This window comes from Podarcis vaucheri (genome assembly GCF_965113315.1).
Source record: "Podarcis vaucheri genome assembly, chromosome: 1".
Classification (NCBI taxonomy): Eukaryota; Metazoa; Chordata; class Lepidosauria; order Squamata; family Lacertidae; genus Podarcis; species Podarcis vaucheri.
In genome coordinates, this window is record NC_138759.1 from 118,652,491 (window position 1) to 118,724,579 (window position 72,089).

The 72,089-nt window shown below is 42.3% G+C and overlaps 1 protein-coding gene across 4 annotated transcripts; it reads left to right on the top strand.

The window, feature by feature from the left end:
- Window positions 1–4,377: 4,377 nt before the first annotated feature.
- Window positions 4,378–46,656, top strand: LNPK (lunapark, ER junction formation factor). 4 transcript variants are annotated; one of them, XM_082201486.1, is made up of 14 exons: window positions 4,465–4,569; window positions 6,168–6,242; window positions 8,429–8,521; window positions 12,687–12,731; window positions 14,728–14,915; window positions 18,997–19,055; window positions 22,496–22,536; window positions 31,763–31,846; window positions 31,927–31,978; window positions 34,764–34,988; window positions 39,578–39,683; window positions 41,177–41,247; window positions 43,970–44,140; window positions 45,690–46,656. In XM_082201486.1, exons 3-14 carry the CDS (start codon window positions 8,495–8,497, stop codon window positions 45,884–45,886), a joined length of 1,266 nt encoding a protein of 421 aa, XP_082057612.1. In that variant the 5' UTR covers window positions 4,465–4,569; window positions 6,168–6,242; window positions 8,429–8,494; the 3' UTR covers window positions 45,887–46,656. The 4 variants fall into 4 exon arrangements, with proteins under 4 accessions (XP_082057615.1, XP_082057613.1, XP_082057612.1 ...); XM_082201488.1 differs by having other exon boundaries at window positions 12,690–12,731; XM_082201489.1 differs by lacking the exon at window positions 6,168–6,242 and having other exon boundaries at window positions 4,378–4,569; window positions 8,431–8,521.
- The last annotated feature ends 25,433 nt before the right edge of the window (window positions 46,657–72,089 follow it).

Genomic DNA, 72,089 nt, shown 5'->3' on the forward strand with positions numbered 1-72,089 from the left:
CAGGTAGACATTTGTTTGATAACACCAGGAATATTATCGATATTCTGGAACTTTTACAAACAAATATTAACACCAAAGCAGTGTTAATTTTTATTGATGCGGAGAAGGCCTTTGACAACATTTCTTGGAAATTTATGAAGAAAAACTTGGAAGGGATGGGAGTGGGAAGGGGGTTTGAGAATGGAATAGAGGCAATCTATTCTGAACAAAAAGCTAAGTTGATAGTGAACAATGTGGTGACAGAAGAACTTCATATTGAAAAAGGAACACGCCAGGGGTGCCCCCTATCCCCTTTACTGTTTATTTCAGTCCTGGAGGTTTTGCTGAATATGATAAGGGAGGATCGGCAGGTACAAGGAATACGGGTCGGAGCGAAACAATATAAACTGAAAGCATTTGCAGATGACTTGGTTTTAACATTACAGGAGCCAGAACCTAGTACAAAAAGAGTTTTGGAATTGATTCAGAAATTTGGTCGGGTGGCGGGTTTTAAGCTGAACAAACAAAAAACTAAGGTGTTAGGGAAAAACTTGACAGTTACTGAAACAGAGGGGTTTCAGAAGGAAACAGAACTAAACATTGTTAAAAAAGTGAAATATCTGGGGGTCAATCTGTCTTCTAAGAATTTGAATCTATTTAAAGATAACTATGAAAAATGTTGGTCAGAAGTCAAAAAAGATCTAGAAATTTGGTCAAGATTGAAACTATCCTTGTTAGGCCGAATTGCAGCTATAAAAATGAACGTTTTGCCAAAGATGTTGTTCTTGTTTCAAGCCTTGCAGATCGTGGACAGAGTGGAATGTTTTGGAAAGTGGCAGAGGGATATTTCTAGGTTTGTCTGGCAGGGCAAAAAGCCCCGAATAAAGTTTAAAATACTAACCGATGCAAAGGAGAGAGGGGGGTTTGCCCTGCCAGACTTAAGGTTATATTATGAAGCTGCGGCCTTCTGCTGGATGAAAGATTGGATTTTATTGGAAAACACTGATGTCCTAGATCTGGAAGGCTTCAATAATTCGTTAGGTTGGCATGCGTATTTGTGGTATGACAAGGGGAAAACACATGGAATGTTTAAAAACCATATTGTCAGAAAAGCAATATATATGGTCTGGAAAATATACAAAGACTTATTGGAAAGTAAAACTCCGAGGTGGATTTCACCAATAGAGGCCAAAGCTCGGAAAACATCCAATATGGAGGCATATTTGCCGAAATATTGGGAAATAATAGAAAACATTGGAGGTAATTGGAGGTTGCAGAGCTTTGAAAAATTAAAGGATAAGGTGCAAAATTGGCTACACTATGCCCAAATTAATGAGGTTTTTAAGCTAGATAAAAAAACAGGATTCCAGGTGGAAAAATCGAAACTTGAGACAGAGTTGTTAGAACCAAAGACCAAGGTATTATCGAGAATGTACAACTTGCTGCTTAAATGGAATACTCAGGATGAGACAGTTAAATCAGCCATGATAAAATGGGCTCAAGACATTGGTTACAATATTATGTCTGAGGACTGGGAAAGGTTATGGACCACCGGTATGAAGTTTACGGCATGTAATGCCTTGAAAGAAAACATTATGAAAATGGTATACAGGTGGTACATGACCCCAGTCAAGCTCGCTAAGATATACCATTTGTCTGATAATAAATGTTGGAAATGCAAGGAGGCTGAAGGGACATTCTTTCACCTCTGGTGGACTTGTCCAAGATTGAAGGCCTTTTGGGAAATGATCTATAACGAGTTAAAAAAGGTGTTTAAGTACACCTTTCCCAAGAAACCAGAGGCCTTCCTTCTGGGCATTGTCGGCCAGAAGGTGTTAAAAAAGGATAGAATTTTCTTTATGTATGCTACAACAGCAGCAAGAATTCTCATCGCTAAGCATTGGAAGACCCAAGATTTGCCCACACTGGAGGATTGGCAGACGCAATTGATGAACTACATGGAACTAGCCGAGATGACTGCAAGGATCCGAGACTTGGGAGAAGAGGCAATGGAGGAGGACTGGAAAAAATTTAAAGACTATCTGCAAAAGTATTATAAGTTGTATGAAACATAAGACGCCGTATGATTTGGAACGTTAGCCCCAGCAATGAAATTTATTATCTATGAAATTGATAACATTCATGAAAGAATCAAAGTTTAAATGGGTAAAAACGAAATTATGTTATATTTTTAGAGTAAATGGAGAATAAGAGATTTAAACTTAAATTGCAACTGAAAATATAAAGAAACACACGAAATAAGGGTATAATTTGCTGATAACTTTATTATCAAGAATGCATTATGTGGGAGATGTGGGGAAGTCCAATGGAAATTTGAAATAAGTTGTTGAAATGGTCGTGATTTTCTGTTCTTTTTTTTTCTTTTTTTCTTTCTATATGTCTATTCTTTTGTTCTTTCTGTAATTTGGAAAAAATGCAATAAAAATTATTATAAAAAAAAAGAACGGCAACGCTTCTTCTGTTTCCCAGGATCTTCTCCTATTCAGCCAATTTCCAGAAATCCTAATTTTTGCAAATATTTTTTTGATTTTTTTTTATTATGACCCATTGTCGATTACTTCTGGATAAATGTGGATGTGATCATAATTAATACTGTTCTATCTTCAGATGTGCCTACCTTTGAGAAATTAGTAAAGTAATTTATCATGAGCAGATATTGTGTCCTACATGCAAATTTCAACTTTGTCCCAAAAGGACTGCAAGTTGCTCATATCATGTTGCTTTTTTTTTTTTTGCACCTTGGAGTCTGGTATATTTCTGACACACTAAGACTGGAGATAAGTACACTGCTTTCTTTTCACACACACTTCCACCTCTTCGTTCTGATAATGAATATTGAAGCTATTCTATGGAATCAGGTGATCAGCTGTAAGAATATACAGTATTTGTCTGAAACAAAAGAACAGTTGTGGTCAGTTTACGAACACCAGCAGCTGCTGTTACAACATGGTTACAAAATGACTACTACATAGGGTAGAGCTTTTTTTAGCAATGTGTAGTAACAATTGCAGAGAGGGGTAAGAACACTTTTGGGATCTGCGTCCACACCAAACTTTAAAGCATGGGTAGATAAACTAAGGCCCGGGGGACAGATTCGGCCCAATCTCCTCAATCTGGCCCGCGGACGGTCCGGGAATCTGCGTGAGTAGAATGTGTCCTTTTATTTAAAATGCATCTCTGGGTTATTTGTGGGGCACAGGAATCCGTTCATTATTTTTCTTCAAAATATAGTCTGGCCCCGCTAGGTCTGAGGGACAGTGGACTGTCCCCCTGCTGAAAAAGTTTGCTGACCCCTGCTTTAAAGCACGCTCCCCCCAATAATTATGGGAACCATAGTTCACTCCCAATAGACCTAAAATTCCCAGCACACTACCATTTCCAATATATATTTTTTTGGGGGGTGTGTGGAATGTTTTCCCAGTGTGTTCTAAAGGTGTGGTGTGTGCTGCTGGTAAACCAATAGTCCAGTGATACTGCAGATGGGGCACTACTAGATCTTATTATTATTTCATAAAACTTATATACTGCTTGATTGTAACAGAAAAATCCCTCGAGCGGTTTGCAAAGAAGAATATCATCATGTCAGCGAGCCTTATATGGTGCACTTGCCAAAGAAGCAGTCCAGAGCACTTAGGGAATTTCCCCACCATGGTTTCCAAGACAACATACTTTGGGGCTGAAATAATGACTTGCCTTAGGAAACCGATTACTTAATATATTTTAGAAGCCCTGCCCGACAAGTGACCCCAGTAATAAGGAGTCACTTTCCATTCCCTGCTGGCTCGGAATAAGTGTTTTGCTTGGAAAGCAGGCATTTCTAGGTAGTCAGCAATAAAAAGCGCCTTCGGAAAACGTGATTTCACTCCTTCCTTCCACCTCCAGCTAGACGCGCGCTCTCAAAACTCCCGCGCAACATCCAGCAGCGCCCCGTCCTCCTCCCGCCCGAACTCAGCGACCGGCAAAGGGGCGGAGCCTGATCTGGACGGGTGACAATAGCAGCGGCGAGGAAGCGACAGGCAGTCGTCTTATCCCCGCCCCCCCCGCGCGCTCACCTTCGCCCCGCCTTCCTCCCAATTGTTACGTTGGTTCCTTCTGCCCTCCCGCTCAAGAATCAAGCTCGACTCGTCCCTTTTGCCCGCTTCCGAAGGCAGCTTCAGCTTGGCCTCCAGAGCAGGCGCGGGCGCCTTAAACACAACAACAAAACACGCACAGCGCGCGCTGCGTTCCAAAAGCAGGTGTTTTCATTCGCCCGACCGCAGCGGCGGAGGCGGGGCGAAAAGCAATGGACCCTTTTTTCCCTTTTCCAAGATGGCCGCTCTGCGCCCATTTCCCCTCTTCCCCGTAGGACGGTCACACCGCCCTTTCCCAAGATGGCCGCGCTGCCTGCGTTGCCAGCGCTTGCACGTCGTTCCTGGATTTGAGGGACGGGGAGGAAGTTGGGGGCGGGGAGTGGGGGGGGGCAGACGAGGCGGCGACGAGCCCCGTCCTCCTCCTCCTCCTCCTCGCGGCAGTGCGGCTTCCAGCGGGGCGGGGAAGGTGCGCGTTCAAAACCGAGGCGCAGAGAAAGAGGTGTGTTCGTGGCGTCTGTAGGAGGAACGAGTCTGGCTGAGGGGAAACTCGGAGGGGGAGAGAGGCAGGGGGAGGTCGTGTGGGAAACTGGTAAAAGTAGTAGCCGAAGGCGGCCTGTGGAGCTCAAGGGGGGGCGGGAGAGTGACGGGGGCAGCGGCTCAGGAAAGAAAAACAAGGGGAGTTGGGTCAGTCAGCTCGTCAGAATTCGGCCCAGTGAACCTGTTAAGGTCCACGTCCTGAGTGAGTGAGTGAGAGAGAGAGATTTGCCAGAGTATAAATACCTTCCCCCCGCCAGCGCCTGTCCTGATCATTAATCCTGAATACGTGGGAGCAACGTCAGCCCAGCAGCCCTAACCCAGTTTACCTGGGAGCAAGACCCATTGAATTCAATAGGAATAAAATATGGGGGGGGGGGAAGGGGGCGGTGCCAGGAACTCTTTGCATGTTTACAGGCGTGGATTTTTAACAATTTCGCAGGCCTGGTTTTGAAAATAGATTTTGGGCCAGGGTGAGGCATCCTTGGGGATCACGTTTTGATTTAAACCCCAAAACAGCATGCGGCCTTTGCTACAGTTGCTTGGGGGAGTTTTCCTAATGGGCCACCATAACTACCTGAATTTCTCCCTCCTACCTATGTTTTTAAAGGCGAATCAGGAATCATTTGTGTCTATACCCACACACAAACACATATACCCACACAAATTATATACATATATACACTATCTACACACACACTTATACATATACACATATATATACACACACACACACGTAACTCTGTGTGTGTGTGTGTGTACATACCTCTATATATGTGTGCATATGTGGCCTTACACACTTCTGGAAAATTTTAAATGATTTGGCGTGTTTCACAGTTAGTTTATTTTGTGTAAATGTGATGCAGCGAGGGGAGGAAAGTTTTGTAAGGAAGGATTCTGGTTGTGGCGAAGTATGCACTACATAAGCACCCCCACCCCCATATCTCATACATTTTATGTGCTCTAGACCCAAATCTGGTTACTTAAGCATGAGGGCAACATTTGAGTTTTCTGGTCTTGGGACTGATTCAAAAGGAAGAGCGTATTTTGGATTAGCTGCTGTCAAGTATGAAACATTAGTTAAGGGACCTTAAAAGTGTGTGTCGTTACTGGCTGAAACAAGTCACTGATTTTTATGGGGGTGTTTAGTGGTGGAGGAACCAGGAGAAGTCATCCTGTTTGGGCTTTCTGCCTTGGTTGGTGAGAAAAAAAAAACATTGCCATATTCTTCCCAGTGAACTGCCTAGGCCCAAAGCAACCCCACCATTTTGCTTCTTTGTCACCCTGTGTGATTTTAAGATAGTATCTTATTAATTTTCAGTCTATAATTATAGTATCTGTCATGTCTTTGAGAACAAGTACAGGCATTTGGTGTCCACTCTGGAATTAGACATGTTATAATAGCTTAAATATATCATTTTCTTCTGCTTCTGGCATTGTTCCTTTGGGTTAGTAATTTACCCACTTCAAAGCTTACCTGTTTTTTCAGTCATTGCCCAGATGTATTTTTGCTGAAATTGTGGCTTGGCAGTGATTTAAATACTCGAATAATGTTTTCTTCAGCATCCCAAACTATTTCTGACCTCACAAGGAATGTTCCCTGATGATGAAGTAAATGTTGAAAGTGTTGCAACTTGAAGATAAAAATGTAGGCTAGTGGATATGACGGGAAACTATGTGTTAAAACTATCCACTGCTCCTCAGCTGTATAGTTGCTTTAGTTTACAGCCTCCATGGCTACATTTTGTAAATACATTTTCGGGATAAGCTATGTATGGTTGGGAAGCCCTCGGTTTAGGGTAGCAGCCTTGATGATGATCCATTGATTCCTGAGTCCAGTAACAAGTGTGCAATCATAAATACCATATAAGGTTTAGTGTGTCATAATTCATGCAATGCAATTCTATACATGTTTGTTAAGAAAGAAGCAAGCTCTGTTGGGTTCAGTAGGGCTTAGTTAGAAGTGAGAATATATAGGACTGTAGCCTATCAGGAAGGAAAAATCTCTTCTTTTGTTTGTTTGTTATTTAATTAATTTTATTTCTTTCCGCCCTTTCCCCAAACTGGGACTCAAGGCAGCTTACAAAAATTCAAACAACATGGATAAAATAAAAAAATCTAAAAATATATAAATGACAATGGTTAAGAAGTAGTTAAAGTATTATAGAATTAAAACTATATACTGTAAAAGCAAATCTATGGACATACAGATAGTAAAAACAGCACAGCCCTTTTAAAATGTGTTTTTGGGGGTTATTGAGTTGTTGTTTTTATTTTTATTATGTATTTTGTGATTTTTTATTTTGATTTTATTCTGTGAACTGTCCTGAGACCTCTGGGTATAGGGCGGTATATAAATTCAACAAATGAATGAATTCTCTTTCCTTAAAAACAGCCAGTTCCCCCAATCCTGTCAGAATTAAGCAGCCTTCATCTGCCAGTGGAAGGACAGCAAAGAGGGAGCCTGTATAGCTTCTTTAAGAAGGAAGTTCTAAAGTTGGGAACAGCCACCTAGAAGGCCTTCTTCTCCCATCTTCCCACCAAATGTGCCTGTGAAGGTGGCGGGAGAAGGCCCTCTACTGAACATCTCAGAGCCTGGGTAGGTCCTTCAGATAGCCTGGGCCTAAGATGTATTTTTTTATATATATAGGAAAGAACTCTTTTTGTTAGATGGATTATGATGATTTAGTTTAAGTTTATATTTCTGAGTAGTACAAATAATTATTATAAAATAACTGTTTTCATTTTGGGGGGTAAAGGTTAATGTTTGTGTAACATTAACCCCTCTCCTCATGTCTAAGAAAATAATTACTAGCCTTGAAACATCCATGATTGATATTGTGTTCTTTTCTAGCATATGAATAAGTTTTGGTAGCTTTATCGGAATAAATCTGCATAGACTTGTTTTTAAAATTACCTTAACTTATAAAAGTTAAAAATGTTAATTTCTTGGACACCATCTAGGAAGATTTTCTTTCTTTTCATTCCTGCTGGCAATAAGACCACTGGTTTCTATTGTGGAAACGCAAATAATTGCTCTGATCCTATTAGTTAGTGACTGACTGACAGCTCTATTCTATACATGTCTACTCAGAGGTAAGCCCCATTTATTTGGCTTACTCTCAGGTAAGTGTGTTTATGATTACAGCCTTTTGAGTGGCATGTGTAGGCTATTATGACACGATGTGGTGCTTTCTGTCCAGCTTGCAGAGAAACCCCCATGTCAGAAACCCTGTTCCACAATTTGCATTGACAGGTATTCTAGATTCTCTTGGCCATTATGCCAAGAAATTGAAGTACCATTAAAAATACTTTGAGGCAAGTGAATTAATTTGAGTTGTCTTACACCATATTTGCATTAATGGAAGTCTTGAATTTCAATAACATTTCTCTGATACTTGCACAAAGTTCATAATAAAATTAATATTGAAATTCTTGCAAAATATTATTCATTTCTTAGACATCTCATTGTAGATCTGCAGTTACTAATCCTAGTCACCTAACTGATTGGTAACGTGCTTTTAATTTTAAGATTTGCTTATAATTTATGGAGTAGAATTGTATAGTACTTCTCTGGCTATGTGGTATTGTAGGGTGTGGGTTTTCTAATGACTTCAGATTTGCAAAACAGAATATACAATCTGAAGCATAACATGAAACACATGTATGTTAAGTTAGAATGTGATGGAAAATATGGAAACTATAGGCCGTTTATGTTTTGTCATGTAATTGTGTGGGTGACTAGAATGCTGTTTGAAATATCTTTATACTTCTTGGATTACACTGCTGGTGTATTTTTAATTAAACACAAATGCTTTAATTCTAGCTGTGAATTCCATTACAAGACTGGTTATAAGTTACCAAAACGACCTGTCTTCACAAATATAGAAATGGGTGGAATCATTTCCAGATGGCGGGTAAGTAAATCTTCTCACCTAGAGGTGCACATTTTTGTAATGCAAGAACACTGTCTCAAATGCTGCTTGTAAGTAATTTGCTGTGATGCAGAGCAGAGTACAGAACTTGTTCGGTGTGCCTAGGTCAAGAAATTTGTCTTGGTTTCATCGCACATATGGTACTTTATCAGTGTACTGGCTCCGTCTTAAGGTACTCCTATTTCTGTTTGAATGGTGTGCCTTCAAAACAAAACATGAGACCGAAATTTTGTCATTGCAGAATGACTTCTCACAGGTCTCAAAATGTGCCCAAAGTAGCCATCTTTTCCCCGAACGGTGGCAAGAATGCAAGATAAAGTTACCTGTACTTGGGCTGCAATTGCAAAACATAATCTGCTGTGCTGGGAAAGGATAGAGTAGAACAGGATAGACTTCTCCCTCCACCCAGCCCAAAATAGCTCCATCAGCCTCCAGCCATGGAGTGATGCTGTTGTCACTCCTCTGACGCAGAGCTCCCGGTTGTGCCTGCCAGTTGGGTTCCCACTGTCAGTAGCCCATGGAAAGTACCAAAACAAGGTGTTCCAGGGGAGAGGGTGGGGCTGAGCTGGTTTGGGATCTGCTGGACCCTGGGTGTCCCCATTGTCACCACCCAACAGCACCAGGCCTGATTGTTATGCCAGCTTCGAGCGGGCCTAGTGTGGAGCAGGGGTTTATTCCCCCCCCCTCCAACTTCCACCCTGGCCAGCTTAGTGGCACTACTGCTATACTCCTGTCATACCACTGCCAGACAAGAGATAGGATTGCACTCTTTGTAAGTTAAAGTCAGTGGGCTTAAGTATATTTTTTATTTTGTTGGGATTGTATTTAGTTCTATTTGGAGGAGATGCCTTGGGCAGAAAGATCTGGAAGAGTATGCCATCAACAGTCAAGCACTAATTATGTAGCTGTTCATTGTCTATAAAAAAAGTATTTGTTGGCATGAAATCTGCTGAGTGTTCGTATGCCAGTTTTGTGACCTCTGAAAAATAGCCTGTGGAGCAGCACGGCCTTTCTGTTAATGAGAAGCCCACCTTTTATTTGTTTTGGATCACATTTAACTGTTTTTGGACCATGAACAAAAAATAGTACTTGCTTAGTATTCAGAATATATATTATCAGTCAGCTTTATAAAAACACTGTAAAGCAGGCCATTATCATCACCCTTGTGTTACAGATCAGAGAGAGGGAAGGGGAGCTCTGGCTGCGAGGATAGTAGCTCGGATTAGAGTTGTTAAATCCCAATCCTGCTAAAATTAGTCAAGGTGATGGCCTGTTGAGGGCACCTGAATGAATTCCCTTGGTGTTCACTTGAATTGTCAATAAGATTGCACTGAACCGGCATAGGTAAACCAAAGTAGCCTATTTCTCAGTTCAAGAAAGGAAAGGCTTGCCTCCATCATGAGCTGAGCATGTTCCAGCTTATTGGCCCCACTACCTCTGCTTGGGTCATCAGTGCATACTTCAATAGAAGGTGGAGATCCACGCTGGTTGGCGGTGGCTCTCTAGGATTTTAGACAGGGGACATTGCCAGTCCTACCTGGAAATGCCAGGGATTGAACCTGGGACCTGTTGCATGCAAAGCAGATGCTCTGTCACTGAGCTACGGCCCATAGCATGCGGCTATGTTATGGCTGTTCCTTGTGCCACACACTTTGAGAGCCTCTCTGGGCTATAAGCATTCTTTATAAACAAATAAGTAAGTTTTCTTTGGCACTGAGATTGAAAATGTAATTAAGTGAAAGCTATGTCTACCTTGTTTAAGATACTTGTGGCTTACAGATGCTGCCTTGAGCACTGAAATATATAAATAATATATGACAATTCTTCCTATGCTTGGACATAAGGCAACAGCCTTCTTCTTAGTCATATAGAGAACATAGTGCTGTTGGTTTGCAGGTGTATTTTGTATATGTGGCGTATGTTTACCTAAGTGAGCAAATTCCATACTTCACTTACTCATTGACTTAAATAAGGAATGAGGCTCCTTCATGCATGAAGGAAAAAGTATTTTTACTAAGGTACCGAGAAGATGTTAACACTGTTTTATGTGAGAATTTGTACATGGATTGATATGTGTGCATATTTGCCATATTTGCTTCCCTCCTCTTCCCTGAAGGAGCTCAACTCTATAGACTCATAACTATACACATAGTTGGTTCTTGTTCTGAACACTGCAGATAATACTGACATACTGTAGGGCATCTGGGAAACTTCAGTTGCTGAGCTGAGATTTGAACCCAAGTCTCCCTAGCCCAGGAGGGACGCGGGTGTTGCTGTGGTTTAAACCACAGAGCCTAGGGCTTACCGATCAGAAGGTCGGCAGTTCGAATCACCACGGCGGGGTGAGCTCCCATTGCTCACTCCCTGCTCCTGCCAACCTAGCAGTTTGAAAGCGCGTCAAAGTGCAAGTAGATAAATAGGTACCGCTCTGGCAGGAAGGTAAACGGCATTTCCGTGTGCTGCTCTGGTTCGCCAGAAGCAGCTTAGTCATGCTGGCCACATGACCCGGAAGCTGTATGCCGGTTCCCTTGGCCAATAAAGCAAGATGAGCGCCGTGACCCCAGAGTCATTCATGACTGGACCTAACGGTCAGGGGTCCCTTTACCTTTACTCCCTAGCCCAGAGCGCTGCCACTCTATAGCGCTGGCTATCACGTTGGAGAAAGAATCTTCAATTACTGCATTCATTGTGTTTTTGCCCTGTTGATTACACAAGAAATTTATCTTACCAAAAATTACCCTCAGCACTGTTTATTGTAGGAATGTCAAGAAACTTACCACTGAACAGTCATGCTGCCAATGTCCCTTCCTCATTTGTTCGCGTGTTAAGGCATAGGACCCAATCACTTTTGTATGCTTGTGTGCAAGATCATGATGCAGTTTAGCAGAACTTTAAACATTTTCCAAACACTACAAGTTACCTGTTCCTCAATCTAGTTTATTTCCTTTTAACTATCACTGAGAGAGAAGGGGAGACTAGAGTGCATGTGTGTACACAGGTATGCATACCTATAGTTGCCTAGGGTCCATGTTTGTGCATAGATGTCCCTGCCCATGAGATATTTTGCTGTAGAAGCAGGTGAAACCGTTTCCCCTGATTTTCCCCTGTAGATCCCTGTTCCCCTGAAAAGCTGCTTCAGAGGGTCAGAGGAACGGCCAAGGTGAAGGAGGAACGGGTGCAAGTCACGCCTCCAGCCCATTCCTCCTGGAGTGTCCATAGTATCTTAGCTCTTTCTGCCAATGCAAATCTGTCTCCAACCATAGTCTCATGTTCTCTATTTTTTGCTTTTTTGTAGATTAAGATCAGGCAGGTACATTTTATCTTCAAATAGACCATTGTGTTCTTCTCAAGTTTATTTTCACCTTCCTGTCCTGGAGTATTGAGCCAAAAACCACATTATTATTTTTTTTGAAAGACCTAAGGACATTCAAACAATTTCAAGGAAGGTTCACCAGGTTCCTTCTTTCAGTTGCTTATTTGCAGCATGGTGGTGTGTTTGCTGAATTTGAATAAGCAGGGATGAGAGAACAAACTTGGAAAAATACATGCGCCATGGTTTTATTATATAAAGGCTACTTTCAAATATGAGAATCAATTAAAAATTTCCCTGTGCTTATTTATTTTCTTTCCCCCTTTCTTCATCTGTTCATACATTTTCAGTTTCACAACTTTCTTCACTTCCTGGTGAACTTTCACATATTCTTAAATGATCTACTGCGTTTGTGCACCACATCTTTGATCCATAAGACCAATGCTGTTCTATGTGTGTATGGTATAGAATGTGCTACTCTTGAAATTCCTCCACTACTCTGTAAATATTGATGATGGTCTTCATATTGTGTTTCTTTCCTCATATAATCTGAGGGAGGGATATTTGATTATTGGAAAAATCATGGAGCTTTTGTTTTAAATGTTTCTCTTAAGTATGTTGTTGTTTGTCACTTGTGGCATATATCATGTTGGCATGATGTGACTGAGGAACTTGGGATGGTAATATTCAAAGTGAGGTTTGAAGATATGTAGTGCAGTACTCTGTGTAGTGCTAATCATTTTCCTACATATCTGATATTCAGTTGTTGGCTATATGTTTATTATTACTTAGATATTAAGGGCAAATTTTCACAGCTTTTTTTCTTTCCCTTGTAAGCAGACAAAGTCTTCCACAATAGAAGTATTGGAAAAAATAGATAAGGTATGTTTGATCTCTTATTGCTTGCCTTAAGAACTAAATCTAAGATTCTTAACATTCTTTCAAGTGTCAGCAGTTGCCTTTTATATGGTTGGAATTGGACACTGTCAATACATTAAGGCTGGTTCTATGAAGGAATGGCAAATAGATCATAAATTTTAATATACTTGATATCAGCTGTACCTTCTCAGATAATCGGTTGTTAGGGGGTCTAAAAATCTGTTCAGAAAGATCTGTTTTGGTTGTTGCATTAAACATGCAGTTCATTTTAAACTATGGTTTAATGTGAATGAGCAACAAACTGAGACATGCTGCGGCTTAAGCCATTGTTTAAAAATTAGCTATTGTCTAAAGTGACGTGCAAACTGGGCCGATGTTTACAGCATACATTATGTGGGTGCATATCATTGTAGACACTGACCATGATTCAAATAAGGGAAAAAGAGTGTGCAGGGAAACAGCAAACCAACTGCTGTTTTGGATGCTGTCCCTGCCACCCTTGTTCCAAATGCCAACAATTTAAGACAGGCATAGGCAAACTAGCTAACAGGACCAGTGGTCAGGGATGATGGGAGTTGTAGTCCCAAAACATCTTGAGGGCCAAGTTTGCCTATGCCTGATTTAAGACCATGCCTGCCCACCCACATAGTAATTGTTAGCACAGTCAGTGCTTAGAAGAACAGTCAACTCTCCTTTTAATTTACAAATGCTTACATGATCGTTGGTTACTCCAAGTAACTGGCTATTCACAAGCCTTATATGACCACAAACTTGACATGAGCCAACAGTGTGACGTGGCAGCTAAAAAAGCTAATGCAATTCTGGGCCTCATCAATAGGAGTATAGCATCTAGATCAAGGGAAGTAATAGTGCCACTGTATTCTGCTCTGGTCAGACCTCACCTGGAGTACTGTGTCCAGTTCTGGGCACCACAATTCAAGAAGGACACTGACAAACTGGAACGTGTCCAGAGGAGGGCAACCAAAATGGTCAAAGGCCTGGAAACGATGCCTTATGAGGAACGGCTAAGGGAGCTGGGCATGTTTAGCCTGGAGAAGAGGAGGTTAAGGGGTGATATGATAGCCATGTTCAAATATATAAAAGGATGTCACATAGAGGAGGGAGAAAGGTTGTTTTCTGCTGCTCCAGAGAAGCGGACACGGAGCAAGGGAGCCAAACTACAAGAAAGAAGATTCCACCTAAACGTTAGGAAGAACTTCCTGACAGTAAGAGCTGTTTGACAGTGGAATTTGCTGCCAAGGAGTGTGGCGGAGTCTCCTACTTTGGAGGTCTTTAAGCAGAGGCTTGACAACCATATGCCAGGAGTGCTCTGATGGTGTTTCCTGCTTGGCAGGGGGTTGGGCTCGATGGCCCTTGTGGTCTCTTCCAACTCTATGATTCTATGATTCTATGACAGCCAATGATACTTCCTAGGACTGCAGTTCCATCAAAATCGATGGAAACGGCTTCAAAGTAAAAATGGTTAGGATCAGGATGTTACATAGGGCAGGGAATATTGGCCATCTGATGTACTGAGTCCACAGCGATTCTGGAAAATAACCTCACATGAAAGCTAAAACTTCACACTTTCCTTGTTTCTATCATTGTCCCGGGCATATTGTGTTATCCAGGACAGGAGATTTTTAAATTCAGCTTAATAGTACTTATTTTAGAAATAGGAAAAAATATAGTGAAAACCTTGGGTTGATAAGGCCAGCATAATTTCATTCATCTTCCTCCCAATCACAGGATTCCCTATGCTTCTCCCTGCTTCCCCATGCACAGTGTGCAGAACATTGCCCTTGTGCGAGGGCTGTGCATGTGTGTTGCTGCACACCACTCACAGATCACATCATGCCTTAGGTTAAATAAACCAAGGATGTTAAGTATATTCATTACAGTACCTGGCTTCATTCTTCTGTCTCAAGATAAAATGGCTGGAATGTACAATCTTGGCACATGAGGTTAAATACTCAGAAGATTTGTTTTTAATTTACAGGATATCCAGGCACTAGAAGAGTTTAGAGAGAAAAACCAGAGGCAGCAGAAGCTATGGGTTGGAAGGTTTATCCTCTATTCATCTGTTCTCTACCTTATTAGCTGTCTAATTATCTACTTGTGGTATCTGCCTGATGAGTGGACAGCAAGGTTCGTCATGACTCTTCCACTGTTTGCATTTCCGCTGATGTAAGTAAAACATGACTTCTTTGCAAGCTCCTTTTTTCTAGTGGTGATGCTTAGTGAGTTGTAGTACAGGGTGTATATATTTCACAGTTCTAGGGTTGTCATAATTTACAGGCGGTTTTTGAAAAGGTTAATGTAGCAGAATATCTCTACGTAAGAAGAGACCTGTGGATCAGACCAAAGCCTTGCTAGCACAGCATCTTGTCTTCCATGTTGTCTCACCAGATGCCTTTGGGAAGCCCACAAGCAGGATATGAGGGCAATAGCACTCTTCTGTTTGGGTACCCCAGAAATTGGTATGCAGAATTATGTTGCCATTTTCTAAGGTCCTCTATGAATTCGTCTAATCTTCTTTTAAAGCCATCAGAGTTGATGGCTGTCATTGAAATCTAAACTGGTGGGCATATTTCTGAAAGAGCAGATTTCTGAAGTGTAAGGTGATTATTTTGATTTCTGAATAGCTTTTAAGTTAACCCATTTCAAGCGGCAACATCATTGTGCATAAAAGTTAACTGATACACATAATGAAGGCAGTTTGGAATATTGGACTGATGGACTTCGAGAAGATACAACTGGTGTGGTCATAAAATATAGGCACTGAGGCAACCCTTTACAGAGTTTTGTCGATTTTGGCTTCCTCACCCTTCCCCCTTCAGACTTCCCCACTTAAATGAAATTAGGTTAAGAGTTGCAGCCTGTTCTAGAGAGAAGGGGAAAGGTTACTCTGAGAAACTGGCCACTACAATTTGCTTCCTCAATGCAGTCTATTGTTTAAAAATTAATAATTCAGTATTCTAAGTTGTTTGACAACTTTATTTTATATGAGCTATTTTCTTGTTTGTTAGATGCCAGACCCAGGTCATCTTTGTTTGAGGATGTGGCAAATGCAAATCTGTATTGCTATTTGAAAAGTCCAGCATCCATGAACAGCAAGTGATTAGTTAGCAAAATCTACTCAGACTGACCCAGTTGGATAATCTGATCATAGGGACACTCCTTTGGCTTTCTAATGCTTATATAACACAATTGGTTGCTTTTTGAGTCTCTTGTTACTACTGAAACTATTTAGTGGGAAATTTATATTTTGAGTGTATCCATATTTTTACTTACCCTGCCTGGTCCAAGCCAAATTTATTTACATTTAATATTAGAGGACCTTTGTAATGGTTGCCTCTGGGTGTGAAATATTCTCCCCAAGGAAGCTAACCCTCATAGTTGTCTTTTCCGCACCAGGTTAAGTTTTTTTCTGTTCTCTTAGTAGGCCTTTTTAGAACTTGTTTTTAAGTCCCTATGCTATGCTTGGTAATTTAGTGTGCATTTGAAGCTTGTTTTAGTTTTCTGCTGTATTTGGTGTATTGCTGTGCTGGTTTTGTATTTGTCTGTTATGCTGGTTGTCTCTTGTAGTACGGTTTTATTATTTTCAATTTTTGTATGTTTCCTTGGTAATTTTTTGCAAAGCACCTCATGATGCAATAATTTTGCACACTTTTGTTAGCAATCTGTTTTGATACAGACCTTTCAGAACTTATTGTTAATGGCGGCATATAGGGAGCAAGTGTCCCCTGAACACTTCCATGTTGATAATTAATGCGAAGGGTGTGTTGTCACTGTTCAAGACACTGGTGTCTGCTGTTTGCCAAGTCTTTTGCTGCATCTTTCAGTGCATTTCAGTGTTCAGGTATGTTTGTAGGTATGTGGCCCAGAACTTAAATTTCGACTTGTATGACTTGCAACAAATGCTGTCCCACTCTTCGTCTGCCCCCAGAATAGTTTAGTTTTCCTCCTCGCAGGAAATGAATGATTGGTAAGCAGTTGCCAACTTGTCTTTGTTTGTGGTCAAGTTGTGGAGCTGCACCGTACATCTGGTGTGATCCCCAGCACTAGTTCTTGACGTTTTTCATCCTTAAGCAAGTAAATTAAGCCTGCCTTTTCCAATTGGCAGTTGTTCCCTGTTCAGCAACAGTTGTTGCTGTTTTGGCTTACTCTCGAGGGTCTGATTGTATTACTAGTGCTGGCAAAATGAGCTGGCTTCCAGGAATATGTAGTTTGCCTAGCTAGATGCTTGCATTTCAATTCCTGTTTGAAAAGTTGAGAAAATAACAACATGGTTTTACTTCTTTAATTCTAAAACATTGTACAAATTCATTATGCAAGGATTTTCTTGAATAAATTTTTGAAAATAAACCTTCATTTTTGACTCTGCATACTAAAATAGTAATCGAAACATTAATACTTCTCTGATCTGCTGATCTCTTGGAAAAAAGAAGTGATTGCTAAAAACATTTATGCTTCTCAACTTACACCTAGATAGACTTTTACTTGATCATGCATCTTGTTCAAAAGGTGTTTTGCCATTCATAGAATGAAATTGCTTGCAAAACTCTTGATCTAGTGTGACTTTCAAAAACACCTCATTGTATTGGTCAGCCTGTATTGTGTCAGGGCCAAGTCGAAGGACTGTTTAGGCATGACAAAGTACCGTATTTTTTGCCCCATAGGGCGCACCGGCCCATAGGACGCACCTAGTTTTGTTTTTTTTTGGGGGGGGGAATAAAGAAAGAAAAAATTATTTCCCCCTCAGGTGCGGGGCTGGGGTGGGGGAAGTCGGAGCTTCCCCCGACCCCAGCCCCTAGAACAGGCTGCTATCCGCTAGCCATGGGAGAGCTGCGTGAAGTTGCGCAGCTCTCCCACGGCTAGCGGAGAGCTGCGCGAAGCCTGAAGCTTGGGGCATGCTGAGCTCAGCGTGCCCCAAGCTTCTGGGTGCAGGCAAGCTCTCCGCTAGCTGCGGGAGAGCTGCGCGAAGTCATGCAGCTCTCCCACGGCTAGCGGAGAGCTTCCTGAAGCCTGGAGAGTGAGAGGGGTAGGTGCGCACCGATCCCTCTCGCTCTCCAGGCTTCAGCGAAAGCCTGCATTCGCCCCATAGGACGCACACACATTTCCCCTTCATTTTGGGAGGGGGAAAAGTGCGTCCTATAGGGCGAAAATACGGTATATTGAGGCTGCTGGCTTTTCCATGATAAAATGGCTGTCGTGGTCAAACTGATAATAGTGTAGGTATGGGCTGAGTTCTACTCATAGTGAAGTTGTTTGCTGCACAATGAACAGAGCTTGCAATTCAGAACAATTCGAGCATAAGGCCTGCTAAGACCCTTTGCCTGTCTTTCACACAGTAGTTTTGTAGTACTTCGGTAAGGGGAGGGGGAAAAAGCCAGGAGTTCAAGTGCTTAGGTCTTTGTGCTGTCTAACAACTAGGGAGTTGCTTAAGCAGGTTCACCGCCCCCCCCCCCCCGGACTTAGAAGGTTACAACTGCTGCTCTATTCAGCATTGATCAGGTCTCCTATGGACTACCGTGTTCAGTGTTCAGAGTGGTTTTGACAATTGGGAAAGGAGACCTATGAATGCAGTAAAGAATTGATATAATGTAAGAGAATAGGTTGTTTGATCCTGATGGTGGGTAAGCAGGACAGGTTAGGGTTTCTGCCGGTTTACCACCCACCTCACTGCCCAGGAGTTCTCCTCTCTTAAGGATTCTCAGACTCCTGGTTTTGGGAGGACTTCAACATTCATGCCAATGCGGTTGGCGTTGGGATGGCTCAGGACTTTATGACGGCCATGACAACCATGGGGATGTCTCAACATGTCATTGGCCTAACGCATGTGACAGGCCACACTCTGGACCTTGTTTTCACAACTGGGAAGGAACTAGGGTTTTCTGAAAGTGATCTGAAAGTCTAGACAGTATAAATGTCCAAGTTGGGGCATGTGCATGTTTGGATCACTGTTATCATTCACATACTCACTTTGCACTCAAGGGATTCTATTTTGCAATCTAAACGCTCTTTCTTTTAAACACTTTTAAAACAATCCATGTAAGGAACTCATTCTGCTAATATTAAATGAGGTTTCTGTGAAGCAAGCTGATTTGTCCCTAGTTGCTTTTTGAGACTAGCATTAATTGTGAAGTTTTAGATTAAGTTATGTTAAAGTCTGCTGACGAAGTTAAATCCATCTATAGTGAAGAATGGCACATTCAGTTTCCTTTTGCCTAGATTTTAATAGTGGAAATTCTTTCTTTCCCCACAGAATTTGGTCCATAAGAACACTCCTCATTTTCTTCTTTTCTAAAAGAACAGAAAGAAACAGTAAGTGTATTTTCCTTATCCAGCCCCCACCCCCAAATTGTGTTAGCCTAAGCATGGGACTGTATAGATACAATTACATAACCTATAGTTGTCTCGTGTTAAAATACCTTGTGGATGGTTTTGTAGGTGAGATTTATGAATGAGTTTCTTTTAAGACTTCAGGAAATCTACTCAACCTTATAGCCAGCTATTAAATGGAAAATGAATATAAAATGTTTTGAAGATGAATGGATTAATTGTTAGGTACTTAAATGTGTCTGAAAGCTGAATAGCAAAGGATATTTAAATACACTTATCTTGCTATATTAATAGAAAGTAATTATGACTAATTTATCTTTTGGTAAATTCACAGTATTTTAGATACTCGTGTACCCAATATACATCAAAGTATCACTGGAATTAAGGAAGTATGTGTTTGTTCTAAGTTATGAAGCAGCCATTGTGGTCTAATGGTTATTAGAACGTTGGACTGGAGAACTGGAGAAATATATGCTCAGACACTATTTCTGAGTGTAACCTATCTCAGGATTGTTGTGAAGCTAATATGGTGAGAGGAATGGGAACCAACTTCATTTTGGAAGGAAGTTGAGATGTATAATAATAACAATAGCAACAACAATATGGATTCAATCTGAAGTTGGATGCAGCCTTAGCAGGACTGTCCTAGGTTAACCTACTGAAGACCCTTTTCTTCCCTTGGTTATTAAAGAGTGCCCGGTTTTGTTGTCCTCACTTGCATGACAATTGTGCCCGCAGAAAGGGTCTGGTTTAGAATCCCATGAGCTACTGTTAAACGTGATTCAGTTCTCCAAGAACCTGATAAAAGATATTTAATCTTATACTTAGTCTTTGTTGGTCTATGACTGATAAAATTCTTTTAAAAGGTGAGTTAGAACTCAGGTGGTGGAATTGACTCTCAAAGGCTGTATTGATGTCATGACAGCAATGCAGGTTAAAAAATTAATTGCATCTTCCTCTCTTTATTTTGCTACTTTTAAGTTCTGCTCATTCATGAATTTTGCCCAAAACGTAGGGTTACTATGGCACCAAAGAACTTGCTGTTGCTTCTGCATGGACAGTTGTGATTGGAGCAGTGACTTTTCATTACAGATGTTGCTTCTTCCTTTCTCATTTAAATGATTTTTTTAAAAAAGGAAAATGGCAGAAGAAATCTTTCCTTAGCTAAGGCAAATCTACCTGGAGGTAATGTGGACTGAGCCCATGGGCTTCCTAGGGAAATGAGAGGAAACCCAGGTTTGAGAGTTATTTCTTATGCAGCCTCTCTCAAGCTAGTGGCTTGTGGCTGAAATCTGTTGTGCTTTTGCCATATTCACAGTCCATTAGGCGTGAGCATTGTTTGCAACATAAGTGACTGTAAAAGTCACTTGTTCACTTCTGTTATGCCTTTCTTCCTTGGATCTTAAAAATGCAACAACCCAGTGAGAGTGATTTTACCCAAGGCCAGTTAGCAAGCTTCACCGTGAAGATGCCAACCTGGTTTTTCCAGTTTCATGCAACATCCAGTCCCTTTGTTGCTTTAGCTCTCTCTATTTCCAAACAGCCCAGAACCTTGTTTGAATTATTTATAATAGCCTTTGCCTGTCTGGTACTCTCCAGATGTTTTGGACAGTAAGTCCCATCAGCCACCACCACATGTAGTCCAGAACATTTGGAGGATGCCAAGTTGGCAAAGGCTGGTTTATAACAAACCTGTTACATTTCACAGTTTGATGCCCTTCGCAAGACGTTTCTCTGTTCATTACTGCATCTTGACACATTCCTTTCTGCTTAAACCCTTAAAAGCCAACTGCTCCACAAACTCTGTAGGTGTGCTAGGCCCCTTACAGAATTAATACAGGCCCTCACTAGAGGGCTTGCAACAGATCTGTTTTACTACTACAGTGGTGCCTCGCAAGACGAAATTAATTCGTTCCGCAAGTCTCTTCGTCTTGCGAGTTTTTCGTCTTGCGATGCACGGTTTCCCATAGGAATGCATTGAAAATCGATTAATGCGTTCCTAGGGAAACCACCTTCAGACCAGGTCCGGGGACAGTCTGTCCCCGGACCTCTTCTGAAGGCTGGGGGGGACGGGACAAGGGCTTTTCTTCCCACCCCCAGCATTTTAAAAAACCCCGGGACAGCGGAGGACCACTGTACTTTGATAGTGGCTTCCCACATTGAGTCTATTGAGTTTGAAAATGGAATAGTGTTAACTTAATGAAAAATCCCACATGCATTTCCATCCCCGCCCCCAAAGAGGTTTAGCAAAGTGTTAAAACTGCATTTTTATAGTGTTTCTTTTCTTATATCTCAGTAGAATGGCTTTCCGACTAGAAATAACTTGTTTAGGCAAAAAGAGATTTTATTAATTGTGAATTTCTGATAATGCACACTAATTCTGGGGGTGACATTTAACAGTTTATATTGAGAAGCTTATTTTTATTTTCGTATTTTATTTACGAAATTTATATACTGCCTGCCATCAAATGATCATGGCTGTGTGCAGTATAAAAACACAAAAATATATAACATAATAACAGACAAAACAACACACACACACCCTAGTCTAAAAGGCCATAGATTAATTTGCTAAAGGCCTGTGAGAAGAGGAATGTTATTGCCTGGTAGCTAAAGCTATGTAGTGAAGGCACCAGGTGAGTCTACCTGGGAAGAGCATTCCATGAATGGGAAACTGCCACAGAAAAGGCCCATTCTCATGTTGACACGCTCTGGACATCTCATGGAGGAAGAAGGGCCTTGGATGATGATTTCAGGGTCTGGGTCAGTTCATATAGAGAGAGGTGGTTCTTGAGGTATTGCAGTCCTGAGCCATTTAAGATTTTATAGATCAAAACCAACACTTTGAATTGGGCTTGGAAACTAGTTGACAGCCAGTGCATTTGGGCCAGGATTGGTGTTATATGCTCAACATCCTGCCCTGGTGAGCAGCCTTGTCACTGAATTCTGCACCAACTGAAATTTCCACACCATCTTCAGAGGTAGCCCCATGTTTAATATGTATAACTCATTGCAAAACTCTTACTTAACCTTCAGCCAAATTCACATCTTTATTAAGTGGCATGCCTTCATCCACAGCTTCACATCAATATTTTTGCCTTTTTTATTGAAGTTCTTATGATGGGTCAAAACAATTTTAGTTCTAATAGCAGCTTGATTGATAAAGTGTTACATAAAAAGGGTTCATAATTCACCACATTCAGTTGCAGTAAAAATGGTAAACTGCTTGTGAATGATGATGCATCTTTAAAAACTCTTCCATTAATTAACCAAGAGACGGGGGGTTTGCTAATGTTATACTCGAATGCTGGCCAACATATTGTATTCAAATTCAGAGTATGAATGTTTTTATTTATTGCATATGCATGCATATTTGACATGTCACCTTGGTATTAAATATTGATTTAAATCTTCTTCTTTAGATGAAGCTTTAGAAGTTTTAAAAGCCGAGAAGAAAAAAATAGTAAGTGTGTATATTTATAAAGACGGCTTGGCAAAATCTTACCTGTAATATCTCGTCAAATAAACTGTATAAGTTAACAGGATTCGATTGGGCTGAATGGATGAAATCCAATTTTGTGTGAGTGCCTCCCCCCCTCACAATGAGATTTCCTTCAGATCTCAAGAGCAGATTTGGGGGGCATGGAGGCTGGAAGGGGTAGGATAAGAAGCGGTTGGGTTCTGCTCTGCGAACAGAAGTCAAGTGCCAGATACCCTACCCACCCCCTTTGCTGGGTGTGCAATAGTTGGGCTCAAAATATGGCAGATAGGCACTTTCTGTTTTGCAGTGTTTATCATGCAGTTTTACAGATACAGTGGTGCCTCGCAAGACGAAAAGAATCTGTTCTGTGATTCTCTTCGTCTAGCGGTTTTTTCGTCTTGCGAAGCAAGCCCATTGACGGATTAGCGGATTAGCGCTATTAGCGGCTTTTAGAGGCTTATCTGCTGATCGGATCAGCTGATAAGCGGCTTAGCGGCTTAGAAAAAGGGGGGGGGAGGAAAAAAAACCAGCAGGAATTCGCAAGACATTGTCGTCTTGCGAAGCAAGCCCATAGGAAATTCGTTTTGCGAAGCACCTCCAAAACGGAAAACACTAGCGAGTTTTCCGTCTTGCGAGGCATTCGTCTTGCGGGGCACCACTGTACCTGTTTTTTAAAGGTAAAATAATATGAACATGGCTAGGACTGTATTGTGCAGGTCCTGAACTGAATACTAACAAAGTAGAAATGCTTTGTGTTCAATCAGAAACTTTGCTTTTTGCTACACCACTTTTTTGATGTAGAAAAGGAGAAAAATAACAGTAGCGGAATTAATTCACACACCCACACAAAGCTGCATGTAGAATTAAAACTAAGAATCCAAGCTAGCCAGCAACCCTATGTCTTGGGTCCTCTTAAAAATGGATCCAGGTAAAGATTGTCACAGTGGCTTCAAGTAATGCAGCAATCACCTCTTTTATTATTCAGTCATATATGCAGTTTTAAAATCACTACATCCCACCAGCTACCCACTCCTCGGAAAACTTTTCAGTATATGAACAACAATGGAAGGGCACCTTGAACTTCAGGTCAGGTACCAGCAAACCTGTAGATTTTAGTCAAATCTTTTCGGTTGAACTGTTTGGTCATCTCAGTCATATCCCTAAGCCATATCCAACATTTTAACCTGTTAACAAATGTTGCTCTTTTAGTGTATATCAGGGTTAAGTCAACATGCCCTCCAAATGTTGTTTGGCTCCCAACAACGTTAGCCTTAGCTATCATGGGCAACGATCCGGGATGATGGGAGTTGTAGACTAGCAACATCTGGAGGCACCATGTTGACGGCTCTTGCTTCAAACTATTGGAGGAAGCAAATTAGTTGGAGTTTGCAATTCATTCTACTGGAGGTTTGCGTTAAGAGACTGGAGAGGAGGGCGTGGCCAAGCACTTCTCGCTCCCAGTCCATTAATCTTTGTAAGTCTTGGACACCATTAATAAGCTGTTCCAATAGCAGAAGTTATTTTTTATGTATTTGCAGAGAATTTCTAGAGCACTTAATAATAGAAAAAATCCTAAACAGTGCATTGATACTTTGACTGTATTTTTATTTGGTTGATCATTCACAGACTTATTAATTCTTACTAGTAGTAGGTGGAATGATGTAGGCTGTTGGATGCCAGAATTAATGTTTAATCAGGGACTTTAAAATAAGTTTTAATCTTGATTTACATAGGCCTTTCTGCAAATCTGATGCTGCTTAAAGATAATATGCCCCTAGGTAGATCAGGGCAGAAATATGAAAACGTATTAGTAAATGGGAGGTGGTGCTGTCAGCTTCAGGAAGGAATGCCTGGAGAACACATATTTGCACATCTGCTCACTTGTTAGAGCTAAATATGTACATATTTGTTAAGGGCACACCACTTAATCTTAGAGGCTGTAGTTTTTAAGGGTGCTGAATGTTAGGAGACCCTTATTTCTCTCAGAGAGCTACAATTTTCAGAGTTGTTCAACAGTCGTTCATTTCCCCAGGAAGTCTGGGCATTGCAGCTCTCCGATGGGAATAAGAGTCTCAACCACTCTCAGTACCCTTAACAAACTGCAGTGGTACCTCGGGTTACATACGCTTCAGGTTACAGTCGCTTCAGGTTACAGACTCCGCTAACCCAGAAATATTACCTCGGGTTAAGAACTTTGCTTCAGGATGAGAACAGAAATCGTGCTCCGGCGGCGCGGCGGCGGCAGGAGGCCCCATTAGCTAAAGTGGTGCTTCAGGTTAAGAACAGTTTCAGGTTAAGAACGGAACTACGGAATGAATTAAGTACTTAACCAGAGGTACCACTGTATATGCAAGGTTGGGAAACCCTGTACCCAGAGAGATTGGTTGGAGGAGTTCAAGGCCTTGTCAGAGATACAATTCTCCACATGATGGCTCCCAAATGGGAGCAGGGTGGCTGAGTGCCACTGTTGGTGCAATCCAGTAGCTGTTGGAATACAACTCCCATCATTCCTTTCCATTGACTATGCTGGCTGGGGCTGATGGGCATCTGAGTCCTAAACAGCCAGGTTGGGCAAGGCTGTTGTAACAGAACCTTTCGTGGCGTGTCCCTGAGAAATAAATTTCGTGGGAACACACAAAACCCTGCTGGGTCAGCTTGTTCAGGTGAGATGCTTCCATGGCACATGTCAAATTGATTGAGGGAATCTTAATGGAATGAGGTGGGTAGGTAAATACAGGCTTTCCTTACAGTTGTGACTTCTGATTGTGTGGCCTTTAAAAGGGATTAGAAAAAAGCAGCTAGGTTAGTCTTCGATAAAGGGTTTTGAAAGGGCAAAAATGTTTTGTGGAAATGTTCTCCGTAACTTATAAGAATAAGAACCTATGTAAAAAGGTCAAGGGAAATACGGTTTGTGAGCCAATGAATTTTCTATGACCTTTCTTATGTAAGTTTAGCTTTCAAGTAGCACTTGCGTCTTCCACATGCTAGTTAGTTACTTGTGCCAAATATTTTCCTCTGCCAATAAATATTATACAACTTTTGCCCAGAGATTGTTGAGGGCAGCAGCAGGTGGTGTGCCATGAATGTCCATTGCTCATTTTGTGGGGATGGAATTGTGTACACCCTTAGAATTATTTTACTCTGTTGCTCCCCCACAAATCCTTTCTTCAGTACTGTTCAAGCAAATAGTGACAGCCATCTGCTTGGCAACATATATGGTCAAGGCAAGGGCACCGAGCACATTTATTTATTTAACAAAATTTCAAAACAACTAGTTTATTTAAAACAACAACTCTTAAGCAGTTTACAAGTACATGATCAGATGTGGATTTTTAAATGTGTGCATTTCGGGAAATAAGAAATCTACTTAAAGAAGCAATTTAAGCTAAATAAGTGCTAAAAAAGGAAAGTGAGTACTCTTCTAACTCCCTCCTTCAGCTTTATGTACTTTTAAAGGGTGAAGAAGGTAACCATTCTCACCACCTCATGACTAAGGGGGACACTGAGTAGGCAGGCTTCATGGATGCCAGGGGAAGACTTCAAATGCTGCCGCATTGGCAGCTGTTACTGTAATGGGTCTCTGGATTTATGTAAGTTGTGTATCATTTAGATAGTGGCTTCATTCTCTGCTTTACTGGCATGACAAAGAAATAGAAGCCCATTCGGGCAATGCACTTCTACACAGGTCCCAAAAGAGCTACATTGGCTCCTAGTACATTTCCAAGCACGATTAAAAGTTTTGGTACTGACCTTTAAAGCCCTAAACGGCTTCAGCCCTGTATACCTAATGCAGTGTTTCCCAACCTTTTTTGGGCAAAGGCACACTTGTTTCATGAAAAAAATCTCGAGGCACACCACCATTACAGCCCCGTGACGTCAGCGCGCAGCGTCACGCCGGGAGGGACATGAATAGCTAGCAAATTACATAATCACCTCCTTGAGGGCTGGCTCATCTTCTCCGAAGGACAGACTCACACCATAGCCAAGACGAGGGGGGAAAACCTCAGCATGCACAGTCATGCACATGTGGGGGCTAAATGAGGACAAAGACCGGGCAGAGAGCAGAGTTCAAATCACCCCACCTGGCCAGGACAATCCCTGGGTGCTCCCTTGGGCCACTCGCCTGACCCACCTCGCAGGGCTGTTGTTGCGAGGATAACACGGGGAGAACCACGCACGCCCCCGGGAGCTCCTTGGAGGAGAAAGCAGGCGATGAATGCAATGCACGAAATATATGAGAGGCGACCAGGTTTTGCAGGTGAGGGGCCCCCGCCAGCCTCCGCTTCCAACACCCGGCGCAACGACGCCGAAGTTTCCGCTTGGCTCGGGGAGCAGCGCTGCTCCCCCCCGGCTCCCCTTTGCCCTCCCGGCTCTCTCTGCCGCCCACTGGGGACCCCCCTCACCTGCCAAGTCCGGAGCGCCGGTGGAAGTTGCATGCATGCATGCAGGGCGCCGCGTTGCCATTGCATTGCACTGCACTCCATGCAACGCCTGCACGCATGCATTGCCTTGCATGCCCGCCAAGGGGTCTCCCCGCGGTCCGATGCGTCCCCTCCGGCGCGGATGCAGCATTGCAAAAATAACACACACACCCCCGACGCAGCCCTACCTGGGGGGCAGCCTCCGCCTCCGCCGCTCCGCCTCCGCGGGGATCCCCGGGCTCCATCCTGCCACCCGATCTCCGCGGGGGCGCAGGCAGGCTGCGTGGGGTCTGCGCGGAAGAGCCCCTGCCCGCCCGGCCGCCGCCGCTGCGCTCATTCCATGGCCGGGAGAAGAGCGCTTCAAACAAAACGCCCGGCCTGCCAGGCCACGCTGGGAAACGTAGTTCGCGCACCCCGCGCGGGCGCGGAGCCCAAGGGCGAGGGGACTACGGATCCCGGCAGCCCCCGCGCCGGGGACGGAGGGGGAGAGGCCGGGTGCAGGGATGGAGGGACGGGTGGGCGAGCGAGTGAGTGAGTGGCAGCCGCCAAGCCTTGGCCGAGAGCCAGGAAGGGCCTCCCCGGAGGAGGAGGAGGAGGGAGGCGCAGAGCGGGAGGGAGGGAGGGAACCCCAGGGGTCATCTAGTGACGGCGCCCCAATCGAAAATTTGACTTTTTTTTTTTAAAAAAAAATCTTTCGAATTTTTTTTTTCCACCGCGGCACACCAGGCAACATCTCGCGGCACACTAGTGTGCCGCGGAACAGTGGTTGGGAAACACTGACCTAATGGAACGTCTCCGCTCCCATTGTTCAGCTCTGACACTGAAATCTCGCCCCGAGGGCCTTCTGGCCGTTCCCTCACTGCAAGAAGTGAAGCTACAGGGAACCAGGCAGAGGGCCTTCTCAGTAGTGGCACCTGCCCTGTGGAACGCCCTCCCATCAGATGTCAAGGAAATAAACAAGTATCCGACTTTTAGAAGACATGTGAAGGCAGCCCTGTTTAGGGAAGTTTTTAATGTTTGATGTTTTAGCGCATTTTTAATATTCTGTTGGGAGCTGGCCTGAGTGGCTGGAGAAACCCAGCTAGATGGGCAGGGTATAAGTAATTTATTATTATTATTATTATTATTATTATTATTATTATTATTATTAGTAGTAGTAGTAGTAGTAACAGCAGTAATGATTGGTGTAGTGTAGCTGTAGCTCAAGTGTAGCTGTAGTGTAGCTGTAGCTCAATGGTAGAGCATCTGTTTTACATTTAGGAGGTCCCAGGTTCAATCCCCAATGTTTTCAGCTGGGACTGGGTAGCTGCCCTGTCTCTAAACCTTGGAGATCCACTGCCAGTCATTGCAGACACTGCAGAGCTGGATGGACCATTGGTCTGACAATGTATCAGGCAGCTTCCTGTGTTACTATCCTGGAGCAGTGATGCCAGCTACAGTGTTGATGATGCTGTTTGGGTCAAGCGTTGGAGGTGCGGATGGAGGCAGTGGAAAATATCCTTCTCCCGTCTCTGACTGCTCTACTTGGCAAGGCAGTTTAGCTACCGAGTGGAATGTGCTTGGTAATGTGAGAGGACACCACTACGCTAGGAGTGATCGCCAAAGAAGAAGACTCCTGTAGCTGCTGTTGCCATCAGTACAGTTGTAGGGATTGGAACAGATCCTTAATTTCTCTAAACCCTTTGGCAGTGGAGATGCTGATTTCAGTTTAGGGCAATGTGAGATGTAATTTTGCTTGGAGTGCTTTAGGCTTTGCCTTTTGTTCGTTTGGGCAGTTAGAAAATGGACTCAAATTTGAATCTAGGTTTGGGAGTGTCGAAAGGTAGCAGGAGAAGAGAGAAGCACAGGTGTGGTAAGGATGTAAATATCAGGGTGGGGAGGTGAGGAGAACGTGCTGAAGAATGAACTGGGTTGGGAGGTGGATGTGGGGCAAGGGGAGGAATGAATAGGGAGGACACAAGAGCCAAACCATAGGAAATCTGCTTCTTAGCCTGCTAACCGGCTCACCAGTCCAGAATAATGTGATTCTAGAGGTGTGTTAAAAAATGCTACTCACTTGGTTTCCTAAGTAGTTAAATATTGCTGCCTAGAATATTTGAAACTTCTTTCAGGCCTAGGAGTCTGAGTGATCTATTCTGAAGCATTCTTTCACTCTCTAATACTTAGAGTATTACTTAGTCGGATATCATCTAGTATTCGTGGCTGAGCAAGCAGATAACTTACCATCAGGTAGATCGTTCTTGAAGGCCTCTTTAGATTATCTTGTGTGTTGCTCTAAGCTGCTACTTTAAATGAATTCAAATCTCCTTGAGCTGCACCCAAGGGTACTAAAGAAGCTTGCAAATGTAATCTCGGAGCCTCTGTCTATAATCTGGTAAATTATGGGAGAACAGATGAGGTCCCCGCACACAACATTTGCTCCATGATTCTTTGAGAGCAAGGCAGTGGAGACCAGTCCATTAGGGCAAACCTCAGTTTGTCCTTAGCCAACCCCCAACCTACCTGCTTTCAGGTTTACAACCAGTCCGGGGAGTGGGCACTGCCTGCCAGTTTCTGACACCTTAGCCTCAATTTTAGCCATGTAAAACTCAGCAAGGGGAAGGATGGGGACAGAATTAGAACTAGTTGGCTCCACCTGCCGTTGTCTCTGGCACCCCCTGCTGCTGGCCTCCATGCATGCCACCCTCAGCCCCAATGGGCACCGCCCTACACTGCGCAAGGGAAAAGGTAGGTCCTTTTTATCTTAAGCTTCTCCGGGGTTGTACTTGCCTGGAAAGCATAGACTAAGGTGTTGGACTTACTGCGACAGCTGTTAATGATCTAAGTGTTCCTGTTTTTTAGTGCTTTTGGCAGTTATTTACACAGATTACATGCACACCCTGAATAGTTACAATGGAGTGATGGTGAAATCAACCTTAACTCTTCTAGAGTGTTAATGCTGTTTTAGTCTGTCTCATTTTCTGTCCAGGTTTCTAGCTCCTAAGTGTCTGCAGCGTAGGGCTGGTGATGCACCTTTTTAGTCTGGGGCGCTTATCTTTTTTGGACCTTTTGTGTTGTGATTTTGCTTTCGTATTATTTTGCTTGCTAATAGATTGATGCCATCTTACTGTATTTTTGTTGCAATACTCTTGTTACCACTTTGGGGGGTGAGGGCTTTGGGCCAAAACGTGGTACATAAATTGTAGTAAATAATCATAACCATTCTTGTTTTAATTTATAATTTGGTCACAACTAATAGGTCATGATTTGTTAATGTTCTTAACATCTGAAAGTAGAGTACAGGTTGTTTACCCGAGCTGGATATGGAATCTCAAGACATGCTAAGGACTAGAAGGGGTTAAACCATTTTTTAAAATTTTGCTTCAGAATTCTCTATGGGGAGTTCTGGTGTCCCTTGTAGTTTTTGATAGTCCTTAATGGATAATGTGGATAAATTTTATTTCTTTCTTTTTAAAGGGTTCTTAGCATTGAGTGTTAGCTGTCAGATAAATGCTTCATTTCTTTGAAAGTCAATTTTATTTATTATCTACTTTTTATATGTGTGTGAGGATATCTTGTGGTGGTATATCATTTCTCTTACGGTGCAGGTGAGCAACTAAAAGTTTTACCTATCCTACACCACAGGGGAACAGTTTGATCGTTCTTGCTCTGTTTAGAGAGAGTCCTGTTTAGCAATGAACGAGGGAAATATAAAACATGCATCTCTTGGCCTTAAAAATGCCAACTATTTATTAAACAAACTGTGTATGTGTGTTTGAGAGAGAGACAGACAGAGACAGAGAGAAGCTACTGTATTAATAGAAGGGTAGGGGAGATTTCTAGCATTGAGAAGAAGAACTTGGAGAAACATAAATCAAAATGTACTGTGAAATGTTTTATATTCCTTGTACATGTTAGTCATCTGTCATAACTTTAGAACACAAATATTCATAGTTAAACTTCTTCTGATGCTGGCTATTAACCGCTAAAATGATATTTTACTAGTGATTACTTTTTTAATTAAGCCCATGTATTAGCTATAAAGCCACTTGAGTGCATTGTAAATAAAATGCAGTAATAATGAAGTGCTTTAATTACAATCCCTAAAGTATGCATAGTACTCGGTAAATTTTTTATTTAAATTCTTAGCATGTTCTATTTTTTCCTGAAAGGCAGTTTGAATCCAGCCATAAAGGCTGGTGCTTTAGCCTTTAAAGCCATTTGAGCAAATTCCATGGCTGCTCTCCCAGTTAGTGAGTTTTCATGGCATTTGCAGCAAGCTAATTGCTTCTGCTAATAAATAATCTAAAATCAATGCTGACAGCAGTTAATTGGCACAGAGACTTTATTCTGTAAAGCACTTGGCTAACGACCTTCTTTAAATTAATAGCATTAAGTGCTATGAGGAAATAAATCTGAGGAATTGCCTGTCATTTGCTTGTCATGTCTAATAACTTCCAATAATGATGGCTGATAGATTTTTGCACATTCCATTATTGAAGTTGGTGCATGTAATTATTCTCCTCATTATATGTAAACAATTAGCAATATTTGGTGTTTCCTTGCAATAAAGCTGTTGAGCACAAGTAGTGCATTAGAGGTTAGAAACGATTTTTAAAGCGAGATTTCATTTCTACTGAACACATTGAAGTGATGTGTGTGTGGTTGTAGTTTTTGCAGGATTTCTTTATCTTAACTTATGCCATTAAAGAAAAGCATTGGGGGTTTCTCCCCTCTAAAGCTTTGGAATTTAAATTCTAAAGTGGCCTATCTTGACCAGTAAAACATTTTTTTAAATTTATTTTTAGCTTGAAGAAGTAATGGAAAAAGAAACTTACAAGGCTGCTAAACTAATCCTTGAAAGGTTTGATCCCGAAGCCAAGAAGGCAAAGGTAGGATCTGATCTCTGTACTAATTTACTACAAAGTGCACCACAGAGCAAAACACTTTGTAATATTATTATAATTGACAGGATGTTGAACCGCCATCTGCTGGAGCATCTGCAGTTCCAAGACCCGGCCAAGGTAATAGCTCTGTAAAAACTGCTGCTTTTCATGAAGAAAACTGTATTTACACCATTTAATTTTCATTCCAAGAGGCTTGGAATATTTCAGAACACAAGCCCACCACAAATGAAATCTCTGTTCCTAAACTGGAATTTAATTTGGGGAAGAGAGGATGGTGCTATCTGATTTTTTAGAAGTTTGTTTAGTAGTAGGCCAACTTCTTGAGCCGATTAGGGCAACGCCGTCCCATCGGCCAGCTCACCAGGATCAGCAGTCATTTGCGGTGAGAGAAGGAAGCACGTAGGAAGACGGCAGGAGGTTGATTCTCTTTCACTAGTAGATGTGGAGGGTCCATGGACATGGTGGGCAGAAATACCCAGAGGTCTTCACATCTGCTTGGGCCTCAGAATGAAGAGCAGGGTGAGTTCAGTGTCTCCTAGCTTGACCTAGTGGCATGTGGGGGCAGCAGGCCTAGTCCATCTTAAGACACCAGCATCACACCCTTGAACTGTGACCAGCCATGCCCTCCAAAGTACAGGAGTACCCATTCATTTGTGGTAGTGGTGACCACTAACAGGATATGGCTTTGCTGTATGATTTCATGTTTTGATTCCAAAACACAATTAATGTGCTTACAGTTCTGGATATCCGCCCCCCCCCCTTCCCGATCAGAATGGTTTGCTTGCTTTTGCAGCAGCAGCACACTTGATCTTCTGGGTCCTTTTGCATCTTTCTTTACTGTAATTAGTCTTTCCGGTTTGGTTTTTGTTCGCATTCGTGAGGATAGGGCCAACTCAGTGAGACAGGAGGCAAAGTAGAAATGAAATAGATACTCTTTTTTTAGAGTGGGAAAGACAGCGTCTCTGGAAAAAAGTTGCTTTTTATACCGTATCTGAAGATTTTGTTGGCTTCATCAACACGTGTGAGAGGTTGCACGTATTTCATTTGAGGGATGGACTATGTGACAGTTTGCAACTGCTTCATATCTATCTTTAACTTTACGCTATGCCATGCACGAGGACTTGCTAGAAGACAGTGAAATTGATTTTACTGCAAAAGGAATTGTATTCTCCCCACCATCACTGGACCAGAAACACAAAGATGTGAGAAACCTGGATTCTCATACAAAATGTATCCCGCAGGCGTTGGAAGACACAATCTTGAAGCACTTGGGATTACAAGTCAGGGAAAGTATGTGCAAAAAGAAGATAGATAAAAATACATATAGTAGTAACATGTATACTGAAAAGGCCCAAAGTATTCACAATTGCAAAGGGCTTTAATGCTGGTGGCTGCTGAGTTGTAGAACTGAAATGAAATGAGCCACTAGATCTAGATATAACAGAAGATATGGGGTGGGTGGGTGTGGAAGTGGGTCAGGGATGGGGGAAATAATGTTGCCTTAGTATTAATATATATTTTTCAGCTGAGTGCATGATTCTCTAGTGAAAGAAAGGGGCTGAGGCTGTTGAGTTGTACTTTGAGTTGTGAAGATCTTCAGGAAAAGAAAGTTCTTAGTTTTGGGCTGTCAAGATTGTCCCACTACGTGTTGTTACCGCTTGACCATGCTGCATGGATAATACTGTTAAAGAGGCCCCTAAGGGATGTAGATAAAGAGCAGTTTCTCAGGTGTTCAGGGCTGAGCTACCTGTTCAAATTAGGTTCTGAAGGCCATAAAAATCACACAGATCCTATGATCATTAGTGTTGTATACCATTCATTGACAGCTGTCATAATCTGCAACCAGTGATGCTTTCTTCAGCTAGGACCTTGCAGGTTATGAAAACCTGAATGAAAACCCTGCATCCAAAATTGAGAGAGTGAATTACAGCTTTTTCAGCAGAAAGGTTCTAGATACAGTGGTGTACACTGAAGCCTGCAAATCTAAATGAGTGGCTAGTCATTAAGAAGTGTGCATGCAATCATTATCTTGGTCTTGTCCTGAATATTTTTCAAGTGGGTTCGTCATTCATGTCTGTTCCCCAGTCACAACCAGCAAAAACTACAGGATCAAGGTCGGATCAGAGCTGCACCATCAGCATATTGATAGCATCTTAAGGTCTACTTCAGTACTCATTACCTATGGCAAATTCCCACAGAGTCAAAGGCAGTTCTATGTATGTGAGAAGGATTTAACAAGACTCACAATTCCCTTTGGGCTTGAACTACTCTTATGATACACAACTCATTCCTAACTAGGTGTCTGTTCTTTTTGCACACCGATTCAACTCTTTCCAACAGAAGCCTAGCCATGAACCAGTGAAAGTGGTGCATGCAAACACCCACCCCATTGCATATTTTCCTATTGGAAAATGCAAATCTTAATAAATTGTAATGTAGTATAAAGGAACAAAATGGTGTGGGACTTGTGCAAAAGAACTGTGGTTCTTAATAGCCTGAGAATGACTGAATGGTGTGATAATGCTTGAAAAATTAATAAGTGGCCTCGAGGTCATTTTGTTTACGTTCTAATATAATTTAATTTGTTTACATTCTAATCTAGATTAACTGGTCCTTTATGCTAGTTAGAGAATGCTGAGAGACGCAATTAAACTGTTTTATTAATGCCATTCAAGTGAGAGCCACTTCTGAGGGAGTTTAGAAACCAGATGGTAGGCTCAAATTACAAGAAAGGGTCTATTTGAGAACTCGGATCTACGTATTGTTGCACTTCAGCTGGTTTGTGTGCGGACGGGTGGGGGTAGCCTTTACAAATGTTTCCCTTACCTTGGTTAACTTACAGTAACGCCAGCTCTTGAGTCGTTTTGGTACAATAAGCATTAACGTGTGGCTCTTCTGTCAGAACTTCGTCATCGGACCCCAGTGCGAGGCAACGTGTCTCCCCCGACCCCTGCTTCACCAAAACAGGGGTCTCCAAAAGGATCAAGCCCAGCGCCTCCAACTCCTGGCTTGCAGAGAGAGATTTCGGCACCGGGCGGACCTCCTGAGAGATCTGTTACATCACCCTTGCAGCCCAATGTGTTACCAAGACATCCCGGGTCCCGTGCCACTCCAGTGCCTGGAATGGGTAAACAGAGCACTTAATGTTGTTTACAGTTTATATTATTTTCTCTGGTTACCAATAAAACAGGCCATTTTCAGACAGTATGGAAATGGCATTTTGTTTGGAAGTAGAGGAGCCGTTATCTGATTAAGCAGGAGTTCCATATTCAATTAGCCATAACTCTTTACAGCTGGCACCTTATGATACTGAAACCTATTGCCTGAGCTCATTTAACTGTTATGGCTTCTTTGTTTAAATGGTAATAAAACTTTGCAGTATTCTGTAGTCAACAATATAGCATACCTTTTTATGTTCTTGGTTTAGTCAAGCCTCCAGACTTAGATAAATCAGGGATATAAGAAAACACTTTTGGAATTCATTCATGCTTCTTACAAAGCCCTGGACATATTTTTTAACTTTCATTGTGACATTTATTCAAATGCTTATTCTAACCCCTCCCCCAAAAAGTTCACGCTGCAAAGATTAAAACATAAAATATTTAATAACTAAAGAGGTTCCGTATTAGGTAGCAGAGCTTTCTGAAGTAGAAAACTGATGAACGGGGGACAGGGGAGAGTTAACGTCAGTTACCTTGTTGAAACATTTTACTTCTAATTTGTATCTGCTGAAACTCCTAGCTAAACTCAGAAGCACTTTAAACCTTTTTCATTGCTGGATTGATTTTCTGTTTTACAGATGTACTTTTCAGTTCAGTTGTGTATGGGGTGGTAAAAGTCTGTAGTGAGCGAACTCTTAATGGAAAAATTATTCATGTGTGCCCAGTGTGTCATTGTGTGCTTCCTGCTCACTTTCCTTTGCCTCCAAATCTCCTAGGGTTGAAATTACAGATAGGAGGGTCAGATTCTGAGAGAAGGTCGGAGCTGCCTTTTTTACTCAGCTTGTGTCTAATTTGCTGCTTTTCCTTGCATTGAAATGATTACCTATTTGGAATTCCCACTGGAACAGCAAACCCTGGTGTTGTGTTAGGGATGGAGAAAACAAGGGACTTACAACCTTGCAGCAGCCTGATCAATCCTGACCATTGCCATGCTAGTTTAGGTTGAGTTGGAGTTGGAGTCTTGGCTTCCAAGGGAGGAGCAGGCTAGTAGATACAGTGATACAGTGTACCTTGAGTTACAAACGCTTCTCCGCTAACCTGGAAGAGTTACCTCGAGTTGAGAACTTTGCCCCAGGATGAGAACGGAAATCATGTGCCAGCGACGCAGCAGCAGCAAGAGGCCCCATTAGCAAAAGCACGTCTTTAGTTAAGAACAGTTTCAGGTTAAGAACGGACCTCCGGAATGAATTAAGTTTGTAACTAGAGGTACCACTGGACCTTGGTTTTTGAACAGCTTAGTTCTCGAACGTTTTGGCTCCCGGATGCCGCAAACCCAGAAGTGAGTGTTCCGGTTTGCGAACTATTTTTGGAAGCCAAATGTCCAACATGGCTTCCAATGAGTGCAGGAAGCTCTTGCAGCCAATCAGAAGCCGCGCCTTGGTTTTCAAACATTTTCGGAAGTCAAATGGACTTCTGGAATGGATTCCATTCAAAAGCCTAGGTACAACTATGATGCGTGAGAGGGCCTTACTTCACCCTGAATGACCGTATGCATTAATGCTCAGCACAGCAGCTGCATGTAGGACTCTCAGGCAACAGGATGGCTGATAAATTTCTGTGTAGAATCTCTTCACACCTGTCTCCCAAAGTTCAGAAAGGTGTGGATTATGACTACAGTTTTCTATTAAAATTTTGATCCTGCAATGCAGGTTTTTACCAGTCTCATGCAATTTTGAAGGCTATATAGCTTTGGGGAGGAAAAAATAGTATAGCACACTTTGATGCAAGGGCTAGATGTTTGGTTCATTATTCATTTTTAAAACCGTAATTAATAGTGGTTACTTATTTTAATTAAGAGTTATTGGCAAATGTGGCAATTTTTAACCGTAACATGTTAATTAAGAAACAAGTGCCTTCTGTTAATTCAGTTCTGTAGCATACTGTTAAAAGTCATGACAAACTTAGAGGTTTATTATTGTGTCTCTCAGTGTAGTCTTTCAAGTGCAACTTACTCAGAAGTTCCAAGCAACATGATAGAATATAAAAGTCAAGTTTCTTGCTATTCAGATTTCTTCCTGTCTTGTGAGAAACATCAGCCGAAGTGCATATGACTGCACTTAATTATCTTTAAACTGGAAAAGATAATTCATTTTTTCATTACATTATACTTTGTGGAAGAGAATCAATTTAACATGTATTACCACAGAGCTTCCATATGTCTAAAAATTAATAACCAGCAGGTAGTTGAGAGTTTGCCAAGCTTTGCAGAAATGGCCAGTCTGCCCACAATGATTGCTTTTGATGTTCATATTAATTACTCTTGTCCATATCAGCATGAGGAATAAGATGCGTGGTTTGAGAATTGTTAGTGTGCCAAGTAACTGGAGAGGTTCTTGGGGCACATGGTCTTAGGTTTCAGGCTTCTTTAAGATTAGTGAGGCAGCCCTTTTACCATGGGCCCTATGGTTGTTTTGAACTGAGATTGCCTCCAAAGTGTGCATGCTTAATAATACTGAAAATATTTATATGTGACATTGGATTGTTTTGCATGTAATCTTTTTTAAAAATCAGTTTTATTCCAGTCCAAGCCTCTCTTATTTGTAATGGTGTTCCCTTTAAATGTAATTGGTTTAAAGTAATTGTTTAGGTCATGTATTTACTTGTGCAAAATGTATATATGTTCACATCTGAAACCTCCGGGTACAGGGCAGTAAAGTCGTACCTTGGATCCAGAACACCGATGTTTTGGCTCCCGAATGCCGCAAACCTGGAAGTGAGTGTTCCGGTTTGCGAATGTTCTTTGGAACCCAAACATCTTCCGATTGGCTGCAGAGCTTCCTGCAGCCAGTCAGAAGCCGTGCTTTGGTTTCTGAATGTTTTGGAAGTTGAACGGGCTTCCAGAATGAATTGTGTTCGTCTTCCAAGGTACGACTGTATATAAATTCAATTAATAATAATAATATTTGAAATGTCTGATAATTAGGATAGAACTGAAAGCTTAATGAATGTTGTAGTCTCCAACTCACAATTCGGCACACTTTTAAAAGTAGGGTGAGCAATCTGTGGCTACTCCAGTCTTCTATGCTGGCTGGTGTTGATGGTGTCCACCAATAGCTGGAGCATCATATGTCCTATGGTACTGAGAGAATTTGAGCACACAGAATGATATTTTTTGCGGTGGGGGGGGGAGGAGAGAAGGAACACACAAATGTACACATATATAATGTCCACGTGTTCTAAACTTCCTATACAATATGATGATATAGATAGGAACTGCTGGAATGTCTGTCGTAGGTCTGGTTTGCCCTTAATGCTAGACCATGGTTGATTTAACAAACGAACAGGTTAACTGCAAGTTGTCCCACAGGCGATCAAGCAAACCTTAGCTCGTTTCTTCAAAGCTTGGTTTGTTTTCTGGCTGCTCTTGCTTTGCGCCTTTGGTGAGCAATGCGGGTGAGGTGGTCCAATGAACCATGGTTAAGCAAAGGTGCTCTCACATAATGCCACATCATTTAAGGGTTTGTAAGCAAACAACAAACCATGGCTTCATGCTGTAATTTGTTGGCAGTAAGCAAACTATCGTTAAGATGCTGTGCAGCAGGGTTCACACATTGCAAAACGGTGGTTTATGTGAATCAGGCCATAATGATTGAAGGCAGAGAGCCTTCTCTCCTCCCTGTGTGTTTCAGGGACCTCTCCATACAACCATTATGGGCCCTCCATGCCAGGTAGTTTAGGCTGAGAGAGTGGCTAGCCTTAAGGCCACCCATTGAGCTTCATGATGATCATGGATTTGAACCTTGGGTTCCCTTGTTCTAGTCAACATTCCAACCACTGCCCCATGCTAGTTCTCTGTTGCATTAAGAACATCAAAAAGGAATACAATAGTCTCAACAGTGTTCATGCCCCTAGAAAAAGTGTCGGTTGCAATCCTATACAAACTTACCTGGGAGTAAGTCACATTGAATTCTGTGGGACTTACTTGTGAGTAGATGTGTATAGGCTTGTGCTGTGAACTGTGCTCAGTGTAGATAGACACCTGGTTTTGTCTCAAATAACAAATCTAAAATTTGACTAAGGTCCTAAATAGAGGCTAAAAAGTAGGTTTTGCCTGCCCCGTGGTTGGGTTGGAGGGAACCAAAGCACAGGTTATAGATTGCTAAGTGACAAATCCAGTATGTTTCAGGGAATGTGTATATCAGGCAGAACTGAGAGAGTGAGGCATACTTCATTCAGGGGAAAGAAGCTTCAGGGCAATATCATTGCTGTAAACAGCTATCAAGGGAGGCAAAAAACCTTCCAAATCTGTCTTCACAGAAGGTGACAATTTCCCTGTTACATGCGGTATTTTCGTTCGCAAGAAAAATAACCCCGAGGAACTGACATACGGAATTAAATCTGATAATGGGATTGAAATGCAGAGGAATATAATGCTAATTTCTAAGACATGTTAAGGTGCTTTATTCCATTTTGTAACATACAGACTGGACGCAGATGTCCTTATTCCTGGTTAATAAGTCAGTAGGTTGCTCTCAATCCCATTTTGGTCTTCCAGGTCTTCATCCTCCAGGACCTCCGTTGGCAAGGCCTATTCTTCCTCGAGAAAGAGGAGCACTGGATAGAGTTGTTGAATACTTAGTTGGAGATGGTCCACAGAACAGGTTAAACGTTGCTTATTATGTTCAATTCTGAAGTTATAACTCTGAGTTGCTTCTCAGGTTTCCTGCGGTTTCTTCTTTGCATCACTCTGTTAATTGCGGAAACCCAAACCCAGATGGGAGGAGCCCACACTATGGCTTTTCCTCTTGGTAGCATTGCTCCTTCCAGAAAGAGGGGCATGTAATAAACGTGACGCGAAAAGGAGCCCTTACAATGCAATCCTATACATGTCTACTTAGAATTAAGCCCCACCAGGTTCAGTGGAACTTACTTCCATGTGAGCAAGTATAGGATTGTAGCCATACTGTAACTTTCTAATAACTTACGTGAACTCTTGTGCTGGAGCAGTCGTTACTCAGAGAATCTTAATCGCCACACTTGTAATTGGCTGTCAATTAAAGCGCCTTTCTGACAGTTCGTGGAATAAAATCAGTTATAGAGAGCATTTTTTTATTGGAGTAGTTATTTGTAGCTGCTATTGTCATCATTATTATCATTCACCCAACTTTTACCCTCAGGTCCCAGGCATTTAAAAAACAATATTAAAAACTGCTTAAAACAAATCACAAAAATAAGGCGGATCCTAAAAATACGCACCTCAGGTGTCAAAAGCCAGGTTAATACCTTCAGGATTCTCCAGAAGCTGTACCATGAAGGTACCAGATGTAGCTTTGTATGGAGGGAATTTTACAGCTTAGGGGCCACCACTGAGAATGCCTTTCCTGTGCCACAACCACCCTTCTCTAAGGGTGAAGGAACTGCCAGGAGGGCCCTCACTGCTGATCACAGCACCTGAGACAGTCTGTGGGGAAGGAGGTGGTCTTTCAGATATTTGAGTCCTAAGTTGTTTAGGGCTTTTCAGATATTCTGCCTCCTATTTTTTCTTCTTCGATTACTTTGCCTCGTTTTGAATCTAGCCAACTTTACCTAGCTGTGATTTGAATTCAGATTGATGGTGCTTTAAACCAAATAGCCAAAATATTTTGAGTCTGAAGTGGCCGAGTCACAGTGTAGTTAAAAATACTCAGATGGCAGCTTTTAAATTTGCAGTAATGTGATACGTTTGTGAAAATAAATTTATAATAGGGTTACACACTCAGGTGCCTGCATGCAGTGTTAGCCGCCCTGAGCCCGGACTTGGCTGGGGAGGGTGGGGTATAAATATTTATTATTATTATTATTATTATTATTAGGGTGCAGGGAGGAAGTCTAGGTTCCCCTTTTCTGATGTGGCACTGGGCATGTGGGCGAGGTTGCATGACATCATGTCCCAAAGGGGCATTAGCAGTCCACTTCCCTGCTCCATGCATTTAAACTGCGTGTGAGAGGTGAATATGTGTAAAAGGGCTTATGCTATTTTAATTCTGAATTTCAGTGCCCCCTTTCTGGTGTGCAAGTCCTGTTGAAGTGATCCAGTAGTACGGCTAAATTATATTAATGACTAAAATTAAGTGGCTAAACCAATGTTTTTAACCTCTGATCTCATCTTCTTTAGATATGCACTTATATGCCAACAGTGTTCCTCGCATAATGGAATGGCTTTGAAGGAGGAATTTGAATATATCGGTAAGAACAAATGCATATATTCTGCTGCTTAAAAAAGCCTCCTGTCTCCCTGGCCACCACTGTCCGTTCAGGCATTTACAGAATGTAATATATTGGTTCTTGATTAACTCTGTATTGGAGTGTGTCCTAAAAGTGCTAGAGCCATTAAAATCTATAAGCTTAAGTACTCATAACTCTTTTTTTGTATTCAGTTTTGTGTACTTATAATATGTTATGGTATTCATTTGTGTATACCTTTTAGAATCCATTATCCTTAAAAAAAAAAGTTCTGTAATATGCAGGTCAAGGAACATGTGTGCAAAAGTGAGCTGTAGAAATAAGCTGCTTTCTCTGCATGCTTTCAAGATTGCACTTGGCTAGGAAACTGCACCCTAATAGGTTTTGGTTTTTGTTTTTAAATCTGGGTCCTCTACCAGAACCTCGACAAAATTTATCGTAACAGAGAAACCTGTGGGAGACATTGGAGATGAAGTGGGAACAAACTCCGGGGGCTATTCTTGAGTTTTACGGCTGACAATAACTTAAGACAGGCACAGCTCTTCATTGAACACAGATGTTTATTTTGCCGCCTCTCGGCAAACAAAAATCAATCTGCAAGTAATGTGAGAGAAATTATCTCAAGACGTTTGGGCGTGTCTTCCCATTTGCTCTTGACTCTGAGAGGCAGCTTAACCCATTCATTTCATGTGATCTTGTATTATCGGAGGGCTAATACATTTACTGTTCAAGCCCTGTATTACGCATGTGTGGTCAAAGTTTGATTTAATCTCTCCTGGACGGCTCTCCCCACCCCACCGCCCCCAGCTAAATTGATCTCGATTCATGAGGCAGTAGCCATACTGCATATAAATAGCAGAAAGTACGTAGCCTAAATTTTATAGGCTGTTGTTTGCCTGAGTGTTGTGACACTTTGATTTGTGTCTGCATGAGGGTGAGAGCTTTTGAGCTCTTTCCCAGAAGTATATAGCGGGATGCTTCTTTCTCTTTCCCTTCCCTCTCCGGTTGCTATGTAAACTCTTACATCTGCCTATAGAAACCCACAACGTGCAATAGCCATTCTTGGAAACGGATTGCAATTTTTGTAACACCAGTGACTTTGATCCTTAAATTTGCCTGTTCAAAATCTGCATGCATAGATTGCCCCCCTTCCCCCATTCATACACACACTAAACGACCTGCAAAGAAAACAGAATGGGATCATGCGCTCTCTGTTAAAGTGGTGGTTCTTCAGACTTCAGCCAACGGCATAGGGTTGGTAAGGAAGAAAGCAGTTTTTCTGAATATTTTCTCTTTCAGAATACAAACTCAACTGACTTGAGTCAGTTACAAAGAGTGATGCAGAACATTTGAGTAAGAACCAATATCTCATTCCCGTTTTTGAATGTTCACTTAAAAGTCAAGGGTCGTATCCAACACTGCTGTCCTGCTCAGTGGAACCTCTCCTCTTCTGCAAACCCCAACATCTGCCCCAGATTGCTGGAGGACTCCTGGAGCATTTATGGGGGGTGGGGTAGCAGCATGGGGAGAGGAAGGGAGAGTTCTGTTGCACAAGCAGAATTATGCTCACACAACATTGGATATAACCCATGAAATGCAAGTTAGAGAGGTCGCGCCTTTCACTTTTTGCACTTCTGCCCATAGTTGAAATATAGTTAAAGATAGATTGATGCACTTGTCCTGTGAAGCTTTCACTGCTTAAGACCTAGGCTCCCAAACTCAGGGGAACACCCTGTCATGCAGGGTTGCTATCCATTTCTTTCCCCCCCCAATATGGATTTTTAGCACTGCATTCTTCCCAAATTTGTGGATCGAGTTAAGCAAGCAGTGGGGTTGACCTGCAAGAAACAGGTGCTAGTTGCTGTTGCCAAAGGAGCCACGAACCAAGCACCAGGTGTTTGGGCCTATCCCTCTGCCCTCTCTCCCTCTTCAGTGTTCTTGTTGGGTCCCAAAGCATATCCACCCTCACCAGCACTCCCTATTACACAACTTCCACATGGTGAAATAAATTACAGCTGCAGCAGCCTGTATGTTTTTCCCCCTGTGCCTTTCTTTCACGAAGGCTGGAGCCAGTGGGAGGCAGAAGTGAGGAGTACTACTGATAAAAATGAGAGGATAAAATAGGGAGGAGATGTACACTGCCTTGAGTTCCTTGTAGGAAAGGAAGGCTTCAGAAGTTGCAATAATAAAAAAGAGAAATGTTGCCTTAAACGTATCGCTTCTCCAGTCTTTTTTACCTCCTATGCATTAATTTAACATGAAAGAAAAGAACATGCACATAGATTTTTGAACAGTAGACCCAAATTATAACCCTCCTAGTGGTGCAGCAATGGAATGTCTAACACTTTTGCAAAGCTAAGCAGGCTCCCGGATGGTTTCAAATTGGATGGGGGACTGTGCGTTGAGATTCCTGCATTGCAGGGGATTGGACTAGATGATCCTTGGGGTTCCTTCCAACTCTGTGTTTCTTTGATTTTTGAAAAACTGCACCAGAAATTTCAAATCCGAGAAAAGACTTGCCCTACTGTAAGAAAGCAACTCTTCTTTGTTTGTTGTTGTCATTGATAATGGGAGAAGGTGAGAGTGTGCAGTGCCGCTTCTACAAAAATCAGTTTGCTGTTCTTCCTTTCCAAGTTAATGCTTCAGAGTCTTGCAGCCATTGCACTGTTAGCACATTAAGGTTCAGTGAGCTAACTGGATACACTTGTATTAAACCTTTGTGCAGCATTTAGATGTGCCTACTGCTTCTTCCTGAATCCTGCAAGAAAAACAAGACCTCAAGCTCCACGACTTCCAGATTTCAGTGCTGAAAAGAAGCAGCCTACAGAGGTACAGAGCCCGACTGAACCACTGCAGTCGGAGGAAGAAAAGTTAGAAGAGAATGAAATGGCTGAAGGTGTGCATTGAGTCCTCTACATTTGCCAGAAAATGTAATTAGGGCAATTGGATTTGAAGCATTTTGCTTTTCCTTGCAGTGCTGTTTATTCAATCTTGCCAGTGGAAGTTCGCTATACATGACAGAAAGAGTGTTGCTCATAGTCAAAAGCAACCACGATACTATATCTCACGTGCAGAAAATCTTTTTTTCATCTTGATTTCCTAAGAATAGGATGATCTTGGGTCACCCTGTGGTATATTTTGCCTTGCTGGTTTTTCAAAGTTGGCTGCCAAGGATGTTTTTAGTCAGTCCTGCCCCCCCCCCCCAGCTTTAGTAGAATCCAAACTTAATTCACTTTCTTTTTGAAAAATAGATTTTTTTCCATCCTATCTAGCAAGACTATCGGTCTCTTAAATTTTCTTTGTTTACAAAGCCCTGTTCTTCTACTTTTTTTGGTGTGTTTTTTAGTATCAATATTAGCATTTACACTGTGTAATTAAAGGATTTGGATCACAGAATGGTTAGATTTCATTGTTTTCCCCAGGTCATTGGGTTGAGGTGGGGTTTAAGTTCCTGCCTTTGTTCGTTAAGCTGGTTTTGCTGTTTTCCCCAGGGCAGGAAAATCTAGTAAAACTGACTTGGCTTTTTAAAAAAATAAAATAAAATAATGGGTAGTTCAAAGACAAATTGTCAACTTTAATTTAAGAAAGTTCCTTTTGAGATGGTTTATAGGCTTGAAAATACAGTAAGCATCTTGTGTTCAGCTAACAAGAGCATGCCACATTCTAAGAATGTAGCTTAGACTATCACTCTGTATTAATTCCCTTAAAAGTATTTTGTTATATGTAAAAGCATCTTTTTGTAGGTGGCTCTAAACAGAGAAGTTTCTTGAGAGCATATCCAGAAATGATCACACCACCAAGTGCTCTTAGATGAACAAATATGGCATGTAATGCCCATGTATGACAAGGTTTATGGTGGAAAACCTTTGTAACCTTCTACAATTTGATGCAAACTGTTATCAATTTCCCTTTTATTTTTATAACCCTTTCTGCCTGGTAACAGGTCTCCAAGGCTACCCATAATAAAAGAAAGCAAAATAAAGCACAGTGTTTACGGATTTTACCTTCCATGAACAAAAGAGCAATCTTAATAGAGGGATCTGACTAGGAGAAGCGGGGAGGAGGCTGATGTTTGCCAGTTTCCCCCCTCCCCCTGCAACACCTCATCCCACCCTCTTCCAGAGAATCCCCCAGACCCCAAAAGTAGATTTTTAGGGGGCACAAAAGGATGTGGGGAAGGGGAGGAATCAAAATTCCACTGTCTCATTTGGGGTGATTTCTCCCTTCCCACCTCAGCCCTGTATGACACAGCCCACCATTTATTGTACACTGTCCTGATGTCTTCAGAGAGGGCTCAGAGATGTCTTCAGAGAGGCTTTTCAAGGCCTACAGAGGGGAGGAGGGAAAGGAAGGATCAGCTGTGTGAACCTGACATTCCACAAGCTGCTATTTTCCTCAGAAATTAATCACATGATCAGTGTAATCAAACTTCGTGTCTCATGCAGACCCTTTAGAAGAAGCCACCCAACTTACTGAGACAAACCAGGAAGATGACCAAGCTTTGACTGTTGAAGACCAAAGCCATGACGTAGTTGGGGTAGTGGCTGAAGAGCAACCAGGAAGCGAAGCCAAAACCGCCACCACAGACTCCGAGTTTGCTGTTCCGGCTTCCCAACGACAAGAACCACTAGCAGAAGAATAAAGTGCCTAATTATTTTTAGCTACGCTCTTTCAGCTGTTACTTTCCCCCCCAAGGTGGATTGCTTTCAAAAGCTGCAATGTCGCCACTCTCATGAGCTCAGACTGCCACTGTATGTTGAAGCTAAGTGTACTACGAGGTATTTTGTTGCAAGAGTGTGGGCAAGTTAAAGCACTTCAGAATGTGCCAGTTAGCTGAAGTCAAACCCAAGCACAGCTTCCTTTTTTTGTTTTGCATACTTTCTAAAAAAGACAACCTAAAAATGCCTAAATGGAGTATTTTCCATACAAGTGATTTAAAATATAGTATTATTTGGTTATTGAACAAAGAGTGCTGTAAATAACTAAAAGGATGTGTAATTCTTGGTTTAGTAAACTTAGGGTTTTTTTGGGGGGGTTAATATTTAGGTATTGAATGAATTTTGAATATCTAGATGTTTACAGGAGAAATGGTGCTTAGGTATTTATCATAAGCAGTACGAAAGTGTCAATACAACTAAAACTTAGTCACTCCTAACCCTTTTTTATTTTCCTTTGAGAGAATGCAGGTTGTTAAAGGGTTGTCCAAAGTATGATATATCCTTTAGGGGCTATATGCACAGCAGATGAGCTAACAGCACGTGAAATAGAAAGCTAGTTTGTGTTTACATAAAGCGTAGGAATATCCACACTTGACTGTACTTGAATACTGCGCATTATTTATACCTGTACAATAATGACTATAAAAGTGAATTTTGTGTATTTTGTTAAAGGAAAATAAAGACTGTAGCATTATTTACTTGTATGTTCTTTTAAGCTTTAGACAGTCCAGAACCATGTACACGTTACTATTTTCATATAAGCATTTACTTTGATTTCTCTTTCTGAGTACTGGATTATTTCTTCGGCACTTAACCAAACTTTTCAAGCTTGGTGGTTTCCATAACGCCTGAGAACTGGTCAGTGCATCAGCAGACTTCATTATGAACACATGCCTGGAGAGTAGTCCAACAGCACATAATGGTGTTATGTAAATCTAAGAAGGTCTCTGTCCAGCCAGTGCCAGGTGTAAATCATTCGAGTTTCTTAATGAGAAGAACAGAATATAAGTATAATGAATAAGTAGTGTGCTTGACTCTCAAAATATGAAGGAAAACTTGCTCCTTCAGATTTCATCTGACACCTGTGCTGAAGACTGTAGACAGAATTGCCAGGGGCAATTTCAGACTAGAGCAGGTATCCAGGCATGCTAGTTTGCTTGGTGTCCCACCTTCAAATGATATGCAAACCAGTTCCTGTCATTGAGCAACATCAAAGATGCTATCTCCTTTTTTCTTTTCTCACTAAAGCGCGAGTTCTACTGGACTAATTGGAACTCATTGGAAGACTTCTGCCTAGCAATATGTGTGTTTCATTCAGCTTGGCTTCCTTCCAGCAGTAGCTCCTCCGCTTCAGACCATGTGCTCTAGCAGAGAACATGGCCACATCCACAAACAAACTCACAATCAAGCTTCCACATAGCCCAGACAGGCAAGCAGCCTTAATTCAAAAGACACAAGCTCACTCTTTTCAGTCTCTTTCACCAAGATCCTGCCAACACCCCTGTTTACGAGTCCCTTTCACGAGCTCCCAGGGACACAATCGGCTCCAGCCAGCATTGCCAAATGGTCAGGGATTATGGGACTTGTAGTTCCAGCAACATCTGGAGGGTACCAGGTTCCTCACCCCTGTTCTTGGGGCTCTGGTCTGGGCTGTTGCTTCTTACTGCTTTGCCCCATTGGAGGTCCTGCAGCGAGGGGGATAGGTAAAGGGACCCCTGACCATTAGGTCCAGTCTTGGCCTACTCTGGGGTTGCGGCGCTCATCTCGCTTTATTGGCTGAGGGAGCCGGCGTACAGCTTCCAGGTCATGTGGCCAGCATGACTAAGCCACTTCTGGCGAACCAGAGCAGCGCACGGAAACGACGTTTACCTTCCTGCTGGAGCGGTATCTATTTATCTACTTGCACTGTGATGTGCTTTCGAACTGCTAGGTTGACAGGAGCAGGGACCGAGCAACGGGAGCTCACCCCGTTGCGGGGATTCGAACCACCGACCTTCTGATCAGCAAGTCCTAGGCTCTGTGGTTTAACCCACAGCGAGGGGGATACTGCTCCTTAAAAAATTATGCCCTGTGCAATATCCCCCTTGATTGGAACAAACTCTGACTGATGCTTCTCAGCATAAGCCATCCAAGGAAAGTATCACATGTTTTAAAGTTTTTATGTATTTACTAAAAAAAACCCAAAGCCCACCAAATCAGTTGGGGTTGTGGATCCTTGAGAAAGTGGAGCACAGCTGAAGACAGCTGCCTAATTGGTTTTATGAAAATGGTCATTGGATCTTAGCCAAAAGGCCGAGAAGTGATGATTTGCTGAAAATGGTAATAATAATAATAACAGCCACATAAAATAAGGGAAGAAAACTGATTCTTGGACTGTAAGGTGTCTAAACAAGAGCTATGTCACATATTTTATGTGCATCTGTTCAAGCAAAATACGAAATAGTAACAGAAATTGTCATAATAGTGTAAGTAGCAAGGAATCCCTGTTAGATTCATGCAATTATCTGAACTACAAACCCCTGTTTTTCCATCTTTACAGAGTGCATAGTAGCAGAAACACCAAAGTAGTAAATTATTATAGTGGTTAGACTCCAGTTTATAATATTACTAAAGCACAACTGTTTAGGGATGTACTAAATATTTGCCAGTTTCAATTTTTGGGTGAAAAACCAGCAATTTCAAGGATGTGTATAGAAATGTGAAAAACACTGTGTTAAATAATTACTTCTGTACATTGTTTTTCCTTTCTATTGTTACACTGCTGTTTTGCCATACTTTTTTTGAAAAAGAAAAATAAGAAATCTAATTGAAGCTTTCCCCCTACCATAGGCCTAAATGAACAGAAGCTAACATGGGGCAATTAAAAGAGGCTATTCAAGGGGCAATAGAAGCCCTTCATCATTAAGAGGAAGCAATAAAATGAGAAGGACCCATAAACAGGAAACTTTTAGTTAATGACACAGAAACAAAAAAAACACTCAGCAGCGCTTTTTCTGTTCAGCACGAAGAGCATAGGCAACACTAAACTGCAGTAATTTAGCAACATTGTCCAGATTTTCCTCCAAAGCGAGTGTGCAAACAACAGATGGCAATTCCAGAGAAAAATGCTAGTGTTGGGAGCAAGCTAGTGCCAACTCACTTTGCTTGGTTCAAGAGAGATTGACGAGCAGAAGTTTCTTCTCTTTGCTTAGACTGAGATCCCTCTTTATATCCTCTAAAAGGAACTGGAAACTTTCCACTTACTGAGAAGGTATATTTACTAAAGCTTTGGTATGTGTGGTTATGTTTACAGTCTAGATCAAACATTCTTCAACCTGGTCAAAACACCTAGGGGGTACAAGATAAGAGAAGGCTGTACATAGATGTACAGTACATTTGGGGAAGGCGCAGATGTTATCCAAATGCTCATTTGGACGGTGAAAAAGGTGGGTGCAAATTTCTTCCTAAAGGCTGGTTCTCATGTTGAGATGTGTCAGTGAATAGTTCAAGTCCTGTTGCAAATGCTGTAATAATAATAATAATAATAATAATAATAATAATAATAATAATAATAATAATACATTTTATTTATACCCCGCCCTCCCCAGCCAAGACCGGGCTCAGGGCGGCTGACACCAGGTATAAAAACAATTGATTAAAATACAACTTAAAACAAGATTAAAATGCAGCCTCATTTCAGTAGAAACTCAAATCAAAAACTTTTTCGGGATGAAAACATCAAATCTTCACCAAGGCCAGCTATCCAGACTGGTCCTAAGTGGGCCAGAAAAAAGCCAGGGAAGTCGCCAAATAGGAGTTCCATCACAGAAGGAAAGAGGAAAGAGGGGAAGGGGATCAAGTTGATTCCAAGCCAAAGGCCAGGCGGAACAAATCAACTACGGCAGTCAAGCATTTCATAAGCCTGCCATGAAGCTCATAGGTGGCGTTGGGGCAGTCACTGCCTCTTAGGGGTTGTTGCTCCTTGGACACAGGTGGGAAATAAATGCAATAAATAAATAAAAGAACTGGCTCGCTATTTGCTTTTGAAGTCACAGCAGCCACTATGGAGAAATTGTTTCAATGCTCTGGATTGAAATATACCCTGTGGATACAGCTTAATACAGCTTAATCTGTAACATAAAAGATTTTCAAGTCTGTCTTGATGCCAAGTGAATGGCTGCATACAAGACTTAACATCTGTATATGTATTTGTCCTGGAAGACAACACTTCATGCTTGGTAATTGTTTTAAAATTTTGTAATAAAAAGGGAGGGGAGGGAAGAAATTGGAGCCTTAATATCATCTGGCGGGTCACTGTTTAGCCAACCCTCCTCCAGGCAAAGGAAACTAGAAGTTCCATTGTTTTTGTAATGAGAGAACTCATTACTTCTCCCATTAAAGTCCATTATTCTTGAAAGGGCTTATATGGAGCTATGATCATCTTTGTGTTTGAAAGGCAGGATTTTTATTTCCGAAGGATTTGTAGCTGAAGTTCAGTGGGACTGCCGGAGTCATTGTAAGATCCTTATGCCATGCAAAGGCTGGTATTTGTTCTATGCTGGTTTATTTTTGGCTAAGCACAGAGAAGCCCCGAGATGAGATCTCCTGTTAAAAGTCCTAATGCTACATGATACCCTCGTGCCTGTGTTGCTGTCATTCTAACTAGTTCTTTAGCAATGCATAAATCACTTCGGGATGCTTCTGGCATGTTCTTGCCTATCAGAGCAGTAGATAAAGCCAGGATCCCACAAAACAAAGCTGATCTAACATGCAGCTGCAGTGCAGTGGAAACTTAAGTTTTTGTGAAGCTGGGGGTTTAGAAAAGGAGTTAACTTTTCTTTTTAAAAAAAAGGTTGAGGAAAGAAAGAACTTCTTCTCAATTCTTCAAAACCTATACAAATAGTATATTTAATAAAATGTGGGGAGCAGGGCTGGATTTAGGTTTGATGAGGCCCTAAGCTACTGAAGGTAATGGGGCCCTTTATATGTCCAGCTGTCCTTGGGGGGTGCAGGGAGGGCCGGCCGCACCGGGCGCAACATCTGGGGGTTAGGGTTAGGGTGCGCAAATCCACGGGTTAGGGGGCGCAAATTACTTGCCTTGCCCCGGGTGCTGACAACCCACGCTACGCCACTGCCGAGAAGGCCCTCTGCCTGGTTCCCTGTAGCTTAGCTTCTCGCAGCGAGGGAACCAGCAGAAGGCCCTTGGTGCTGGACCTTAAGTGTCCGGGTTGAACGGAGGGAGTGGAGACGCTCCTTCAGGTATACTGGACCAAGGCCATTTAGGGCTTTAAAGGTCTTGAAAGGACTACAAATCCAAATGGATGCTGTGCTGTGGAGTGTATTAGTATTATTTAGTATTATTTAAATTTGTATATATAAATTTGTGTGTCAGGGCCTTAAATTTATGGCGCTTAGGGCATCTTCAGCTGCTTAGGGTTTTTTTAATGTTGCTTTCTGAAATGAATATAATATTGGGGGGTGGCAGTTGTCAGAAGATGTGGACACAAATGTTGGATCTGGCTTTAAGTATTCAGCAACTGATAACAAGGTACCATTTCCCAGTCAGAGAGTCCGGGGAGCCTGTGTGTGAGAATGGATGGAGGCACCTTCTACTTAACGAATGCTAGACCTAGGCTGAATTCATAATCAGTAATAACCAGCACCTTGGACTGAGCCCAGATTAACAGTTGAACCAGCACTGGAGTAATCGGCTTTCTGCAGCATAGCCCAATTGTGAGTCTCTGAGCCCTCTAGCTTTTTCCAGAATAGTGTGGAGAGTTTATCCCTTCATTGCTGCATACAGGAAAGGCACTGGATTGTCCACTTTATGTTCAGGGGTGGGATTCATGGAGGCAACGGAAGCATTGAAAAGTATGTTTGAAAAACTGTAAGGGTAACCATTTTGTAGAAATCTAATCCGCAGAATAGTCATTTTGTTTACCAACCTCACTCGGGAAACATCCAATTGCCGTGTGGGCTAATTAGGTGCTATAATGACCATTAGTGTTCCTGTTTTCCAACTGCGTATTTAATAATTCAAATCATTAAATGGTGGCAACTGGATATCCATGATTATTCTGTGGTCACATGGCGCTCATAGATGATATGAATAGTTGCTGGGTTGTCCATACTTTCCCAGATTAGAAGGCGGCAACTCTGTTCCAGTGTTGTTTTAACTGAGAGCCATGATCTCATTGGCTGAAATCCAGAGGTGTTCATCGGCCAGCATGATAGACACTACTGGCACAATGGAGATTCTGAAATCTTCTTTGGAGGGTTGGGAAAACTTCTGGAGCAGATCTACTGTGAAAGGAGGGCTAAGGGGAGGATTGGGAGGGGAAGTCCTATTGCATGAGTGGAAATCTGCTCTGATGACATGTTTCCCTTTATTCCCAGTGGTTTTCTAAAGTTCGGAGCTGTGCCTAGCAATTAAGATATAAATCCCATTAAATCCATTGGGTGTGTAGGACTGCAGCCCATATGAATAACAACCAAATGATGACAACCTCCAGAGTGGCAGTCACATTTATCTCTTGCAACAAAGCAATGAAGAGTTTTGTGGCACCTTAAAGACTAAGATTTATTATGGCATAAGATTTTGTGGGCAAGGTCTACTGCATCAAGGCGCTGGAAGCGTACTGGTGTGTACTTGAGTTGAGACAAAAGCATTTGGTTTCATAGGCATCCGCAGTAATTTTTACAGGGGAGTAGCAGTGTAAGTACTCCTTTTTTAAAAAGTTGCTAAATAACAAATAGCTAGTACAATGGTACCTCCGGTTATGAACTTAATTCATTCTGGAGGTCTGTTCTTAAGCTGAAACTGTTCTTAACCTGAGGTACCACTTTAGCTAATGAGGCCTCCTGCTACCGCTGCGCCGCCACCGCACAATTTCTGTTCTCATTCTGAGGTAAAGTTCTTAACCTGAGGTACTACTTTCGGGTTAGTGGAGGTCGTTACCCGAAGCATTGGTAAGGAGGACGGTACGTAACCTGAAGTTCCACTGTGTTAGAAAGCAGAGCTATTATTTCTGGTCGATCTAGTGACTGACCAGTTGCGAGGCCGGAGTAGACCCGGCCTCTGGGAAACTTGTATCCAAGGTCATACCCTCCATTGTTTATCAATGGTTAGACTTGCTCACCAGCCGCAGTTAGACTTGGCATCCAGACAACAGCCAAGATTCACCTAACAAATTGCAACAGTAGAGGCCCTGCTTTCAGGGGCTTCTGATACAGGGCTTCTCCCTCCTCTCCTCTGCCTTCACCCTCTAAAATTGGCTCTGGAGAGGGGATCTGGGGAACCTGGGTCTGGAGAACATTCTTGCACAGGCAGAATGTCTACAATAGCACAGTGTTGAATTCATTCATCCTCTTTCCACTCACCTCTGAAACCCTCCAGTTACTCCTACTAAGCCTTACCCAACCTGTAGAACTTGTCCTGTGGGGGCAAGGCGGAGTTAAGGATCCAACCGATTGGCCAGATTCAGTTCCGGATCCTTGCCTTAAGCAGTTTGGTGCCAGGTTATCTGAAGGGACATCTGAACTCATAAGCCCTTGCTTGGTTGCAGAAGCTTCATTTGTGGGCCAGCCACGAAGGTAAATTATACTGGCAGGCATAAGAGATGTGATCTTTTTGTTGGTGGCCTCATATTTGTGGAATTCTCTCTCAAAGGATGAATGTTTGGCTCTTTCCTCATCGGCTTTCAAATGGACCTTAAAGATCTTCATCATTGCAACCTGCTTTTTTTTGCTAAAGGTGCCAGGCTGGACTGCAAATTGTTGTCATTTCTGTGTTTTAAAGCATGCTAAATTGCCTAATCTGGTTTATCTGCACTGGGGTGCATCTTACCTGCTGCAGAATTCATGTTTCATGGTTGTGACTGAGAGCCACATTGGCAGGTCTTTTGGTCTGAAAGGCAGGCATTTAAAAATACTGAACATAAATAAAATTGGGCGTTTTGCAACAAATAAAAACCATGGTTTGTATGCTCCTGGTGTCCCTCAGCTGACAGAATGCCTTTTGAAGTAGTGGAAGGAGGTACCGTATTTTTGAATATTCCTTCTCCCCCTTCAGCCCCACGTCCCAAAGCAGATTTTCAAGGGATCCATGTGGGGCGAAATATTCCTACATTGCAGGAGGTTGTACTTAGACAATCCTTGTGGTCCCTTCCAGCTATTCTGTGATTCTAATCCTAGGACACAGAGGACAGCAGGAAGGACGTGTTTTGCCAAAATTGCCTCCCTCTCCATTATGCTGACAAAAGCACCTGTTGAATCAAATCATTTCTTTCATCGGTGGAGGGGAACCCCATTTAGGTACAGCCCCATAATTTTATTTTTTGCTTTTCTCTTTTCTCTACGTGTGTAGATATAGAGATATAACATCCACGAAAGATTATGATGGTTCTATTTCTAGGGTCTGTCAGATTTGGACTTCACCAAAATGGATGAGGTGACAGAGGTCTGCCCAACAGCAGCTGGCTGAAGTCCACACATTTCATGCAGGTCAATTAACAGGTGTTTGACCTACGGAGGCCAATTTCTTTGGCTGCGTCTCGGAATAAAAAGCGAGTCTTGGAAAAGAGGAAGAGCGAAGGCCTCCCTCCCTCAAAACCGGACACCCCCCCCCCCACTTCAATAAAAGAGAACATTTGTTACTCTTTAAGCTTATGGCAGTTTTTAAGGTGCCACAAGACTGCTGTGTTTGCTGCAACATCTAACATGGCTGCCCCTCTAGAAACACACGGTTGTGTACCTGTAACATTTATTGTGGCGCGCAGGTTGTGCTACAGAGCTGCATATTTCTCTCTCTCCTATATAAACAGTTATCTGCTGGTTCTGTTTCTTTCCCCTCCTGCTTTTCTCCTGTCCCCATTTTTTTTCAGTGGGATTTACAATCTGTGACAAGTTCGTCGAATGCTAGAGTGTATTACCTTTACAGCGTTGGGCGGGCAGCTGCCACAGCGCAGCTGCTCCCACACTGCAAAGGTAATGTCAGGCTCTAGGCTGTTGGAAGAAATGCAAGGTAGCTCTTCCCACAACGCTGAAATCATCCCTGCTAGAAAACGCGACCATGCTGACCTGGGTTAGAGCCACACTTACTGCGTGTGGTCCAAGGCTCCTCAACGCTACCTGACTGAGCCATGTGGCAAGGAACAGGCTGCAATTGCCCCTGTGCTGCAAAGGTAACACAAGAAACGGGCAGTGTCAGTCAGGGAATTTTAAAGCTGGAACTCAGGGGAACTGAGTTCCCTTACCTTTTAAAATTAAGTAATTATTTTTGTGATAGTCGGGAGATGGGGGACGGGGCTGGAACCCAATGCCCAATGCCTGAGCCAAAAATCCACCCATATTTGTAATCAGTGGCGTAGCGTGGGTTGTCAGCACCCGGGGCAAGGGAAGTAATTTGCGCCCCCTAACCCGAGGATTTGCGCCCCCTTACCCTAACCCCCAGATGTTGCGCCCGGTGCGGCCAGCCCCCCTGCACCCCCCACGCTACGCCACTGTTTGTAATCAATAAACAACAAACAACTTTCGTGGTGAGCCCCCCCCCCAAAGCACTAGTATCAGTGCTAACTACATTTTAAAATTCTCTTCTAGGCAGTGCTTTTTTCCTGGGGGGGACGCAGGGGTACACCCCCCAAACGTTTTGTGAATCTAAGTTTGGCCTCATTGAGGGGCAGTATTTCAATATGATTAGGAAAATGAGAGTACCCCTAAACATTTCTTTTTAAAGAAAAAAAGGTATGTTTAGGTATCTTTGCTTTTGAAATGCGCCAAACAAAATACTGTCCTGCAGATAGAAAATTAGCACAAAAGAGAGAAGTCTGGGTTGGACCTGCCCCACCCCCATGATACACACATTTGCTACTTATCCTGCACAAAAGCACTCCCTCCAACAGTAAAAAATTCCTGCAGAATTAAGTGGTACATTTATGCAGTCCACCTTTCCTCCAAGCAGCTCAAAGTGGTGTACACTCTGCTCCCCTTCCCCATTTTATCCTTACACCTTAGGATCTTAAATGAGTGAGGATTTGAATTCTGGTCTCCTGGGTCCTAGACCAACGCTAACCACTTACAGCACACCGGCTCTCCCACTTCACCCTGTGAGGCACAGCACAGGCAGAGATAGAGGAGCACGACTGGTTCAGTCGCCCTGGCGTGGAGCCTTGGGGGCGATGCAGCGGACGCTGCAACTATGATTTAGAATGGAGCACGGGAGGTGGGGGTGTGAATTTTGGCATTGCACAGGGTGCCGCTGAAATTTAAGACCCTAAGGTCTGCCGCTGCACAGTTGCTCTGAGAAGAAAACACTTAGTCTGCCTGCCAGCTGCCTCAGCCTGTTTTCTTTTGCTCCCCAGAAGCTGGGACACTGACACTAAGGCTGCAATCTTATACATACACACTTACCTGCTGAATATTGTGCGGCTTTATTCGATGTAGACATGATTGTATTGTTAAATCTGTTTTTAATAATTGCTGATGTGATTTTATTACAATGGTACCTCGGGTTACATACGCTTCAGGTTACAGGCTCCGCTAACCCAGAAATATTACCTCGGGTTAAGAACTTTGCTTCAGGATGAGAATAGAAACTGTGCAGCGGCGGCGAGGAGGCAGCAGGAGGCCCCATTAGCTAAAGTGGTGCTTCAGGTTAAGAACAGTTTCAGGTTAAGAACAGACCTCCGGAACGAATTAAGTTCTTAACCCAAGGTACCACTGTATTGCATTATTATTATTATTATTATTATTATTATTATTATTATTATTTACTTCAATCATAAGTTGCTTCAGGACTTTCTTAGTCAGAAACAATGTACAATCAAGGCTTTTTTTTTCACCCGGAGCTCAGTTCCGGCACCTCTCAGATGGGCACCATTGCCATTATAAGAAGACATTATAAGAGTACTGGCACCTCTGTTTCTAGAAAAATAGCAATGTGTACAATTCTGATAAAGTTAAACCTGGGGAAAACCTTACCGTCTGTCTACATGTGGAACTGAACCTCCAGGTTCCACCTAGGCCTCTATGTACCGAACTCCACTGTTAAAAGGGAATGGAAAAGAGAGAGCGTGTGGGTATTGTGTGAGAACTCTTTCCAAATTGATCATTAGGGCTGGCATACAACATTAAAAAAAAAAAGTTGCATTTTCAAAAAGAGGAACAGAAAGCATATTTGACCCCCCTCCCACCTTCCAACTTACAATTTTGTACCAAATGCAGCATACACACACACACACACACACACACACACACACACACCACATATGGCTTTCCTTCCACCCTTTTCCTGGTTCCTTTGCTTTTCTACTACTCCATGTAATCCACATCTTTTTAATCATCCAATTTGTTATCTATTAAATACTCCTATCTACTGTATTGGCCTGAATATAAGCCTCACTCCCCCCCGCCCAATTCCGAGCTTAAATTCGCAACCTTACAAAAACTGACTTTTACGATATCGCTGCTGAAACAGACATATGGTAAAACGGAACGGGTTGGAGTGCCTACGGAATTTTAAGGGAGCATCTTATATTCTGGTATTGTCTTTTCTCTCTCTCTCCCCCCCCCCTTGAATTTTAAAGGTGCGGCTTATATTCGGGTGCAGCTTATATTCAGGCCAATATGGTATTTCAACTCTGTTGGACTTACTTGAGACCTGCTAAGCCAGGGGTCAGCAACCTTTTTCAGCCGTGGGCCGATCCACCATCCATCAGACCATGTGGTGGGCAGGATTATATTTTGTTTTTTGGGGGGATGAACAAATTCCTATGCCCCACAAATAACCCAGAGATGCATTTTAAATAAAAGGGCGCATTCTACTCATGTAAAAACATGCTGATTCCCGGACTGTTCACGGGCCGGATTGAGAAGGCGATTGGGCTTCATCTGGCCCCCAGGCCTTAGGCTGCCTACCCCTGTGCTAAGCTATGTTTTTGTCTATACAGTGGTACCTCGGGTTAAGTACTTAATTCGTTCCGTAGGTCCGTTCTTAACCTGAAACTGTTCTTAACCTGAAGCACCACTTTAGCTAATGGGGCCTCCTGCTGCCGCCGCTGTGCCTCCGAAGCACGATTTCTGTTCTCATCCTGAAGCAAAGTTCTTAACCTGAGGTAATATTTCTGGGTTAGCGGAGTCTATAACCTGAAGCGTACGTAACCTGAAGCGTATGTAACCCGAGATACCACTGTACTGGTTCTTGAAGTCTTTATATTCCTTATCTTCATTTTCTTTTATCCTGTTTGTCAGACCAGCCAATTCAGCATATTCAAACATTTTACATAGCCATTCATCACTATCCTTGTTCTCCACCTTTGTGTCAATAAGGTTCTAGCTGCAGCAGTGGCGTAGAGTAGTAAACTCTCTTGTTTTTTTGAGACCTCCGTTGTTACCATCCCCAAGTGGAAAATCTCAGGTGTTTTGGGGAAAGTTTTAAAAAGTATTTTAAAAAAAAATTCATTATATATGGTTTCCCAATATTCTTTAATTATTCACCACATGTGAATAAAATATCCCTCAATTTCATTACACTTCCAACATGTACCTTTTTCTTTTTTAGACATTTTTGCCAATTTGGCGGGTGTTAAATGCCGTCCGTGGGCCATTTTCACCATATTTTCTTTTATTGCGTAAAATGCCGTAAAATTCATATTTTGTTTCCCACAACTTTCCCCATAATTCATAATCAATATTGTGATCCACATCTTGTGCCCACTTAATCATGCTCGATTTCACATGTTGTACTGGCACACAACATTTTATGGCCTTTGGAAATGATGAATATCTTGTGAGTTTGTTCCCTAGTAGCCATTCTTCCCCAGTTGCCTTGAATTGAGTCACATAGCATCTAGGAACCCTTACTTAGGTTATACTGGTGGTGTGGAAGCCATCACTGAACTAATGTGATGAGCTCCCATTATTAGACGAATCCAGTCTGCAGCTCCTCTGCACATACCTATCTATAGAGCAACCGATTGCGTAAACGGTCGAATCATGGTATCAGCAGCTAGCTGTCCTCTAGGGTCAAGAAGGAACAAGACTATTAAGTCGTACTGGGGAGGGTGCCTGGCAAGTCCAGGCAATAGTTGGATCCTATTTTGATTACTTCGTTTTATGTTGAGAATTGCATCTTCACAAAAGTGCACCAAATGGGGAAACTGTGGACTTTTTGTCCTGGGATAGCTTATCAGTAGAAGATGTAAACATTTCAGGGGAGCTGTTATAGGCTTATTGTCTCTAAATGGTGATTTATGTCCTTATTTCTACATTATTGCCCGCCTGGTACTGCCCCATGTCATTTTTCAGGTGGTTTTATTTTCATTAGTATAGCCACTTTAGCTTGTGATCACTGCAATGCATTGCATTAGATTCATAGTGCTGACATCTAACCCTGTCAAGCCAGCTCATTGACCCCTCAGCCTCCGAAACATCGGTTTATCTCCCGGTGCCGCCAGCGTCAACACTACCACCATCTGCAGCCGCGTGATGCTTAAAGCTAAGAAACTCCTCTATCCGTTTCATGTACATTGCGGGCAGTTTAAAGGCTGATCAGAATCAAATATTGCTCTTTCAAATTTGATAATGTATGACTACAAAACAGTGACCTTTGATACATAGTAATACATCAAGATGACAGGAGCAGTAAGTGCTGCAATTACCTCTACTACAAGTTGAGATTGTGTGTTAGCTCCCATCTTGCAAGCAATTATTTCCAAAAAGAGGGAGAAGAAAAGATGTGTGTGTGTGTGTGTGTGTGTGTGTGTGTGTGTGTGTGTGTCTGTAATATACAGACACAGACATAAGAGAGAGACAGACAAGGATGTGTCTTGGGTTTTTGTGCATGTAAATAATGAAAATGCAGACGTGAATATTCTTTCTGCATATTTACACACTTATTTGAAACATATGCAGGTATCTTTCTCTCCAACTGTTCAGTAAAAGGACAAGAGTTCTTTCTACTCCTACTCCAATTAATTATTATTATTATTATTATTATTATTATTATTATTATTATTATTTGCATGCCACCCTTCATCTGTGGATCTCAGGACTATTCATGACATAAAAATAGGGTTGCCATATGTTTGGGAAATCCTGGACATGTCCTCTTTGGTGGGGGCGTACATGCCCACCCAGTGGGATTTTTACAATTGCAAGCAAATGTCTGGTGTGGTTTTTTTTGGGCGGGGGGTGTTTAAAAAAATTGTTTGTGTGTGCAGGCAACTTGGGTTTCAGGCTCTGGGTCTGTTTCGGCCTTGGAGGTAGTGGCCAGCTGGGAGGGGGGCAAAACTTTGTTTGTCTGCATTTTTACCTCTGGAAATATGGCAACCCTAAAAGTACATAATAAAAACTAGAACCAAAACAAAATAACCCCACCCTCACCCCTCCCACAAACACCTTTAAAAGGGTATAGGATGTTAATCAGCCAAAGGCCTGGTTGAAGAGGAACGTTCTCCTTTGCAGTTTTGACATTTGTTGCATTGTAGTTCCCCAACGAAATTCTGTTCTGTGGAGACTGCCACTACCACAGTGAGAAAGGAAATAATTTTGAGACATGGTACAATTTTAAATGGGACGTTGGTGGTGCTGTGGGTTAGACCACAGAGCCTAGGACTTGCCGATCAGAAGGTTGGCAGTTCGAATCCCTGCGATGGGGTGAGCTCCCGTTGCTCGGTCCCTGCTCCTGCCAACCTAGCAGTTCAAAAGTACGTCAAAGTGCAAATAGATAAATAGGTACTGCTCTGGTGGGAAGGTAAACGGTGCTTCCGTGCGCTGCTCTGGTTCACCAGAAGCGGCTTAGTCATGCTGGCCACATGACCCGGAAGCTGTACGCCGGCTCCCTCGGCCAATAAAGCGAGATGAGTGCCGCAACCCCAGAGTTGGTCACGACTGGACCTAATGGTCAGGGGTCCCTTTACCTTTACCTTTTTACAATTTTAAATGGCTGCTGCAGTTGTCTAAATAACACTGTAAAAAGGTAAAGGTAAAGGGACCCCTGACCATTAGGTCCAGTTGTGGCCGACTGAAGGGTTGCGATGCTCATCTCGCTTTATTGGCCGAGGGAGCCGGCATACAGCTTCCGGGTCATGTGGCCAGCATGACTAAGCAGCTTCTGGCGAACCAGAGCAGCACACAGAAATGCTGTTTACCTTCCGGCTGTAGCGGGGAAAAATCACATCTGGCAACCAGTGTGCCCCTTTGGTTTCAGATGGTACATGGGTAGATGAGTCTAAAAAGCCCGGGACATAAATTTTCACTGCCCACTTGCAGCAGCTATGGTAGCTCATTTACCAGCGCTAATGTATTTAGCATTAACTCTGGAAGTGTAGACTTGATTCTGACCAAATTAAGCCTCTGAGAGCACAATCTACATTTTGTCAGAATCCAGTGCACCCTTCCAGAGTTAACACTAAATACATTACTGCTGGGAAATGAGCCACCATAGCTACCAGAGGTCTGTGAAAACATGTCTCCCAGGCTTTTTGCACTCTTCTACCCATGTACTATCTGAAACCAAAGGGGCGCATTGGTTGCCAGATATGAAATATATTGGCATTATTTTCAGCTCTCCTACCCCACTATGTTGATCTCTGTGCTGACTGCTGCCAGTCTAAGAAAAAAGGGGCTTGGAGATTACATTGGTGCACAAATATAGTTTGCCTTGCAATCTGTCTACTGCAATGAAGGCTGTCCATACTGCACAAGGAGAGAACAAATGCTTGACTGCATAGCAGGTTCTACAGTGGTACCTCAGGTTAAGTACTTAATTCGTTCCAGAGGTCCATTCTTAACCTGAAAATGTTCTTAACCTGAAGCATCACTTTAGCTAATGGGGCCTCCTGCTGCCGCCGCGCCGCCGGAGCACGATTTCTGTTCTCATCCTGAAGCAAAGTTCTTAACCTGAAGCACTATTTCTGGGTTAGAGGAGTCTGTAACCTGAAGCGTATGTAACCTGAGGTACCACTGTATATGGCATATATGTGTGTGTGATTGCTTATGCGCAATTAATGCCACATTTAGTTTGGCCCATACCCCTTGCACCCTAATGCGTACAGAGTTTATGAAGTGGATCAATGCATAAACCAGCCATAGAAATGTATAAAAAAACCTCTGTGCCATCTGAGTAAAGTACAACAACATTGGGGAGATATATTCAGCTTAGCTCAGATTTCATACATTAGACTCGTTCAGCCACTTAATGCTAAGGGTGTGAGCTGGTGCAGTTTTGTTAAAATATTTGGGTCCATTTATCTGTTTTCTTCGAGGCGTCTTAGCCACCTGACTTAAATGTATACTGATCGATGATTTATGTTCGAAAACAGAACTGATAAGAAGCATAAGTGTTCCTGATATTATGTTTTGTCATATCTAGCTAAAAAGATTGAAATCCCGAGAAACAATTTTCTGAAGAAATGAAACCATATGCCCTCCTGAACTCTTGAGGGAAAATCGCCTCTCAGTTTGCTCAGAATATGAAACAGTGAAGCAGTATAAGTAAAATAGACAGCCTTGCCAAGCATGTCACATTTCTATTTGTACCATTTGGGATGATGCTTTAAAAACATTTTCTAGTTATTTTTGATAAATAAATGGTGCAAATAACATCTGCAAGTGAACTCTGCTGAAGTCGGGGTTTTCTTTTTTGGACAAATTAGATTTGGCTTTGGCTTTTGTTCTTTTAGAAAGGCTGGGAAATTGCCTCACAAAACTCAACCTGTAGAACACTCCCAAAAACGCGCAGAACACATGGAAATATTTGATATTCATTTTATCCCACCTTAAAAAAAACCACAAAACTTCTTTGTCTGACAGTTTTTCAGTTACAAAAAAGCAATACACCAATCAACACGTTGTCAATGCATGTTGCATTAAACACTCATCTCAAATGCAACCAAATATTCATGAAATATTTGTTTTATTAAATATCCATATGGTCCTTTTCTGGGTAAAACAAATCCAAAGCAGCTCACAGGAAATAAAAAAAAAAACTACAAGTATAAAAGATTAACAGTACTAAAATCAAGAAGAAAACTGACTTACAGTTAAAAACAAACCTAGAACTCCCAAACACTCTTTTCAGAATCACTGGAGAGCAAATACACTGAAAGTATAAAACACAGTACAGTTTTACCTTGGACCCTGAACGCCTTGTGAGTCGAATGTTTTGGTTCCCAAATGCTGCAAACCCAGAAGTGAGTTTTCTGGTTGGTGAATGTCTCGAACGTCCAACGCGACTTCTGCGGCTTCCGATTGGCTGCAGGAGCTTCCTGCAGCCAATCGGAAGCCGCGCCTTGGTTTCCGAACGTTTTGGAAGTCAAATGGACTTCCAGAATGGATTCTATTTGACTTCCAAGGTACCACTGTATATTAGAAAGCACAATGGGTTGGCTCTAGACAGGGGTGGAAGAAGGGGTGTGTGGTGGGTGCGGCCTGCCCTGGGTGTCACCACTCAGGCGGGTGACAAAATGCTGGGTGGCACTCACCCACACTCAGGTGGCCTGCAGCGCACCTGAGCCACCCATCTCTCCTGGGAGAGACACGGTAGCTTGGGCGCATGCAGGCTCCATGCTGCCCAAATGGTCCGCCCGTTGCCTCTCCCCCGGCTGTAGGACAGCTGAGTGGAAGGAGGCAGGCAGACTCCGGAGGTTCCGCAATGTGCCCCGCCCTTGCCCCGCCCCTATGGCCGGCTCACCCCGCCCCTGGGCATGCCATCCCAGGTGCCCGCGTGGCTTCCTCTGCTACTGGCTCTAGACTTAGCCATGCTTAGAGAAAACACACTGAAATCAGGCATAGAATCATAGAATTGTCGAGTTGGAAGGGACCCTGAGAATCCTCTAGTCCAACCCCCTGCAGTGCAGGAATATGCAGCTGTCCCATCTGGGGATCGAACCTTCAACCTTGGCCTTATCAGCACCATGCTCTAACCAGCTGAGCTATTGGGACTTAAATTACTTAGTGCTTCAGTAGGACTGCTCTAAGCATGGTGGGAAGTCTGCATCCATTCCACCCTAGGCAATGGGTTGATTTTAAGGGTTCACCTGCAGCCTGTCTGCTCACGCCACTGTTTAAATTACGCCAGTGTGGTGTAGTGGTTAAGAGCGGTGGACCCGTAATCTGGTGACCTTGGGCCAGTCACACTTCTCTGAAGTCTCTCAGCCTCACTCACCTCACAGAGTGTTTGTTGTGGGGGAGGAAAGGAAAGGAGAATGTTAGCCGCTTTGAGACTCCTTCGGGTAGTGATAAAGCGGGATATCAAATCCAAACTGTTCTTAAAGGAGAAAGGGAGGTGGTTGCTTCGAAGGGCCCTTTGCAAAAGTGGTCCTCGAAGTCCATGTCCCCCTCCTTCAAACTTTTGCAAAGGACTTTAAGACAGCCCCTGCTTCTGTTTGTGCCATTGGTGGCTCAAATGGTGCGGAGGCTTTCTTAAAGCCTTTGTAAGGCTATGAAATTGCGGTGTGTGTGTGTGTGTGTGTGTGTGTGTGTGTGTGTGTTAAAAAGGTTGGGAACAACTTGCATCAGCAGTACTGAGCTGGATGAACCAAAGATCTGACTCAGCTCCTTGTGTTCCTCCCTAGACCTGTGACAGGCAATCTTACAGAACTCCTGGGCTTATCAGTTTCTTAATACCAAACACCTATATTACCTTCACCCTAAGGTCACAGGGTGGGTTGCAGCATGTAGGATCAAAACAGATTACAAGCAAAGGGAAGAAGAAGTATAAACATTCAATATATGAAGCAGACATGTACATTTCTGATTTGATAAAGGCAATTTCCTTCTCCTGCAACTACTCGAAGGCTCGATGAAATAAAAACGATTCTAGCAGTCATCGAAAACTCATGGAATGTGTCAGCTTGCCTGATTTTGCCGGGGAGCTCATTTCCTAGCTGGGGTGCCAGGTAACAATTGCCTAGTATTGCAAAATCTCTGGTTTGGCTCCCCAAGCACTCCTTCTGTAAATGGAAGGGCCTTTCCCATTTACAAGTGACCTTCTGATCCTGTGCAGGCTTTCATAGGAAGGGGAAGGAAGTTGTTTTCGCCAGTTCACCCTTCCTCCTATGCAACTGCCCGCATATTTCCATAGGGTCCCTACCCTGGCAGCACATTCCCCTGAGTGGCGATCCAGCTCACGATCCAAGCTGCAGATTTTAGAACAGGTCCTTGACCAGAAGTGACTCACTAAGGCTGAGTACACACCATACATTTCAAGCACATGACTCCCTCCAAAGAATCTTGGGAACTGACTTCCGGTTCGGCGCCAGCGCTAATGGCTGCTCCCTCTCCGAGCTCCGGAGAGAGGACGGCTCTGCGAGTTCGGGTCTGACCCGCTACGGCAAGCGGGGGACCCCTAAAATCACAGGAACGGAGCCTGTGAACAAGGAGATTCGGTGGGCACCCGAAGCGCCCCCCTTTACCGCAGAAAGAGCCTTTTTAAAGGCTCCGGAACGACAACGGGGAGCGCGGTGCTGAGAATCGCTACCCAGCCCGCAGGGTGAAGCCGCGTCGCCATTAGTGGAGAGCGCCGATTCCCTTCCTGAACAATTTGGACAAAAAAGACCCGTGAGTAAGATTGAACCTCTATTCGTGCCAAAACTATCCGAAATTAGGCTGAAAACGGGAAAGGCGAAAATTAAGGAAGTCTGCCTTCCCCCGACTGCATGACAATTAAAGCAACGAAAGTTACTGAGCTGCATCCGTATGGTATATTCTCTTTAATTGCTTGAATCCGGCATTTGGACTTTGATTATCCCCTCTAGCTTGCAGGGCAGAGGGGAGGAATAAGTGACTTTACAAGCTGCATGACCAACTGAAAGGAAAGGGAACTCTCTGCAGCCTCCAACCTGGCACAAACTGCTATTAGAACAAAGGAACACTGAACTGACTTTAGACTCTTGTGAAAGTAACAAATTGGAAGTCTCATTGCTTATTTGATACAAAGTTTTGGGACTTTGTGGATACAATATATCAGGGAAGGCTGGGACTTTATTTAATGAGAAAGTGTGGCAATATACATATAGAAGCCTCCCGATAAATTTGCTTTTCAAATACTCCTTGCCTTTGCTTACGGACATTTTGATTTGCTCCCTCTAGAGGGTAAACTAAAAGTTGCTACGCTTGGGGACAGTGGAATTTTCCTTTAGGAGAAGGCTCTCGTGGGAAACGACCTTGAGATATGAGTGGCCCAGCAGATGAGATAAGCACGAGAGTCAAGACAAGGCAATATCAACAACAGCTACAGCAACACAAGAAAAGAGGCTCGATTTCAGGCATAACCCCTACAGTGACAACAGGACAAGAAAAAGGTACAGCAGTCTCCATGGATGCAGTGTCGCAAGCCCTTCTTAAGATAAACCAGTCTTTGGAGAATTTAACAAAGCAGACGGCTGAAAATACCAAGAAATTGACAGAGAATTCACAGAAATTGACAGACTTAACAACAAGACTTGACCTGAATACAGAATCTATAAACAGGCTTACACAAGAAAATTCTGCCACACGTCAAATTGCGGAGGAAGCCAGAACTATTGCTGGAGAGACCCAGGAAAAATTAGAACCGATTGCCAGGAAGGTCTATGACCACGACACAACTCTGGCATTGTGGGAACTACAAAGAAAAGAAAGGAATTTGAAATTACGATCAATTCCAGAGGACGAAGGAGACAATCTTACGGACTTTTTAACGAAAGAGTTTGCTGATTTCTGGGAAGACCTAGAGGAAGACGAATTTAAAATCACAACAGCATTTAGACTGGGCAGAAGGCAGAACAGAAAGGCGCCGAGAGACTGTCTGATTACCTTGAGATCGAAGGAGGAAAGAGACAAAATTCTAAGACTGCACTTTGAAAAGGCCTTACAAATTGGGAACTCTCCGATACAGATCTTTAAAGATATTCCTAAACACATTTTGGACTTGAGAGCTTCCTATAAGGATTTGGTCTACCTGTTGAAGAAGAACACCATTCTCTTCAGGTGGGAATTTCCACAGGGACTGTCTTTTGACTATAGAGGGAAGAAGGTGAAAATAAAGACGATACAGGATAAAGACAGGTTCCTGCAAAGAAATCAGGAAGACCTACAGAAAGGAACTGTGGACCCAATTGCTGAGCAAAGGAGTGTAATTGACATCCTGAACCTTTCGTTTGGACAGAACCTTCCACCACCAACAGAGGAGGAACAACAACTGGGAGCTGTTGGAGGAATACCAGAAAAATAACAAGATGGCCCTGCAATTCCTTAGTTGGAATTGTAATGGGATGAACAGCCCTTTGAAGAGACGACAAATATTCCATATTTTGAACAGAGAACAACTGGACTTGATTTGCTTACAGGAAACCCATATAACCAGAGCACACAGGAGACTGCTTATGAATAAAAAATTGGGACAAGAATTTATTTCGTCGGACAAAGTTAAAAAAAGAGGAGTTGTGATTTATGTAAAAGAGAAGTGGGCTCCAAAAATGATGTTTAAAGATGAGCAAGGAAGATATTTAGCGGTGGAGATTCAGGTACAAGGAGAAAAAATTTTGATAATTGGGATCTATGCGCCAAATGAAGGTAAAGCAGAATTTTTCAAAAAACTTCATGAAACTTTGACGGACTATTTGGAATACAATATGATAATTATGGGAGATATGAATGGTGTAGTTTCTACAAACATGGACAAGACACAAAGACTGACTCTTACTAAAGAAGGGAGACTCCCCAAGACTTTTTTTGAAATGACGGAAAATATGGACTTAATAGACATTTGGAGAACAAGGAACCCTCTTGAAAGAGAGGGAACCTTTTTCTCCCATGCAAAGATGACCTGGACCAGAATTGACCAAATCTGGGTTACTAGTGGAATGGCTCCGAAGATTAAGAAGGTAGAAATCTGCCCAAAAACCTGTTCCGATCACAACGCCGTGAAGATGGAAATGAAATTTACAACAACTGGTCAGTTCAGATGGAGAATGAATGACACCCTATTTCGAGATAGAGAGATCCACATGAAGGCCCAAAAAACTTTAAAGGACTACTTTGAAATCAATCTAAAGGGCGATGTGGAAAAAAGAGTGATCTGGGACGCAAGTAAAGCTGTGATGCGAGGATTTTTGATTCAACAAAACTCAATAAAGAAGAGAAAACAGAATGAGAAAAAGGAAAAAATTTTGGAAAAGATAAAAGAAGGAGAGAAAAAATTAAGATCAAAACCAAAGTCCCAGGAGATTTTGAGGGAGATTAAGTTGTATCAAACACAATATATGGAATTGATGAACCAAGAGATAGAATGGAAAATAAAGCAAATGAAACAAAAGACATTTGAGTCGGCAGACAAATGTGGTAAACTTCTGGCATGGCAACTTAAGAAAAGACAGAAATTAAACACAGTTACAAGCCTAGAAGTGGATGGAAAAAATATATCTAAACCCAACGAGATAAGAAATTGCTTTGTGAGTTATTTCAAAAAACTTTATTCCCAAGGATTACAAAATGAAGAGGACATAGATAAATTCCTTAATAAATATGGATTACAAAAAATCTCTCATCATAGCAAGGTGGAGCTAAACCAGAGAATAACAGAACAAGAGATAGAGGGTGCCATTCAGGATATGCAATTGGGCAAATCTCCAGGGCCAGATGGACTGACTTCCAGATATTACAAATCTTTAAAGGAATGGCTAATACAACCGTTGAAGGAAGTTTGTAATGAGATCTTAGAGGGAAAAAGGGCACCCGAATCGTGGAAAGAAGCATATATCTCACTCATACCAAAGACAGAGACTGAAAAGACTCAATTGAAGAACTACCGCCCAATTTCATTATTGAATGTGGATTACAAAATTTTTGCAGACATTTTAGCAAAAAGATTTAAAAGAGTATTGATGGAGAAGATTCACAGAGACCAAGCAGGCTTTCTCCCAAAAAGACACCTCTCAGACAATGTCAGGAATATAATAGACATTTTGGAAAAGTTAGAGGTGAATATAAATACTAAAGCAGTTTTGATATTTGTGGATGCGGAGAAAGCCTTTGACAATATTTCGTGGAGTTTTATGAAAAAGAATCTTCATGGGATGGGGGTAGGACAAGGATTTGAGAATGGTATGGGTGCAATATATTCTGAACAAAAAGCTAAGCTAATAGTAAACAATGTAATAACTGAGGAACTTAAGATAGAAAAAGGAACACGACAGGGGTGCCCAATTTCCCCATTGCTTTTTATTTCGGTCCTGGAGGTGTTGCTGAACATGATTAGAGATGACCAGCAAGTTAAAGGTGTACAGGTCGGAACTAAACATTATAAGTTAAGAGCGTTTGCAGATGACCTTGTATTGACTTTGCAGGAGCCAAACACTAGTACAAAAAGAGTGTTGGAAATAATCCAACAATTTGGGCAGGTAGCCGGATTTAAATTGAATAAACAAAAAACTAAAGTCTTAGGGAAAAACCTAACAGATATGGAAAAGAATAAGTTTCAAGAAGAGACAGGTCTGACGGTGGTTAAGAAGGTGAAATATCTAGGGGTTAATTTAACATCTAAAAATTTGAATCTGTATAAGGATAACTATGAAAAATGCTGGTCAGAAATTAAAAAAGATCTAGAAATATGGTCAAATTTGAGATTGTCAATGTTAGGCCGAATTGCAGTGATTAAGATGAATGTATTGCCTAGAATGTTGTTTTTATTTCAAACTTTGCAGATTATTGACAAGATGGACTGTTTTAAGAGGTGGCAGAAAGATATTGCGAAATTTGTCTGGCAGGGCAAAAAGCCCAGAATAAAATATAAAATTTTAACAGATGCAAAAGAAAGAGGGGGATTTGCCCTGCCGGACTTAAAATTGTACTATGAAGCAGCAGCATTCTGCTGGCTGAAAGAGTGGATGCTCCTCGAGAATACAGATATCTTGGACTTAGAAGGTTTCAATAATGCATTTGGCTGGCATGCATATCTATGGTATGACAAAATCAAAGTGCATAGTGCCTTTAAAAATCATATTGTAAGGAAAGCGTTGTTCAATGTTTGGATGAGATATAAAGATCTGTTGGAAAACAAAACCCCTAGATGGTTGTCACCCTTAGAGGCTAAGGCCCACAAGAAAGTTAATATGGAGGACGGATGGCCAATGTATTGTGAGATCTTAGAACAGGATGGAGAGAAACTGAAATTAAAGAGCCATGAAAAACTAAAACCCAAAGTACAAGATTGGCTCCACTACTATCAAATAATGGAGGTTTTCAAACAAGACAGGAAAATTGGCTTCCAGGTGGAAAAATCAAAACTTGAGACAGAACTGTTAGAACCCAATACTAAGAACTTGTCAAGAATGTATAACTTGCTGTTGAAATGGAATACACAAGATGAAACAGTTAAATCAGTTATGATTAAGTGGGCACAGGATATTGGTCATAATATTATGTCTGCTGACTGGGAAAGGTTGTGGAACACTGGTATTAAATTTACGGCATGTAGTGCTTTAAAGGAAAATGTTATGAAAATGGTCTATAGGTGGTACATGACCCCAGTTAAGCTAGCAAAAATTTACCATTTGCCTGATAACAAATGTTGGAAATGTAAGGAAACTGAAGGTACTTTTTATCATCTTTGGTGGACATGCCCGAAGATTAAGGCTTTCTGGGAGATGATATATAATGAAATGAAAAAGGTATTTAAATATACCTTTCTTAAGAAACCAGAGGCCTTTCTCTTGGGCATTGTCGGCCAATTGGTGCCAAAAAAGGATAGAACTTTTTTCATGTATGCAACAACAGCAGCAAGAATACTGATCGCAAAGTATTGGAAGACACAAGATTTACCCACCTTGGAAGAATGGCAGATGAAAGTGATTGACTATATGACATTGGCGGAAATGACGAGCAGAATTCGTGACCAGGGAAAGGAGACTGCGGAAGAAGACTGGAAGAAATTCAAGATTTATCTTAAGAACTATTATAAACTTGATGAAGCCTAGAATGTCGAGATTTTACAGAGAGAAAGGGTTGCAGTAATATAAGATCAGATTAAGAAAGGACTATGATGAATTAGGATGGGAAAGAACATTTATAAGTTGCTATAAAATTTGGACATGAGGATGCAGAAAGGGGAGGTATGGGGAAGTCCGAGGAAAGAAGTTCATGAAAGGATATTTTGAAATTATATTTGTTTGTTTGTTTGTTTTTTCTTTTATGTTTGTTTGTTATAAAAACTTTTGTAAAACTAATAAAAATTTTATAAAAAACAACAACAAAGAATCTTGGGAACTGTAGTTTAATCCCCACAGAGCTACAGTTCTCTACATGGTAAACAAACTACAGATCCCAGGATTCTTGGGTGGGGGAGTCATGTGCCTGAAATGTATGGTGTGTAAAGTAAGGGTCTAAGTGCAGGATATAGTTGCACGCCACACACGAGGCTTCAAGGGTACTGAGATTATTTAAATCTTCATGGCCTCTTCTCTTAGGCTGTGTCTTACATTTGGAACTCTCTTCCATCTGCACATCACCTCAGTTTCCATGTTCAAGTCATTCCCATTTAGCTCGTCCATTATGAAAGATGAGAAGTGAAGGCTGAGGCAGGGGACATAATGGGAAAAGAAGGCAGAGAAGTGAGTATGGATGAGACCACAAAGAGCAGGAAAAAGAGGCAGATGTTAGATTTGACATGGCACAGGTAAAAAGGTTAAGGTAAAGGACCCCTGGATGGTTAAGTCCAGTCAAAGGCGACTATGGGGTTGCAACACTCATCTCACTTTCAGGCTGAGGGAGCCGGCGTTGGTCCACTGACAGCTTTCCTGGTCATGTGGCCAGCAGGACTAAACCGCTTCTGGCGCAATGGGAAAACTGACGGAAACCAGAGCACACGGAAACGCCGTTGACCTTCCTGCTGACTGGGTGGACAGGAGGTTGCTTGATCTTGAGGGAGTTACATTCCCTCTTAAGGAGCAGGTACCTAGTTTGGAGGTACTCCTGGATCCATTACTCTTGCTTGAGGCCCAGGTGACCTCAGTGGAGCGGAGTGCCTTCTGTCAGCTTTGGCTGGTGACCCAGCCACACTCCTATTTGGACAGGGATAGATCTACCCACCTTGGAAGAATGGCAGATGCAACTAATAGACTATATGGAGATGGCGGAAATGACTGGCAGAATCCGAGACCAGGGAGAAGAGTC

Bases quoted from the DNA above. Each gene is read 5' to 3' on its own strand.
- LNPK (XM_082201489.1), top strand. From the start codon at position 8,495: ATGGGTGGAATCATTTCCAGATGGCGG. The intron at 8,522-12,686 runs GTAAGTAAATCT...TTCCCTTGTAAG, and splicing joins GAATCATTTCCAGATGGCGG to CAGACAAAGTCTTCCACAAT. The intron at 39,684-41,176 runs GTTAAACGTTGC...CATCTTCTTTAG, and splicing joins GGAGATGGTCCACAGAACAG to ATATGCACTTATATGCCAAC.